Genomic DNA, 72,089 nt, shown 5'->3' with positions numbered 1-72,089 from the left:
TATGGAACACAGCAAAGGCAGGTATCAGAGGAAGTTTCATAGCAATACATGCACACCTGAGAAAGGAAGACTCATGATTGATTTGCTGGCACAAAACTTACAACAACTAGAGCAGAGTCAGAAGGACTACTAATAGCAAAATAAAAGAAATTATAAAGATCAGGATTGAGATTCAGGAGAGGGAAAAAAGAAAACTATGGAAAAAACTAATGCTGTTAAAAGTTGGTTTTTTGAAAGGATAAACAGAATTGACAGACCTCTGGTAAATGTAACCAAAGAAATGAGGGAACAAATTTTAAGAGCAAGGATAAGGGATGAAAGAGGCAACATTACAATAGACCCTAATAAAATCAAAAGAATAATCACACAGTACTAAGAAGGATTGTACTCCAATGAATTAAAAAATTTGGAAGACATGGACAAATTCTTGGAAAAACAATCCCTCCCTAGACTATCCTAGATGGCGTGAAGAATCTCAACAGACCCATAGCAATAGATGAAATAGACAAGGTTATCAAGGGATTACCAAGGAAAAAAATCCCCTGGATCAGATGGCTTTACTGGAGAATTCTACCAAGCATTTAGGGAAGAAGTAACACCAAGCCTACACAAAATCTTCCAGAACGTAGAAAAAGACAGCAAACTCGAGAACTCCTTCTAGGAATCTAGTATAACTCTGATACCCAAACCAGGCAAGGATCCCACAAGAATGGAGAACTACAGACCAATATCCGTAATGAACATCGATGCAAGCATCCTTAACAAAATACTACCCAACAGAATATAAAAGTATATAAAACAAATAATTCTCCATGACCAAGTGGGATTCAAACTAGAGATTCAAGGATGGCTCAACACATGAAAGATCCTTAGTATAATTTATCACTATGACATGAAAAACTATAAGAACCACACGATAATATCGATAGATTCAGAAAAAGCATTTGACAACATCCAACATCAATTCCGGTTTAAGACACTTGAGAAGATAGAAATGGAAGGAAATTTTCTCAAGACAATACAAGCTATACATGAAAAGCCAATAGTCAACGTGGTAGTCAATGGAGAAAAGACAGACACAGTCCCACTGAAAAAGGGCACAAGACAAGGATGGCCCTTGTTCACACTCTTATATAATATCATGCTGGAGGTTTTAGCTAACAGCATAAGGCAAAGGAAAGACATCAAAAAGTTATTCGTCTGGGGAACAAAGAGGTGAAACTATCATTATTGGCAGATGATATGATTTTATATATGGAAAATCCCAAAAGTCCACAAGGGGAGTACTGGAAGCAATAGAGGAGTCTGCCACAGTGGCAGGAAACAAGATCACCAAAGAGAAGTCTATCGGACTGCTATACATATCAGATAATACTACAGATGAGGATATAAAAAAGGTGGTACCCTTCACAATAGTCAAACCCAAATGGAAATATCTAGGGATATGCCTCACTAAAAGAAGAAAAGATCTATATGGGGAAAACTACAGAACACTACTACAAGAAACCAAGAGCGACCTCAACAAATGGAAGAATAGCCCATGCTTGTGGATTGGAAGACTCAATATAGTCAAGATGTCAGTTCTGCCTAAGGCACTATAAAAATTTAATGCAATCCCAATACAAACCCTCATCTTTCTTCAAAGAAATGGAAAAGCAGATTACCAACTTTATATGGAGAGGGAAGAAGCCCAGAATTAGCAGAGAACTCTTCCAGAAGAAGGACACAGTGTGAGTGCTAGCTTTACCTGACTTTGGCACATACTATGCAGCCACAGTTGTCAAAACCGCATGCTATTGGTACAATGACAGATACTCAGACCAATGGAAAAGAACTGAAAATCCAGAAATAAAATCATCAGCATACAGACAACTGATCTTTGATAAGGGCCCCCAAATATCAAATGGGAAACAAATTCCCTTTGTAACAGGTGATGCTGGAAAAAAATGTTTATTTACCTGCAGAAAAATGAAGCAAGGCCCTTATCTCACTCCATGCACAAGAATAAATTCAAGGTGGATCACAGACCTTGAAGTTAAATCCCAAATTATTAGGTCCATCAATGAGGGAATTAGGACCAACTTGAGAAATTTGGTACAGGGAATATATAGGCTATCAGAAATAGGAAAGGACACAAACACAGAGGAGGCACAAATTGACTAAAGAGATATACTGAAGATAAAACAACTGTGTATATCCAAAGAATTCACCAAGAGAGTCCACAGACTGGGAAAACATCTTTAGCAATGACATATCAGACAACGGCCTTATTACTGAAATCTACAATACTCTACTAGCTTCCAAAAAGAAAAGAAAAACTCATTGCCCAATGAGGAAGTGGGCAAAGGACCTGAACAGAAGTTTCACAGGGGCAGAAATCCAAATGGCCAACAAACATATGAGAAAATGTTCCCGATCTTTAGTCACGAGAGAAATGCAAATTAAAACAACAATGAGGTATCACCTAATACCCTCAAAGGTAGGCCAATTTAAAAAATCAAAGAGTAACAAGTGTTGATGGGGCTATGGGGAGACAAACCCTCATCCACTGCTGGTGGACTTGTAAGTATGTACAGCCACTATGGAAATCAATCTGGCGATATCTAAAACAGATGGAAATCGAGTTACCATGCGACCCAGCCATCCCCCTACTGGGCATATATTCAGAAGAGGCAAAAAAAAAAAAAAACCCAACAAACCAAGGCCAAACATCTGTGATCCAATGTTCATTGTGGCACAGTTCACAATTGCAAGGAGTTGGAAACAACCCAAATTTCCATCAACTGACAAGTGGATTAAGAAGCTGTGGTATATACATACAATGGAGTACTACACATTGCTAAAAAGCAGTGATGAAATTATGAAGCACATCGCTGCATAGGAAGAACTGGAGGAAATTATGCTAAGTGAAGTAAGTAAAGGACAAAAATAAGTACAACATGAGTCAGCTGAGGTAAGCTTTAAAAAATGCAAATGGGGCTTAGGGATAAAACTACTGTATACAAACATTCCTAGGGTGAGTGCCAGGTAATAGGGCAGGGACCAGACCAAATACAGGGATCACATGATAGACAACTAAAATGGAGGTGGGGAAAGAAAAAAAAGAATGAAAAGAAATGGGTAGCAGTGGCACAGGGCACTTACCCACCCAAAGGGAGGGTATTTTTTATATATGCACAGGGAAAGAGGGACCAAATTTCAATCCAGTGCTCCAAGATGTGAATGCAACATGATGGCGTTGAGTAGAGAACCAGTGGAAGGATCTGGGCGGCCAGCCCCAATCCCAACTACTAAGTGAACACCTGCCCCTCCCCCCAGAAGAATTTATTTCAAAGGATGGCATTGAATCTGCAGCTTCTGGAGAGGGAAATATCTGATCAGAGCACATGGGAGCAGATGAAGGGGGAGGAGGAGAGAGTGGAACACATCCTGGCCCACCAGGCCTTGAGGAAGATGTTCCCCATTAGCTCAGGAGTCCACAGAGAGGACCGCCTGGCCAGCCCCAATATAAGACATGACGCCCCTCATTGACACAGAATCCTACAGGGGACAACACAGGAGACACAGTGTGGGAATTTCACCCGATCTTATCCTGCCACACTGAGGCAAAACACTAAGGGGGAGCAATAGAACAACAAGGGAATGGAGCGGCAAGGTACCCACGGAATACTGAAAGCAGACTTTGGGGCCAGGTCATGGTGACCCAATAGACTGGACTACAAAACACTTCTTTTTTTTTTTTTAAACATTTTATTAGGGGCTCATACAACTCTTATCACAATCCATGCATATACATACATCAATTGTCTAAAGCACATCTGTACATTCTTTGCCCTAATCACTCTCAAAGCATTTGCTCTCCACTTAAGCCCTCTGCATCAGGTCCTCTTTTTTCCCCCCTCTCTCCCCGCTCCTCCCTCTCTCATGAGCCCTTGATAATCCACAGATTGTTATTTTGTCATATCCTGCCCTATCCGGAGTCTCCCTTCCCCCACTTCTCTGCCGTCCATCTCCCAGGGAGGAGGTCACATGTGGATCCTTTTAATCAGTTCCCCCTTTCCAACCCACTCACCCTCCACTCTCCCAACCTCACCCCTCACACCCCTGGAAACACTTCTAAAGGCCAACAAACAGTCCTTGAACTAACTACAAGCTTTTCTTTCTTGTTGTGTGTGTGTGTGTGTGTTTTGTCATTGGTATATTGTTGTCATTGTTTTGTTGTATATTATTGCTTGGTATTGCTCTGTCTTCTTTTTGTGCATGTTATTACCTCCGCAGGTCTGTCTAAATAAAATAGGCTGGGTGAATAATCTGGAGGAGAAAACAACGGGACTAACAGTTCCAGAGGGACATGGGATAGGGGGAGGTGTGGGGAAAGGTAGTGGTGTTAACAAACCTAGGCACAAGAAAACAACAAGTGATCCAAATCGGTGGTGAGGAGGGTGTGGGAGGCCTGGTAGGGCATAATCAAGGGTAATGTAAACAAGAGGAATTGCAGAGACCCTGGTGGGGATTGAGCATGATAATGGGACAGGAGGAAAGTCAAGGGAGGCAAAGGGCAACTATAGAGGTCTAGATAAAGACATGTACATATGCAAATATATTTACATATGAGGATGGGGAAATAGATTTATGTGCCTATATTTATAGGTTTAGTATTAAGGTAGCAGAAGGGTATTAGGCCTCCACTCAAGTACTCCCTCAATTCAAGAATACTTTCTTCTATTAAATTGGCATTCTATGATGCTCGCCTTCCCGACCCAACCACTGAAGACAAAGCGGGTGAATAAGCAAATGTGTTGAAGAACCTGATGGTGCCCGGTTATCAAAAGAGATAGCGTCTGGGGTCTTAAATGTGCTTTACACATTGATGTATGTATGCTTGAAGGTAAGCAAGCGGTTATCTAGCACAGAAGCAACAAAAACCACACGGAAGAAGCACACCAAACCGTGTGATCACGAGGTCTCAAAAGGATCAGGTATCAAGCATCATCAGAACAAATAATCTTACCATAATGAATGAGGTGGGGCGTGCAGAGTGGAGACCCAAAGCCTATTTGAAGGCTCCTGGATATCCCCTTACAGAAGGGTCTCGGGGAAGAGATGAGCCAGTCAGTGTGCGATATAGCAACGATGAAAAATACAACTTTCCTCTTGTTCCTAAATGCTTCCTCCTTCCCCCCATCCCCCCACTATCATGATCACAATTCTATTTTGCAAGTCTGGCTAGGACCAGAGAATGTACACTGGTACAGAGAGGAACTGGAAACACAGGGAATCCAGGGCGAATGATCCCTTCAGGAACATTGGTGTGAGTGGTGATGTTGGGAATGTAGAGGGAGGGTGCATTGGAAAGGAGGAACCGATTACAAGGATCTACATGTGACCTCCTCCCTGTGGGATAGACAACAGAATAGCAGGTGAAGGGAGAGATCGACAGGCCACGATATGCCAAAATAGTAATTTATAAATTATCAAGGGTTCATGAGGGAGGAGGGAGTGGGGAGGGAAGGGCAAAAATGAGGACCTGATGCTAGGGGCTTAAGTAAAGAGCAAATGTTTTGAGAATAATGATGACAAAGTATGTACAAATGTGCTTTACACATTGATGATGTAAATATATTTGCATGTATGTATTGTATGTATGGATTGTGATAAGAGTTGTATGAGCCCCTAATAAAATGATAAAAAGATAAAAAAATAAATGAGTGAAAGAAAGAAAAAATATTAGGAAGATGACAAATTAGTAAGAGAATTTAGAAATTACTATATGATATGCAAATAAGATCCATACTCACCATCATTGTACATAATTCATTTCAGTGTTTAAATATGAGAAGAGAATCATTTTAATTCATAAATCATATAGAAGTGTGCTTTACATTTTGTTTTGTGTCCTACACAGGGCTACCATGAGGAGGAACCTACTGGACATTAACATACAGCATATTTGTGAAAGAACCCTCCTATTTTATTTTATTGAATAACTTTCATAAAGTTCTCTATTATTCAAGTAAACTCCAAAATTCTTCATAAGTTTTTTATTTCAACAGATTTCCTTGCCTTGGGAAATAAATCTATGTTGATTTACATGTATGTGCGTGTGGCAACACACTAATTGATTCTCTAAGATCAAGTAATGCGTTATCCAGTTTATTTTACCAGAGGGGTCATAGTAATATTTGAATAAGTCATTCTAATATTTGAAAGTTTAAGATATAAGAACTTCACGATGAAGGCTGTGACTTGTGAGTTTAAAGTTCATATGGCATTTAATTGACTGTATTTTGAATTTGAGATCAGAATTAATTTAGAAAAAATGAAAGTGTCAGAAAAGATATAAGGTACTATTTCTGAAAAATTGTTTTTTTCCCCTTTGAGGGAGATGTAACCTTTTACTAAATAGTCTAAGGAATAATAAACTTATACATTTTTGCATGCAGGGATGTTTCATCAAAACAAAAACAATCATTAAATACATGACCTAGTATAGGTTTCCAATAGAAATGAAGCTTATTCTTGGTTCAGAGGGCTTTTAAATCTGAGATTATTCCATTTGATGAAATCTTGTTGAAGGATGTTATTTACCTCATGCTTTGATTCTCTAAATGATGATGTGGAGGAACAGTGTAACAAATTACCTGCTAAATGGAAATAGCCTACCCAGAAGCTCATAAAAGTTACTGTGAGTTAAACTGCAAATTACACAAGTTTTAATGAACAGGAGCACTTTAGATCAGTAGGAAGGCTACCAAAGAAATTAATATTTTTCTCAAACTAATATTTATGTGGTATCATAGGTATTTAAAATCTACCTAGGTATATTTTCAATAATACTTAAAACCGAAATGGATTTCTGAAGGGTTATTTTATTACTGAGAGCATACTTAATAACTGCTATTAAGAAATTGTTCTGCCTGTGAGATATTGTGCACAATGCCTCATTTATTGCAATTTAATTATAAGTTGGACCCATCTAATCAAGCATTTTTCCTAAAAACACAAAGCACTCACGTCAGACAAAATTTCTCCCTTTGAACAATCCCTCTGAACTGTCCTCCCACATGTCAGGACTTGGTCTTTAAACTTCAACTAGCCTTTATGCAAGGTCAATCCTCCCTGATACCACCTGGCTCCCAGAGGTGCCTCTTGTTTACCAAATACAGTTCCTACAGTAGTAAAGATGTGGTGTACACATCCGAGGACCTCTCTGCAACATCCATTGTTTTCCTTTTCTTTTGTCTTTCGTTGTTATTGTTATTTTTTATAAAATAATGATTGTCTACCATGTGATAAAAGAAAACCAATTCGAACTAACTGCATTTGGGGTTGCCTTGTACTAATGGAATCTGATCAGTAATTAATGAGACTCAGGAGGCTCAGGACCACAGTCAATAAGAATCCACTTACTCTGGATTCAATGCAATTTCTCACTGATTTTCCTTTCCAGAGTGAGTTTGTGGTCAAAGACAATATAAAACCATCTAGAATTGTTAACATATCTTCTTTTCTGAGCACAATATTTTTGTTCCTCGTGGCCCTGTTTGTGTCCACTATCATTTAGTATATAGTGCAGTTGTTCTATGACACCAAAGGTTCAAAAATGAACTGCTCACCAAAAGGTTGGTGGTTCTAAGCTTCCCAGAGGTGCCTGGGAAGACAGGTCAGGTGGTCTGCTTTTGAAAGGTGACAGCCCTGATCTCCCTGTGGCAGAGCTCCACTCCACACATGAATGGCTCCAAGACATTCCCAGCAGCTGGTGTCTTGTCTAACAGCTCTAGATTTCACTCACAGAAATAAGCAGAGGGATGATGCTGCTGGAATAGCCTCTGCTTGGGTTGTTCTATTAAGATCTTTTCATAACGACTTTCTGTGTGTTTCATGTGCACAATAGTAATGTTAAGTTTTGACATAAGTCTAGGCTTCTGCAGAAGAGCAATTATTAAGTCCCGTATCCTCTTGTTTCCAGAAAACAGTTTACTTTGAAGAGTTAGGTGAGACATCTTGACACTACTATCGGTTTGACTAGACTTTCAGATGGTCTGCTTCCCATCTCTCCTGACCTCCTTCTCCTATTCTCTCCTTACTGATCTGAGAGCACTCTTCACAGACAATAAAACAGTCAACATTCATCCATTCCAGTGGTCAACCCACTTACCTTTCCCAAATAGTCTTCCTCTAGTTCCCTACTCCCTCTTATTAACTTGAATATTCTTCTTTGGAGAGTTGAGCTCACACTTAGCATAGTCTTACTCCACATTGTACCATGGGACTTGGCATTTATTTGGCTAGTAGTCAAATGTATAACTCCTTGAACTTCACAAAGACTTTTTAAATCTCCAAATAAAATAATGATCCTCCTCTTCTTAAATTTTCTCTCTTTGCCTATACAACCCTTTTTGAACAAAGTCATTATGGCTTCTTTTTCTGTTTAACTTCACCTGGTTCAATCTTTCTCTCCCTCCCCCCCCCAAAAAATAATTGTTAAGACTTTATTCTTAAATGTAAAATGCTAATTGGCTATTTAATATACATATGAAACTAATTTTTAAAAAACTTAAGTTCATGGCAATCAAGTTGATTGTGATGCATAAGGACCTTTTCAGGCCAAAATGAAACTGCCCCCTTCTTTGTTTCTGAGGCTATAAAGCTTTATAGGAGAAGACAAGGCTCGTTTTGTAATTGGGCGGAAATCTCTTTAAAATAATTTTTGTGAAAGCATATAAAATTGGCTTATTTCTCAAGTTAGAAACAAGTTAGAGTACTTTTACAATTAAGAGAATACAATTGATTTTTGGAGAAGTGATTTTCTCCAATATCTACTAAGGGGAATTTAAAATATAGGTTTTGAATGCTATCTCAGTTAGTTCGAGTTGCTTCACAAGTGAAACGCAAGGTAAGAATTCAAGCTCAGGTAGTATATTTGGCAGGTGATTTCTACAGGCAGAAATCAGAGAGCTGAGGTGAGCAGAGAAGAAAATAGTTGTAATTAACAGCCAAAATCCCCATCTTTGGAGGAATGGATAAATCAACTCTGGTACTTACATACAATGGAATATCATGCACCTCTCAAAAGCAATTATGAAACTGTCAAGCACTTCATAAAATGGACCAATTTAAGAGATATTATGCTCAGAAAATTTAGTCAAGCTCTTAAAAACAAATATAGCATGAGTACACTATTATAAAATAATTTAAAAAAACAATCAAATGAGAAAGAAGCAGATTTGGAAGGATATGTAGAGGCCAGGTGTGTGAGTGAGGGGGGAAAGTATTGTTATTTAAACATTTGGCGGTTATTGTTTGGTGCCACGCAGTCAGTTCCGATGCATAGCTATCCTATGTGTACAGCAGAATGAAACACTATCCAGTCCTGTGCCCCTCATGATTCTTGTTATGTTCAAGCCTGTCCTTTCAGCCACCACGTCAATCCATCTTGCCAACGGCCTTCCTCATTTTCCTGCCCCCCTGCACTTTACCAAGCATGATGGATGTCCTTTTCCTGGGAATGGTATCTCCTGACAAGATGTGCAAAACACACAAGACAAAGTTTTGCCATCCTTGGTTCTAAGGAGCATTCTGGCTGCACCTCTTCCAAGAGAGAACTATTTGTTCTTTTGGAGGTCGATGGTGTTTTCAATATTCTTCCAAAGCACATTAATTCAGACGCAATACTTTCAGTTATTGTTATTTAAACATTTTGCAGCTATTGTTTGGTGCCATCCAGTCAGTTCCAATGGCAATAACACTAATAATTTATCCAAATCTTTCCAGATGGCAATATATTATTTCGAGGTTTCAGGCAACCTGAGAGAGTACAGAATAATTCTTTAAAACTATATTAAAATAGAGAACACATACAAATTGTCACGGATGGAAAAGTTAGGACTATGCAACATTATTAGAAGTATGATTATATTGGAGCTATTCATTCAAAATTTGACAGAAAAATATTTCACTGTTGGATTATATCCTCAACTCTATCTTGTGGCAAGATGGGATAATATTTTTTCTCTTTTCAAGTGTTCAGAAAAATACTCTCCCTTTCAAATTACTAGGATGCTAATAAAGTTATGATTACCAAGGTTCTGAGTCAATTTGCTAGGTCATAAATCATAGTAGTTTGGCAAATATGATGTGGTCATCTCCCATGATGTGTCCTGATTTAATGTAATCATCCCCATCTGCTGTGATCAGCCAATCAATTGAAAGGGAACTTTCTCAGAGGTGTGGCTTCAGAAGTGTGGTTGATGCAACAAAGTTCTCTTTGCTGAATTCTTAACTTCTAGCTGCTTCATCATCGGATCTCGAGTCTTGGGAATTAAGCCAAACACCTGCCTTATTGCCTGATGATCTTGGGAGGCATTAGCCCCTGTAAGTTGTGAGTCATCAGTCTGCTATTTTATCTGTCTACCTCTCTCAGGTTCCTCAGCCCTGCAGCTCAGTGGCCCAAGAAAAACCCCCAGCCGGACATCCTACCCACAGGTTTGGAAATACTGACTTCTACAACTGAATAGGCTGTTTCTCTTTCCTTGAGGTAAGTTAGTATATACACATACAAGCTTTACAATTTTTGCTTCTTTAGAGAAGTCAGCTTATGATGTGGGGGAAATTTGCCTAGAAGAATAAATCCAGAAGGAAAAAGGCATAATGCTGTAGACCATCTTCCCTTTGGAGACATGGAGGACTTTGCCATATACCTTGCTCCTGCTAAGGACACATGATCAGAAATGAAGTGTGTCCCTTCCAGAAATACTTTATAAATTAACTTTAACACGCCATATTCAGGGTAAAGTATATTTGGAATGAAATGTACAACCTCTGTCTGCAGCTAATTTTCACTCATAAATAATGCCCCTGCCCTTTTATGCACCCATTATAACAAAGCATGCCCTAAACTTTAGAGCTAAAATTCTATAAAGGCGATTAAAGATATAGCAAACAATTAATATAATTAGAGATGCTCATATTATTTTTGGTTCTCATTTTGCCTCCATTTAGACAATTTGAAAACTATGGATTAAAGAGTTGTTTCTACTTAATTTCTGCTTCATATAGAAAATTCATCATAGAACCACTGTATTCTATAGCTCCTCCTTCTGAAACATAACACTCAATTCACACAGGGAGAAAATTCCTGTTAGGCTATTGTGGGTATGCACAAGAATTGCAGAAATATGTGCCTTTATATGATTTATTCTGCACCTAATTATTTTCTGACTTAGAGAAACCAACATAATTCAAAGAGACTTTCATAATGAGTCAGCCTTAATTACTGGCTTTAGACAGCTGGTAATTTGGCTTTATTTATGAGTCTTACAAATGACACACTATGATGCACGTTAATTTTTTGTAATTTTAATTTTTCTAGTGAGATGATTGAAAATTCCCCTTATTTTCTTTCCTTAAATACAAAATGGAGACACCTATTCATTTTAATAAAATAATTATATCTAAAGGATTAAAGGACAAAGGAGAAAAAAATCAGAGTGCAATGACGGTAATTTACTAACAAGTATTTTGGAATTGTGGAAAAAAAAAATCCTTGCTTCATCCAGCATTGCAATGAAGTTTCCTAGGTGCTTTCTCACTTGATTTCACTGAGTGTCTTACATGTAAGGCTTCTTGCCCCACCCCACTTCCCATGGAGTGCCATCCACCATTGTCAAATGCAAATCTTCCGGATGCTAATGATTTAAAGAGTTTTTTTCTCTTCCTCCCATAAACAAATGTTTCCCATTTCAGGCACAAAATTCATAAGTGCAATATGCAAATATTCCTTTTAGTTAGTGATCTTAGGTTCTTAAAGAGGATTTATTATGAAGACATGGTGAAATTTACTAGCTATTATCAGTCTCAAGTTGAAGAAAAATAGCATCTCCAAAATATCTGACCATTTTATCTTTTCAGAATGGATGCCATCCCATCTTTCAGGGGAAACTTGGAAAATCATATGCAGCTCTAATGATGCAAGCAAAGGGAATTCTAAGATGCATGCCATAGAAAATAAAACGGCATCTTTTACCATGACAAGCTTCATGGTTCTGCTCAAATAGGCTACAAACTGAGCTACGGATAAGGTCAACATCTCAAAAGCACCCGCTGCTCCATGAGAGAAAAATGAGGTTTCTACTTGGGGACACAGACAGTCACAGATATGGAGAGGGGATTTTCTACCCTGTCCTACAGGTTCACTGTGCATCAGAATTGAATCAAGGCCAGTGAGTATGGTTTTTGAGTTTAACTCTATATGTACAGATTGTGGATATTAATCACAAATACTAGGGTCCAACCTCCTAGAACAAAAGTATATGCCAAATAAAAGCACTGAAAGATGAACAACAGCATATCCAATGGAAGAGACACAGCTTTTTACATTTGAAAATACGTGTCTGTTGCACATACAGGTTTTTACTCTTGTGCACAGTTGTTTTGAAGACACTCTCCATAGAGAACCAGACATGATCTTGTCCAGGCTGCCCACCAAGCCTCAAGTCACAGCCATCCATTCAATGCTAGAGCATAGTGACCCTGTAGGACAGCATAGATCTGCCACTGTGGGTTTCTGAGACTGTCATTCTTCACGGGAGTACAAAGGCCTGTAGAGTGGCTGGTTGTTTTGAACTGTTGACCATGACAGACATCCAGTTTCTATCTACAGATAAGCAGTAAAATAAAATGAAGGACATTAATCCCTTATCTACAGATAAGTCAATTTCTTATTTCCCATTAAAGCTATTAAGAAAACATTTTAAAATGCATTACAACATAATGATATGACTTGTATGGGTTTTTTTGAATTGTGTTTGAATTCAGTCAAATTTTCAAGGACAAAGAATGTGGTCAGCCAAAAATCATTTGAGAGCATAATGGAGTGAAAAACAAGAGGCCATGAACCGAAGCAAAAGCTAAGAAGAGATAATTTACCAAGGGAGTTCATGAAAAATGTCTTCAGACAGTGGGTGATTAGCGTATGGAACAACAAGCAATTAGAGAGAGAGAGAGAACATCATTATAACATCTGAGCACTGCCCTTCACACAGTTACATACAAGTGGGCAGAGGAAGTGTTGATCCTCAAATTATTTCTTGCAAGCAGAAAGGCAAACAGAGGAGACATTTTGGTTTTTCTTTTTAATTCCAAGGTAAGCGGTAGTGATTGAAGTATTCTCAAAATACGAAGAGATGTGAGCTTATGGTGCTCTGTATAGAGGACAGGCATTACTGAATATGAATATATGTTTGTGATCAATAACAGCCTTGGAAAGGAAGCACTCAACCATCAGGTATGTCGAGCAGGAGAAGTTTACCAGCTCTGGAGAGAGGCTTGAGAAATTCTTTGAGTGCCTGGCCTCCTCATCCAAGACCACAGTCTCATGATGCCACCCATGATGTCCACATTCAAAAATGGAATGTACAACACATTCTGTAGAAGATAATAGTCAAAAGTTAAGCAAGAAATTAGCTTTAAATATAACTTCCCTTTGGGGGGAAGGGACACACAAAATAAATAATATCGCTTCACTTCTTTTGTGGAAATGAGCAGATTTGAGGAAACCAAATATAACAGAAGCAAGTTCCTTTGGGGGAGAGGTAGAGCAGGTGAGCATCCTAAATTTTCAAGTAGGGGACACAGGGTGGATTCTTAGACAGTCCTCCTCAAGTGAAGATCAGGTTTGTGTGCAGTGTTGCTGTGAGGGTGAGCAGGCTTCATAAGGACTAGGAAAAGTAATGTGTGGGCAACTTACTTACGAAAAGGTCATGAAACCCAGTGGATGGCAGCAATCGGTTCCTGTTATGCTTGGTATTGCCATGACTCATAGACTAATGCAATGGCAGAGAATAATAAGACAATCAAAAGCATTCTCTCTGTAGAGTACAGAGGGCTTCTATAGGCCCTGATGGGGTAGAGGATTACAAGTTGGACTAACTGAAAGGTTTGCAGCTCTGAGGGAGAAAATGGAAGGCTTCCACTGTGCTATGGCATTACTATGAGTTGAAATTAAATCACTGGCAGTGAATTTTGTTGTCGTTCTGTTAATAAGGATTCTTTAGTAGTCTCAAAAAGGAGAAGGATGTACAGATGCTAATGATGATTGTAAACCAGCCAGGCCATGTGGCTTCTGAATGACAATAGATCTAGATGACGCTGTCTCTACCAGGAACTGTGCAGTGTTCTCTTTCTAAATTATACACAGAAGTGTGTGTGTATGTGATCATGTTTCTTCCTGGGTTGCATGTCCCTAAAAACCAAGACAATGATAATAGACATCTTTCTAAGGTAAGTCAGGGAAGGATACTCTTTCCTCTACTTTCTGGAGAGCTGTGACACCTGGTAGCCCATAGAAAGCATAGACACATAAATTCAGCAGACTGAAATGCAGCGATTGGAACGCATCTGGCTCCTCGCCCCAAATAGGTGCCAGTGAGTTCCTTCAAGTGTCCAGGACACACAGCAAGTGCAGGTGTGAGATAAATGTGACTCCAGAGCTCTCAGATACGATCTGAAAGGTTGCTTACCAGAGATGTCAAGAAAAAAGAAGAAAACAGAAAGAAGTCTTTAGGAGAAAATGACGATCATGATGAAACCCTGGGCAGAACCACATACAATACACCAGAGGGAGCATGGGGGAGCGCAGGCAGGGTGACGGTGCCCCGGTCATCTTGCTCAGAGGAGGACATCAGAACATTTCAACAAAGGAAACTGTTTTGATTCCTGGCAGCAGCCCAGCCCAGACATAATGACCATCGAGGAAAATCATCCAAAACTATGGTCAATAAATCCTATGAAATACGTTCCTTCTACGTAGTTTCCTCAAAATAATTTTTAGCGTAATGCTTTCTCATTTATTTAAACATTGATTATTGCAAGTCTAATGCCATATTTTCAACAGAAAATCAAGGTGCTGCAAGGAAAAGACATTGATTATCATAGAAAAACTGGTGCAATGAAAAGCTTATGCACATCTTTCAAGTAGTTTTTTGAAAGCCTCCACATGCATTTGCTGTTTTGTTTTCGTTTTAGTATCCATTCGTTGGGGGTGCTGGTGAGTTTACTTTGAGGTTGTTATATTGTTTCATTTATTTATTTAAGTCTTTTAAGAAAAGAAAAATTGCTATCGTGGAGAATCGGGGCAGTAGAACACACACAAATTCATCAGTTATTATATGCACAAGTTCCTGATATTGATTGCATTCTCCTGGTGCAACCACCCTCTCCACCTGCACTGTCCACATGAACGCCCACTCACAAGCTTCTACCTGGTCTTTGGAATTGTTGCTGCCAGGTGGATCCCGCACAGAGCGCTCCGAAGCTTGCACGAGGGCAAGACCGCCCTCACTCCCCTGCCACCCACTCACTGCTGACTCAGGCAGAGGTGCTTTATTAACTGAACTCAATTATTCTTAGGTGTAAAGAAGACCTCCGGGGATACTTTTGGCTTAAAGTTTATTAAACCTGAAATATTATCACCAGGTGATAATTTCAGGGGTAGATTCCATTTCAATTGTTCCAGAAAGTCTTGGTTACAAGAGAGTTTTAAATTCTGGCCTGTGTTTTTCTCCTTTTAATCGACAGTCTATGGTAGATGCTTTAATCAAAATGTTCAAAATCTTGTTCAGAGAATCATGAAAAACCTTGTTAAGAAGAATCATGAAAAAACACGGTTTCGATGGAGTATGGTGAAGGTGGCCGCATGAACAATGAATGTGGGGCAATTATGAGAGAGAAACCAGAAGGAAACTCAAGAGCAGTCTCTGGAATGTTGCTGTTTTGCCAAGCCGGTGGGAGTTCTCTGTGTGGCCTCAGAGAACACTTACGGGAAATTTGGACGAAGTTTCAGGAAGGCATATGTCATGTGAAAATATTTTCTAACCATTGGAGCTGACAGAAGAGGCCATTAATGAAAGTATTTAATTGGAGTCTAAGGAACTCGATGCCAGTGTTAGAGATGGAGTAGGTTTTATGTTCAGGAAGGATCCTGGTGGCATAGTGGGTTACGTGTTAGACTGTGGAGTTAACAGATCAAAATCACCAGTTTCTCTGTGAGAGAAAGAAGGATGAGGCTTTCTACTACTGTTCTGAGCCTCAGAATCCCCCGGGACAGTTTTCTACTGCCTCATACGTCACTGCGAGTCAGAATTGGCTTGATGGCAGTGAGTCCACTTGAGTTCTTTGTCAGAGAGAGTCCCTGGTGAGTTTAAGCCATTAACATACTCAACTGCTAAACAAAGGTTTGGAGGTTCGAGTCCTTTCCATGTGTGGCTTGGTGGAAGTGGCTGGCAATCCACTCCACAGAAACCAGGGTCCAAACACCAAAGAAAGGGCAGGTCTCTTTGACTGGCTGCAAAGGGCTCATGGCACAGATTTGATACTAAAACTGAGGTTCTAGATAGTCCGACCTTGGGTGAAATGCCAGACTTACTACATATCAGCTCTTTCATCTTTGAATGTTTTCTAATTACTCGGATCCTCAGTACCATCATCTATGAAACACAGATAACAATATCTGCTTTAGAAGAAGTCTGGGTGATTTGAGTCGATGAAGCTAGATACATAGAGGGTTCAGAACAGCATCTGGGATGAGGGGGAAATTGTGATTAGAATTTCCCTGTTCACCTTGCTTTGGCTTGGGCATCAGAGAATAGATTCTGACTCATAGTGATCCTGCAGGATAGGGCAGAACTGTCCCTGGGGCTGTAATCTCCACAGAAGGAGATCTCCAGCTTTCTCCCACAGAACAATTGGGTGGATTTGAACAGCCAACCTCTCAGTTAGCTGCTGAGCACTTACCCTTTCTGCCACCAAGGGTCCACTTTTAACATTATTGTCCACGTTGAATGTGCCTCCAAATCAATTTCTACTCAAAGTAACCTCATGCACAACAGAAACATTGCCCGGTTGTGTGCCATACTCCAAGTTGCTGGGATATTAGAGGTAGTTAAGACTACATAATGAGTACATTTCAATTTGGGAAATGATCGGGGGCTTCAATCCTTATAGCTCCCAGGATTATTCATGGTGTGTTCTTTTCCTCGACGTTTTCTTTCTTTTTCCAAAGCCTTTTCATTCTTTGTCCCCTGGCTGAAATACTTTGAAACCCACTTTCTCTTTTCTTCTCGCCGTAGCTTACTGGAGGCAGCTGGGCAGCATCTTGTGGGCAGGTGTGGGCAGTGGCTGCAGTGCTGGTTGGCTGTTGAGATTCTTTTCTCCAGGCAATTCTCTTCTGTAGCTCTGACTATGTAGCCACATCCAGGTAGTTTACAGAGGGCGGATAGGTGGGGTGCCTTTGTCATTTTCTTTATCCTTTTTCATCATCCGGTGTAACCTCTACATCACGAGAAGTGATGCCATTTGAGGACAGAAATCTTGAGTCTGGAACACTGTGAAATGAGTTCTGATATTTAGCAATTTGGTGGACCAGGACTCCTTCCAATGTTTTCCTACTTAGAGTGGAGCTTCTCTATCTGGAGATGATTGTAGTTAAATAATAGACTGTCTCTTTACTTCTGCTGCTGCTGCTGTTGCTGCTGCTGCTGCTGCTGCTGCTGCTAAGGTTATCTGGAGTTCCCCATGCACACTGCAAAAACCTCTAGTGAGAGCTCATGAGATAGCGCTGCTCAAAATTGATGCTTAGTTTTTCCACTTACAGGTAATTGGAAATTGTTAGTTTTCTCTGCCTTCAGGGTTTGCTGATAGCATGAGATTTGTGTGACATCATTTATTCTAGGAAGATTTATGGAGAGATGAGGACTTAGGTAGCTTCCATAACCTCCGAAACCCACAAGCATATGTATATTCCTATAGAATATTAGTGGGAAAATGCAATAATTATAATTTTGTGCAATAAAATATCTATAAAATATAATGATATCATAGGTTCCATTTCAAAGTGATGATTTGTTTATTAAAGCCTAATAATTGAGGCATGAAAATCATTATCCAAATGACAGCCATCGGTCCAGCTCACTCAAGGACAAGTTGAGGTGTCTTTGTCATTGTCTGTATCCTTTTTAACTAGTTCCTTGACCTGTATCTTAGGCTATATATTCAGAGCCCTGCTGGATACGTGTTGAGCTGCAGGACATATGGTCATCATTTTAAAAACGCCAGCACCTCTGTAGGGAAAAAAGGCTGGGCTTTCTACTTCCATAAGCAGTTATAGTCTCAGAAACCCATAAGGGTTTTAGTCAGCATAGATTTGACGGCATGAGCTTGTGAGATATATATAATATATGTATATATATATAAAGTATATATACATATGGTTGTGTGTATATATGTGTGTGTGCATATAGCCATATGTGTGTTATACACACATACATGCATGTATATATAGAGAAATTTATATTAAGAAAATAGTGCATATGATTGTAAAAGGCAGAAAGTTTCAAGTCCATGGGTCAGAATTCAGGCTGGAAGCTTCTTGTGACTCAGGCTGCTGTAGGATCACAAGGTATGGATGCAAATAAAGCTTGCAAATGCAAGATTATCAGGTTTCTGACTCAATTCCCAAGAACTAGAAGTCAGATGATGACAAACCATGTGCAGAATCTAGAGCAAGCAAAAAGCCATAGCATTTTCTAGAATATTCATCTATATTGGATACAAGCTACACCCTTGAAAAACTCTCTTTCATTGATTAACTACTCAGAGAAGTTATCTTCATGCATATCATTACATCACATCCCATTACAGAGAAGACTACGTCAGATCACAGCATGAGGAATGCCTACATCATTACATAGCTGCCAAATTACATCATAACTGCCAAACCATAGAGGCTCATGGTTGAGTCAAGTGGCTAGATAAGCAGAACCATCCCAACCACCTACTTCTCAATCATTTGTGCTTACTGAATGACTTAATAATTGTCTAAAACATAATGTCAACACAATAAGCACTTCAAAAGAATTGGTCTACCATTTCAAGGGGTAGCATATGGTGCTAAAAGAAGTTCAAGCAGCACTAAATGCATTAGCCAAAAATCATGCTTCAAGAATTAATGGAATACCAACTGAAATGTTTCAGCAAGCTGGTAAAGCATTGGAAGCATTCCTTTATCCATGCCAGGAAATTTGAAGGATAGCTACTTGGCCAAATGACTGGAAGAAATCTATACTTGTGCACAATTCCAAAGAAAGGAGACCCATTTAGAATGCTCAAACTGTAGAGCAATATCATTGATATCGCATGCAACTAAAATATTACTCATGAATATATAATAAGATTTGCAGCAATACATTGACAGAGAATTGCCAGAAGTTCAGGGTGGTCTCAGAAGAGGATGTGGAACAAAGGATATCATTGCTTCATTGTTGATTTCAGATGGATCTTGGCTCAAAGCACAGAATACCAAAAAGATGCTTGCTCATATTTTATAGACTATGCAAAGGCATCAGACTGTGTGGGCCTTAATAAACTATGAATACCCTTAAGAAGAATGGAATTCTGGAACATTCCGTGCTCATTTGGAATTTGTACATGGATCAAGAGGCAGCTGTGTGAACAAGTGATTACTACATGGCTTCAAATCAAGAAAGGTGTGCGTCAAGGTTGGATCCTCTCACCATACTTGTTCAATCAGCCTGCTGAGCAAATAGTCAGAGAAGCTGGCTTATATGAAGAGGAGCATGGCATCAAGTTTGGAAGAAGGCTTATTAACAACCTGCTGTATGCAGATGACACAACCTTGCATGCTGTATGTGAGGAGGGCTAGAAGTACCTGCTGGTGAAGATCAAGGATTATAGCTTTCAGTATGGATGATGACTCAGTGTAAAGGAAATCAAAATCCTCACAACCAAATAGGTTACCTCATGATGAATGGAAAAAGGATTGAAGTTGTCAAGGATTTTGTCAAGCTTGGTGAAGTGGATAGCGCAGCAATAAAATGGAATGCCTTCAATGAAATGGATTGACACCATGGCTGCAACCATTGGCTCAGACATAGAAAAGGGCAGTGTGCTGTACTGTTGTGCTTACAGTTGCTATGTGTCAGCGCCTACTTGATGGCAACTAACAACAATCACAAGGAGTCTGTTGGCTACATGGGTTAGGCATTGGATTGTGAACCACAAGGTCAGGGGTTCAATCCCACCTGTTGCTTCACAGGGAAGGGGTGGAACATAAAGCTATTTACTCTTCTAAAGAACTACGTTCTCCAGTCTAACTTAATGGCAATGGGTTTTTGGTTATTCCCTTCTCAATTGTTCTCCCTGATAATTAATCTGTCCCTAAGAAGTGATAAACATTTATTTTTTATCATGATCTGTTATTTCCTGACAATGAAGTTTATTTATAGAATGTTTACAGAGAGATTTTAGCTCCCTGGTGAAATCCATTCATTTTATGTAAGACCACTGTTGTCTTCTGTCTAAACCAGTTTCTGTTTCCTATGGTATTTTGAATTTTAAAGTATTTTCCCATATAAATAACTTAGGCGATGGTCTTTTCCACCAATGACTTTTCTTCCCTTTATGTCCTAAAGATTCCATACTAAAATGATTCCTTCCGAAATGTATATTGTGTGTTTTTAATATAAATTTTTATTAGTAAGGAGCAATCCATGATTTTATTTTTTTTCCAATTTCAAAGACAAATCCCACATTTTTGCTCCCTATGGCAGCATTTTCTACTGAAAACATGCCAGGTGACTCTCAGTACATCCAAATACCTCCGTTGCTAAGCAACTGTTAATGAATTTTCCACCAAACAGGTTTCAGCCCAGGCCTCAGAGATATCAAATACTGCCACAGCCCTTGATTCCTTTGCAAAGTGCCCCCGCGCTCTCGCATGAAGAAGTTTCTTCACATAGTGAAAAGTAACTGCGGTGACAGCATAATGCTGAAAAACAAGTAAACAAAGCTCATTTTCGTTTCCTGTTCCTAAGACCTGACCTTTTCTGTTACTTTTCTCTAAGAAAATATTAGTAATTCAGCATTTACAGGTGATAATGATGTGGACAGAGGTTTCAATAAGAATACATCATGAAGTCATTTAAAAATAATATAGTATAATTTTTCATGGAGCAGAAATTACGTTATTTTTTTCCATTCAGCAATGTTGGCATTTCATTGGCATTTTTAGACATGGATTTTTTATTTTACCCTTAAATATTCATATAGCTTTGTGGCTACCAGAAATATAAATCTCGGTTTATGGACTTTATTTTTGAACCCACTAACTTAGAAAATGATTCTTGAATACATGTTGAGATGCAAAAAAGCAGCCAATTAGTAAGTTCTCATTTAGCAGCAAGAAATACCAGTATAAATGGCGTCTCCTATTCCTCACAGTTTCAAAGGATGTGACATTGCATAATAGAAAGGGAAAAAAGAAAAACAAAAACGTTCTGAATGGAACATAAAATTGATCTCTTGACAAGTAACACTATTGCCTTTCCTTAGTAGCCTCATGGGCATTTGCTGTCAACAGGGAGGAGCAATGTTCTCTCCAGAGCGTTTAGCACAATTAGATGAGACTTTGGCCGGGATTGTACTTTATAAACTGCCTGTTTACAGGGTGTAAAATAAATACATGAATAGTAAATAAATAAATAAATAAAAGTGTAGACATTACGCTTTTCTGTATCTTTGAACATCACTATCTGTGAAGCACATAAGTGAAACTCCCAGAGATTTTTAGGAAAATGTCAATTTGGGAATGGCATGCTAAAAAAAACCACCAAAGTTTATCTTATTATTGTTCTCTCTTTTTCAATCCTAGTTCTCAGCAGATTTGCTAAGAAACTGGGAATGTGGCCTTTATCCACTGCCAAAGGAGATCTGCTAGCCATCTCTCCAGGCACAGCTGGGTGCATGCCCAGTGCAAGCAGATCCTCAGTCCTGCAGAGCATGCCTTTAAGGAACTAGCTGAGGACAACCCAGGTGGGCATCTGGTAATTAACATTACAGCATGATGGTGCTGTTGAAAGAGAGAGAGAGAGAGAGAGAGAGAGAGAGATAGCATTTGCTCAAAATGGAAAGAGTTCTCAGAAAATGAGAAGTGCATCTGATAAGTATGGCTAGGGAAGGCTTCTGCACAAACCTGGCATTTACAGCGAGGCTGGAAAATGACAAGGGAAACAACTGGAGGACGTAGAGAGAAACTGAACTTACAGGTAAGCATGTGGCACCAATAAAGTGCAGTGGCATCCTCCAGCAGGAGGCAATTACCTAGGGCAGGTTTTTAGGACAGCTTAAATAGACTAAAGCAGAAATGGGTGAAGTGAGAACTAGACCCCTTGCTGATGGTGAAAGGGAAGTATGCACCCACGAAGAATGACTCATGGGTAGTAGACCATGTGGGAAGGAGATAGACATGGCAGGAGAGAAAAGGTTCCACAACTAATGTGGTGAGTCACCTGTTGGAGAATTGTGCTACCTGGTGTGGATCACCGGAATCCAGTATTCATATTGGGGATCCAAACTAGTACCTGGACAGGATGCCAGTGCCTGCCCGAGGGTTGTAGTTGACAGTGACAATACATAAATTGTATGGGCAACGAAAAAGAATGGCCACAGAAGAATAGGTACATTACAATTATGTTGGTGAAGAACATGGAAAATATCACTGGCTGTCAATAAAACAAACAAATATGTCTTGGAAGAAGTGTAGCTGGGACATTCCATAGAGGCAAGGAGAGTGAGGGGAGACTTTGCTTCACATACTTTGGACATGTTCTCAGAAGAGACCCATTCCTGGAAAAGGACATCATGATTGCCAAAGTGGAGGGTCAGTGAAAAAGAAGAAGAATGTCAAGGAGATGGAATGACACAGAGACTGCAACAAGGGGCTCCAACATAACAATAATGGGGGGGAGAGTCCTAGGGCAGACAATGGTGTGTTCCACTGTTCACAAGGTCTCTAGGAATTGGCATCCACTCAGTGGCACCTAAACAGAACCAGAAAAAAATTGATAGAGATTTCTGGTGTGTTCAAAACTATTAAACAGTTCAGAAAATTGCTTGATGCGAGAACCACATATACTAATAATTATGAATGTATACCAGTAATAAAAAGTGGTAAATGCTGTTACAATAACAGGAATAGCAAACCCCACAGTGTCTTTGGCACAAATTTAAGAAAACATGTAAAATTCTTTGTAGAGGTGATTCTAAAACGTCCCTGGAGGTCTTCTTGTCAGCACACAGCAACAAAACTAGAAATAACTCATTGTGATCAAATCAAATCTGACTCATAGCAATCCTATAGGATAGAGTAGAACCCACCAGGCACTCACTGGGACAAAGATGAGGCTTTCCAGTCTTCTAAAGAGTTACAGTCTTGGAAACTCACAGGGCTGGTTCTCCCCGAGGGTCACTATAAGTAGGAATTTACTTAATTGTAGTAGGTTTTTGTTTTGATTTAATTATTAGAGCTTTCTATATTTTCTGATATGTCGTGTGTGTTGACTAGAGAAACAAATTCATTGGCATTCATATATGTGTCAGAGAAAGCTTTAAATAAAAGAACAATTGTATATTGAGAAAACATCCCATCCCAGTCCAGATCAAGTGCATAAGTCGGATATTAGCCCATGAATTCCTCTTCAGACTCATGTAGCACATGCATTGATGCCAAATACAGGAAGATCACAGACCAGGGGGTGGAAAGCCCTATGGATCCAATGTCAGTGGATGCATCTCCAAGGCTCTGGCTGCCATCAGCATGACTCCATGTGGCTTGTCAACAGGAATGTGTAGGGGGGTGAGAGAGAGAGAGGAGAGCTGACTCTTCTGATGGCAGAATCAAGAGAGAGAAGTTCCCAGAATCCTCATGAGAAGCCACGTCCACAGGAGGGATCAATCAGACTTTGATCTGATTGACAAACTAGACTCCACCCCTTCATTCTTTTATCAAATTGACATGAACATGTGTAACTATCACAGTGTTTCCCAAGAACCATATTTTTGAAGAAAGTCTTTATATGTGTTTGCTTTGGAGAAATGGTCAGTGTGGGATATAAAAAGGCTGTTCCTCAGCTTGTCTCCCCCAAATATATACCAGACCTAGGACACTGCTTGCAACTAATGAGAATTGATTGTCAAGTTATTTCCCTGCAGGTATCACCATCCAGAGCAAGCAGACCCTATTGTCTGTCCCGCCATTGGTGGGTCTCACTCTCTGCTGTTAAGGACAGTGGACTGTTTTCCCTGAAGGGCTCAGAATAAATCAAGTCTCCAACTCAAAAACAACCCAGGTTAGGCTGACATCAGGAATCAGGGATCCACCCATCTTGTCACATGAGAACCTTTAATCCCTCTTCTACCTATAGCGTGTACATCCCTACATCTTCCCCTACCCATTGCTGTATTGCCTATGGTACAACCCCTTCCTTTGTTGTTACCTGTAATCAAGGGGCATGCAACCTCCCAAAGATATATAAGCCTTGGTCAGAAATCAGTTGCTTTCTCTCTCCTGACCTCTCCTCCTCCTGCAACCCCACATGGACCACCAAGAAGGGCTGAGGTGAGCATGCTACCATAAATTGTGTCTGACTTCTTTATGTTGCTCTCTCTCCTATCTCTCTTATTCTCTCTGACTTTACTATAATCTTTATATATCATGACCGTGCAGTTGTGCCTAGGAACCCGTGATAATGTGAGGTGCTACAAGAACTATGGAAATGGACTGAGAAAAAAAGTTAAGACCATTTAATTTATTGATTCATCTCCTCAAGTAAAAGTGCTTCCTCATCTAACCTCAATTTCAAACACTTAATTATTCAGCCCTTTGCTGACACAAGTGAACAGGAGATACCTGTCCATGGTGAAGGATATCATGTTTGGTCAAGTAGAAGGGCATGTGCTTTACACAACTGATCTATGTAAAACGTTTTTTTAAAAAAGAGATTAACACCATGTCTGCATTAGTGGCCTCAGTCATAAAGACAATTGTGAGGTGTCACAGTACCGTGCAATGCTTTGATCTCTTGTGCAAAGGGTCGCTGTGAGTTGGAGCCAAATCGATGGCATCTACCAACAACAACATGTTTGTTTTCTGTCCATAGGGAGCCCAAGGAAGCCTACAATACCCTACAAAATGGTGACTCCATTAAATGAACACAGGCTGCATCTCAGTGGACATGTCCAGAGCAAAGGCTCTTGCTGACTAACATTGAAATTAACTTTTATCAAACTGAGGCTTGAGAGTGTTTGTATGGTCACTTGCACAATGTGCCACCATTCAAGATAGTGTGTTAATCTGGGTAGACAAGAGAAGCAAATTCATAGACACTCATATGTTTATAAGAAAGAGCTTTATAGATAAGAGCAATTGAATATTGAGATAATATCCCAGCCCAGTCCAGATCAAGTCCATAAGTCTGATATTAGCCCATATGTTCAATGCCAATCTATAAATTCCTCTTCCAACTTACAGAACACATGCAATAACACAAAATTCAAGAAGATCACAGGCCAGTATGTGGGAAGTCTTGTCGCTCCAGTGGTGGTGGAAGAATTTCAGCACTGACAGGGGTCTCCACGTGGCTCCTCCAGCTCAGGGCACTAGCATAGCTCTATGTGTCTTGTCATCTGCAATGTCTCCCAGGGAGTGAACCTGTGCCCTACCTCCAGCAAGCTATTAATCTCCTAAATGCCTCCAAATGAGGTCGCCAAGCTGTGACCCAGTTGACAGGCTAACCTCTACCCTTTCACTCATAAGTCTCAAATTGACAACAGATTATGTAACTACCACAGACAGCGACTCCATAAAGAGAAAATGTATCCTGGCTTAAAAGATAACATTCAAATAGAAAACGGGATATTAATAAATGAAACTGGATACTCTAAAGGAGGAGTAGAATATCCATATGGTACTGTACATTCTCCATCATGTAAAAATGTTTTTTTAACTGAATAGCAAGTTTAAAAGAAAATAATTTTGCTGTTCACATTACGCACATCTGCCTCTGTGGCTTTCTGATGTATGGGAGCACTGAGAGGTTTGTAGATTGTTGATTTGCTGCCTATTTCTGGTGCAGGGAAAAAGCAAAGATGATCCATTTGCCCAAGTACAGCAGCAGAATCCCAGGTCACAATGTTCCAAGCAGAAAATATCAGGATACCAGAGCTACGGAAATGAACTGAGACAAAGGTTAAAAGCATTTAATTTGTTGACTCATCTCCTCAAGTAAAAGTGCTTTCTTCCCTCCCCTCCCCTTCTAAGCTGAATTGTTTATCCTTGTGCTGATACATCACAGTTGTTGGCAGTGTTCAAGACCTATCATTCTTCTCGTTGATCTATTTCTGGCATCCTGGAGTTGTGTTTTCCTTGTTGTTGTTGTTTTTTCTAATAGGTTTAGTCTAATAGTACTTTTGAATTTAAAGTTATCTTACCGTACTTATTTTACCTTCCAACTGTGAGATGGAATATAGGAAGTCACTCTCAACAGTAAATTTCTTGTGAAATCCAATTTTCAAGGCTTAATAGAGTTGAAGGGTGCTCCAAAACATTTGTATAAGAGTCCCATTACCCTTTCACTCCAGTTTTGGAAACACATCCCCTTCCCCAACATTGCATGATATGGCATAAAGTGGCATGCATAATAGAGTTATTTTGCACAGCCTGCAGGAAATTGTTCTCTTAAATCAATGAAAGACAGACCAAAGGGCCAATTAGGCTGAAGAAGTTCATACAGCAGTCTAGTGAGATAGTTAAGGTTTTGTTTCAACTTGACCAAGTTAGGATTCTCAGTGGCTTGGCATAAAGAGCTAGCAATCTCCCATAGTGGGATCTAAGCAATGTAATCAATCACCTCCATAATGGGAAGTGCTATGAACGACCAATTAGTTGTAAAAAATTAAGGCAGGATGCCACCCTTTTACTCAGAGCACAGTGCATATTTTGACATTGATTTAAAATGTCACTATAATTGGATATTTGAATGTTTAGATGAAAGAGCAAGGAGACATGTTATGAATTAACACATCTATGGCTAAAATAAGTTCTGAGATGATGTGGGGTTCTTTCTTGCAGATGAATGCAAATGTGTGCCTGAAACTGGACCCATGATCTGGGTTTGTATTCTAGTCAGTCAGTCTTAGAAAATGGAAACTCCTTAGGACATACTGATTCTATCTCATTGCTTCTTATGCATCTGACTAATTTTCCATTTAGTTATGTCAACCCCAAAGTGCTTTGAACATTTCCCAGAGAGGAGTCACACTGCCATCCTGCTCACTTATCATAGTGGCTCTCAAGTGGCCTATTTTAGTTTAAAAAAAAAGATTCAGTTGTTTTAAATTTATCAGACACAAATCAGCCCCAATTTCCCAAATGGATAATACACACAAATTATTGTTGTTATTTCTTTGAATTAGAAAAAAAATCATCTGAAAATGGGACTGAACTCAAGGTTTAGAATAATAGAATGTGCAACAATAATGTTGTGTTGAAACCTAAAAACATGCTTCAACCCCTATAGTTTTTTATGACAAAAGCAACATTAAAATGAGGGGAAGACAGCATGCGATTGTTGAATACGTAATAAATATGATTTCATATTTTGGTGAAAATGTGTCCAGTATATTGAGACTCATCCAAGATATCTTGTAAGCATGATGTGGTGGGTAATTATTTTAATTGATGAAGGAACACAAACATAATTTATCATCTTATTTAAAGATATTTGACTCCTTATCTTCTCTAATTTAGTTATTTGCTTTTCTATTAGTTCCCACAATATATTGTATGTTAGTTATAATCAACATAACTGTAAACACCTAATAACATCATTATCAAAAGAAATACAAAAACAAATTCAACTAGAGAAGTCATGGAATAAAATTTTGTTGAATTAAATGATATATTGTAAAACATAAGCAAACGTTTTATACCATTTGTGTAAAACACAGGGCACATGTAATAGTTTTCTTTGTTGTGGATTCTCAAAATGTAAAAATGTCTATGTTTGAAATCTTTGTTTTTTTCCCCATAAGTTAGCATCCACTCAAGGACAGTGAGTTTCTTTTACACAACAGCAGAAAGACCAAAACATTTAAAAGAATTCTTACAGATCTACATTCAGGCAAATATAATGTGAGGGGTTATGGCTATGGCAGTGATATAAATATGTATAGAAATCCTAACAAGTTGCATATAAGTTTATGGAATATAATCATTCAGTATGCCATTTTCAGGAATTAAAAAAATGGTAGTGAATGATGTGGATAATCTGTATCTTGACAATACTGAACTATTGCCTCATTCAAGAACTATTTTCCCTTTTAGTGATGTCTTATTGAATATACTCATATATACCAAACAAAAACATGAAACCAATGTCAATTCTTGAAGGTAAAAAAGTTGGTGCTATCATACTACATACACACACTTTTTACAAAATATTACGCTTATGATAATGGAAATATCTGCTTACGACTGATTTCCCGGCTAATCTATTTATTTGTCACAGTCTGACATCTGGGTAACATGGCACCATAAGTGAATGAGAAAGTGTTTTCTTTTCCTCTGTATTTTTAATGCACTTGTGTGCAATGTTACTTATGTTTTTAAATATTTTATAGAATTCATTGATAATGCCACCAGATTGGGAAATTTTCACTCAATTTATTTAATAAATCTATGGATATTAAAGCATCTATTTCTCCTAAAGTCAGTTTTTAAAATGTTGGCCTTTAAACTCATTTTTGTTTATTTTTTTCTAAGTCATTGAGCTTACTGTCATAAAACTCTTTATGACGTTCCCTTAGTTTGCCTCACTGCCAGATTTCAGTGATGTGCTAATTTCTCTCCCGATTTGATATTTTTTTCTTTTGTAATTCCTCTGTCCAAATAGAGATTTTAAAACATGTTGCATTTCCATGGAAGCTGCATTTATTAGTTCTATTTTTCTCTTTTATTGAGTTTTACCTTTTTTTCCCCCCAGCTTCCTCCCTGAAGCTTACTTCTCAGTCATTTGTTTCGCTTCGTAAGGTAAGATTCCTTTCCAGTGCCATTTTCATTATGACTCATAGCAAACCCCAACAAGCAAAGTAATTCCTTAACTACCTTCTAGACATTTGGCTGTGTTCTACTTTTATTAGCACGTAATTTAAATGGTCCTGATTTACTTGTGGTTTCCTCTTTTTCTTATGGGTTATTTAACAGTATTATTTAGTTCTCAGCTTTGCATCTCTTTAACATTTTTAATATAGTTTTTGTTTTTCATATCTGATTTCATTCTTTTGGCTCAAACGCCTTATCATAAATGGTTTAAATATATGTGCTTTTATAGAATATTTTTAATCCTGGTCAATATTATTTATGTATTTAAAAGTAACAGTCACAAGACACTTGTGGAATGCCCCACAGAGCTCTAATGATCTAAGAATTTTCTGGTCAATTCAGTCACAGACCATTTCAGGTCTTCTCCGATTCCCCTCAAGTTTCTAAACTTTCCCATCTGTCGCTCACAGAATGGCAATGACCTCAGAGCAAACAGATGGCTTCCGACGGGCTGCTCTCACTCTCTACCAAATATAGAAACCTATTTTCCTTCTCACCTGATAAAATGGTGAGGTTTTCTCTTCCTATCAAAGGCTAATCCCTTTGCTCTGGCACCTGTATCTCCCTCTTTCATAAATCCTCCCCGCACATCTCTTCCTTATCTCTCATATATACTAAGCCCCTGCCTTTCAACTCTTGATTTCCCACTTCTTAATAAACGTGCTACAGCTAAGGAGGAAAAATGGGACAACTAAATCCCTCTCTTCACCTCTCATCTTACTCATGTTCCTCAAGCTTTTTCTCCTTTATTTCCCTGAACATTTTCTCACACAGGTTATCCATGGCGTCTTATTTCTTCCCCTTCTCATCACCCCTCTATGGAAACAAGTTGACTCTCTTCCACTTCGTTGTTGTCAGTTACTCTGGTAAATTAAGTAGAACCGTGCATCCATGTGTCAAAGCATGACAGTTACCTGCCTCTGTGTGCAAAGGGACAATCTCAGAGCCTCGCAAGAAGGGCTTCCTGCATACTCACAATTATAATACTTCAAGCATTAAGCTCATGGACGTGATGGTTTCCGTGGAAACTTGCATTTCCACTGCACTAGACAGTTGCCAACGTGCTTCAAGGATCTGAGTAAGGATTGGCACGATGCTTGTTTCACGGAAAGTTAAGGAAAGCAGACCGCGAATCTAAGTTCTGAGAGGGGAAGAAAACTAACTGACTGGGATAAAAATAGCGCAGCCCCAGGGCCACCATGGTAAAGAACTCAGTTAATCTAAACCTTGGTGGTTTGAGCCCAGCTTGCCACAGTGGGACAGAAGCCTTGGTGAGCTCCTTCCAGATAAGCCATAACAAGGAAGCTCTGGAAGGCACTGTGCCACCTGGGCTCACAATGAGCTGGAACGGACTTGACTGCACTCAACAGCGACGACAACAAAAATAACTGATGGGAAACTCTTATTTTTGCTGTCCATTGTTGAAGGATGGTTATTTTGTGTTACTGCCTACATTTTAATGGGTATCTCAGGAAGCGCATCGCTTTCTCTCTGCTGTGTGCTAACTCTCAAACTAGCAGTCTGTACTGATACAAACCGGGAGGAAATGCATCCAGATTCTAGAGTGAGGCCTTATTCTCACTGTTCACACAGGATGGAGGAACAAATACTTTGACTGAGTGACTTCCGTTTTCCTAACTGCACTGGATGGTGCAGTAGTTAAGGAACTCTGCTTCAATCCAAAGCCCCTCCACAGGAGAAAGGTGTAACAATCTGAGTTCTGTTGACATTATAGCCTTGGGAGCCCCACGAGTCCCTGTCATCCTACAGGGTCAAAATGAGGTAGAATCAACAGGACGCCAACAGATTATTTGGAATCGCAATGTAATTATAGCCATATGAATGTATCATCTTTCTGCGAGGTAGTAATTAGGCAAAGCAATTGTACAACAAATTCTGTGACTTGAGGATCATGGTTGAAAATAAATCTTACTAAAATTCAAGCTATGATGAAGCAGTCTTTCAGCCTTTCTGTGGTCCCAGAGCCATGAAGACCCACCTGGGAGACTGGTCTGGTACCTCTTCTAAGGGTTGAAGCAGTTCATATTACTAAGGTAATGACTCAAGCTAGTCTTTCTTTGTGTGATAGAAATATGTGATGAAATTTAATGAATAGAACTGAAATTTGAGGTCCAAGGCTTTATGAATGCACATCTCAAGGACCACAGATATGATAAAGATATGATGGTGAACATTTGAACTTTTCATTGTTATTTCTGTGTCTGTGTGTGGTGTGCTCGTGTGCACACATGTGGGTGTTTTGCTGAGAAATACAACATTGGGAACACATTTATTAGAGAAGAGGAAGCAGGTATTTTGAGGGGAGGCTTGGGCCTTGAAGAGTGGAGAGGGTAAGATAAAATGGGACAAGTACCAGTTCAGTCAAGTCCATTCTGACTCATGTGAATTCCATATACGCCAGGGGTGGAATGATCTAGTTCACCTTTGTTATGCAGCTGTGTGAATGTGGATGGGTAGAATCCAACCTATCAATCAGGTCACAGTCTGCTAAGGCCTCCAAGGGGGTGTGGTTTGGTTGGAAAAAAAAAAAAGACAGTGAGAAATTATCTTTTTCTCTGGCCCTTCACCTTCATCCTCCCTGGGACTGCGTCTGTCTCCTGCGGTTGACCCAGGCTGTGTGTGCAGGTCAGGTGGGCTTCAGCACACTGCCATGTTTCCACCCACCTTGCCTGCACAGTCACTCTGTAAGCGCCAGCCTGTGATCTGATTCCCACTTTACCTTTCTGCCTCATTGTCCCGCAACTGTGAGGGTGAAGAGGGTCTTGTCTAACATTGGACTCATGGGCGTGGGTTGGATTAGGCTGGGATGCCTTTTTGGTATAAAATTACTTCTTGATATAAAATTGTTTCTTATGCATATATTGGTGTCATTGATTTTGTTTCTCTAGACCAGGGGTGCTCAATACGTCCATGGTGAGCTTCTCGTCGATCACAAATGTAGTCTGGGTAGATTGTATGGCATAAAAAAATAGACAGGTCTCAAACAACAAAGGTCGGGGAGGGGGAATCGCATCACCGTGAATGAGGGGGAGTGCATGATGGGGTACCAATGCCCATCTGTAGACAGCTGGACATCCCTTCCAGAGGGTAGTGGGGAGGAGATGAGTCACTCAGGGTTCAGTGTAGCAACAATGAAACTCAAAACCTTCCTCTGGTTCCCAAACGCCTCCTCCCTCCCAATTATCATGACCCCAATTCTACCTTGCGGACCTGGTTATACCAAAGGATGTACAGCAGTGCAGTAGGGATCTGGAAACACAGGGAATCTAGGGCAGAAGAACCCCTCAACACCAGCGGTAAGAGTGGCGACACCGGGAGGGAAGGAGGTGTAGAAAGGGAGAACCGATCTTGGAGATCTATGTGTAACCTCCTCTCTGGGAGATGGGCAATGGGAGGGTGGGTGAGGGGAGATGCTGGGGAGTGTAAGATAAGATATAATAATTATTTATAAACTATCAAGGGACCAGAGGGAAGGGGGGAGCGGGGAGGATGGGGGAGGGGTAACAAAAAAGGAAACTGAGCTGATTCCAGGAACCCAAGTGGAAGGTGACTTTTGAGAATGACGAGTGCAATGAATGTATAAGGGTGCTTTGCTCAATTGATGTATGTATGGATTGTGATAAGAGTTGTATGAGCCCCAATAAAAAGATTTATTGATTAAAAAATTTCTTCTTCATGTCTTTGAAATAAGTGTAGAAAATATTAAATCAAACCTGTGGAGCCCTGGAGGCACGGTGCTTCAATTTCTTGGTGCTAATAGAAATGTTTGGGGAGAAAGAAGGGACTTTCTGCTCTTGTCAAGAGGTGTAGTCTCAGAAATCCACAGCAGCACTTCCATCCTGTCTTACAAGGTCTCTCTTGGGTGGAATTGACTTGCTGGCCATGAATGAGAACCCAAAGGTCAGTTGGTCAAGCTGATTAGCCACACTTTGGGAGAAAGAAGTGGCAATCTGCTTCCATAAAGATTATCGCCTGGTCACCTAACAGTTATACTTTATCCTTTGGGGTCACTGTGAATTAGAATGGACTCATCAGCAATGGAATTTGGCTTTAGGGATCTGATGATAAAGGTCAATGATATCTGGAATATAAAAATCAAATACCTATCAATAGACTGCTGTAAATTTTAATGCCTTAGATAGTTCTTCTGGGGGAGTGTTTAAATTGAAGAATTCGTTTCTGATTTAAAAAATCAATCAAGAAAACTCTTAATTTTTCATAAATAAAAAGATATTTTCCCAACTTGCTGAAAATTATCCATCACAAATTGCTGTAAACAAAATTAGGGGGTAAATCCAGTATAGCCCAGAATAATAATGATACCCACTATCACTATAATTATCTAACACAGCAGTAGCATACGAGAATAAATCATCCTTCCAACAAATCTCAGCAGACGACAAAATAAGCAGAGCCCATCACATAGAAACTAGTGAAACACTAGTTAATATTAAAGGAATAGGGAATGGAAAGAATGGAAGGACTTTCTGCTCACAGTTCATATCTCAAGCAGTGCTGACAGATTGGAAAGTAGCATTTCCATGAAATGACACTGACAGGTGGCATATGTAAAAAGGGGCAGCATCATAGCATCATCTCAGAAAGCTATACAGCTTTGGGTCTAACATCTTCTTTTATGTAGGCACAGGGATTTGGTTGAAAATACTGTAAGCCATGCTCCATATATTTTTTTTTCCTTCATGCTGGTTCATACATCAAATGATAAAATTACCCACTGTGTGCCTTAAGCTGAAACCACAGAATGTTCCTTAACATTTATTTTCCTCATCCTCAGAGACACTCTGTAGACAAGGCCTTGATCTTGACTCTAAAACATGTCCAGAATCCGTCTGCCTTTTTTCCATTGACAGGCTTCTCACATGAGGCAAAGCTGTGAGCAGAGCCAGTTCATTTGTTAGATTTCTCGCCTTTGAATGCTTTGCTGACCCTGCTGTAGAGCCATAGATAGAGGCGACCAAGTACGACATGTCTTAGAAGCAGGCATTGAATGGAGTAGCGCTTCTCATAGAGAGAAGAGATAGCAAAGCCATCTTCCACAGTGAGCACTGGTCCCCATGGCCAGGGGGAGGAGGTATGGAAGTAGGGTTACCTAGATGTTATATAATGCAAACACATAAGGTATAAACACACTGTGTACCCAGAATGGAGAATTTCCCCCAATTAGGAAGAAGTAGAAACCAAGACAGAAGGATTGCCTCTGTCCACAGTCTCCATTATCAGAACGTTATAGGTACAAGGTTCTGAATAGGCAGATTCTATAATAACATTAAAGAATGTGAGTAACATCCCTGATTTAAAAATATAAACATATGTATGCTTTATATTTCTTTCCTAGAAACGACTTGTGGTCTGATACTATGGAAAAACAATACACAAAATGATGGAGCCAAGATGACAAGAATGAGGAGAAATGCCCCTGGTGCTAGAGAGTCTCTAAACCCTAGAATAAGGTGTCCAAAGAGCCCCAACAGCATGGAGGGTGAGTGAGCCATCCAAGTGAGTGACATCAAACTGAAAGATTGAGCCAAGTACCTATAGAGGCCCCCCTATATCTATAGGACCAGATGGATTATCAATACAAGTGGGACAGCAGCTTGGATTCAAACGCTTCCAGTTACTCCTCATGCTCTCTTAGGCACTCAGTGTTCCAGTGGTATTTTGAGAGTAATCTATGTCTCTGAAAGTTCTAAAACTCATCACCAGAGCGGGTAAGCACCCTAGATCATACAAAGCTTGTTTCTTTTTCTTTCAGACTTTGAACTGTTTACACATTGCACAGGAGCCCTGGTGGAGCTTTTGGGTAAGCACTGGACTACTAATCGCAAAGTTGGTGGTTCAAACCAGCAACCCCTCTTCAGGAGAAGGATGTGGTTGCTGCTCTGTCATCTGCCTTGGCCGCTCAATACAGGATCGCTATGAGCCAGAGTCAACTCCACAGCAGTGGGTTTGGGGTTCTTTTGATAGTGACTGACTCAATATCTTATTCAGACTAATCTAAAAATTCACTTCTGTCAGTTAGATTCCGAGCCAAAGTGACCCTATAGGGCAGAATGGAACTGCCTTTGTAGGTTTCTGAAATGGTAACTCTTTAAGGGAGTAGAAAGTCTCTCCTGTGGAACACCGGTGGTTTCAAACTACTGATCTTGAGTTAGCAGCCCAATGTATAACCCACTACTCCACGAGGAATTTTGTAGCCATACAAAAAAGGCTGACATAATTCCTAACACTCCTTGATACTTGTTGAATTTAATTGACATATAAATTGGTAAACCACTTAAAGGAGCCCTGGTGTGCAGCTGCTAACCAAGGAGCTGGCAATTAGAACTCACCAGTTACTCCACAGGAGAAAGATGTACCTGTGTACTTGCCCGAAGATTACAACCTTGGAAACCCTAAGGCTCAGTTGCCTCTGCCCTATAGAGTCACTATGTGTCTCAAGAGACTTTACAGCCATGGACATATTTCTATTAATCATCATCACACCATCAATATATGGCAATGGGTGACCCATGATCTGGAGTTCTTTAATGATTGACTTTTACTTAGCTTGCTTTATACAAAATTAATCTAAAATCATCTTGTTTCATCAAAATTAATAACCCTTGCATTTACAATACTTTGAAGGTTATTAAATTACGAAGACAGCACCCAGATGAGAAACTGAGCTATATTTAGGGGAATGGCAGTTCTCTGAAAGAAATGAGCTCATATGGAGGACTTTCTATCTCTGTGGCTGGGGATTTCTCATCTGTCATCTCTCTGCCTGGCCCATCAGCGAAGGGAAGAACACTGGCTCTTTGTGGACTGTTAATGATAACTCTCAATAACATTGATATCTCTCACTAGGTTTCATAATACTTCATTGTAAAATATCCTGTGGGAACCCATGGCACCCTTAATAAAAATAACGTGAGATTTGCTTGTGAAAGATTTTCTACCTATATACCTGTAATTTTGTTGATGTTATTGAAGTTAGGCATACGAGGTTTACAATATCTGTGTAAAAATACAATAATTTGTTTTGCCACTGAAAGGATTTCTACTCAAAGAGACTCTGTAGGAGAAAGAGAACTGCCTTATATGGTTTGCAGGGCTGTAAGGTCTATAGGTTCATACTGTTCATCTTTCTCTCGTGAAGCTGTGGCTGCTGGGATCAAACTCCCAGCCTCGCCCTTAGCAGCTCTGGTCACCACTGCACCTCTAGGGCTCCTTCAATAGCTGTATGTTGTTGTCATCAGTTACCATCAAGTCAGTTCTAACTCATAGTGATGCAATGTACATCAGAATGGAGCCCTACCTGGTCCTACCTCATTCACAAAGTCATTGTCACCTTTGAGTCCACTGTTGCAGCCATTGTGTCAACCCATCTCACTGAGACCCTTTCTTTTGGCCCTGACCATCTATGTTAAGCCTAGAATCCTTTCTCCTGATAACATAGTCCTTTCTGATAGCGGGTGCAAAGCACATGAGATGGAAAGAAAAGAAATAAAAAAGATACTTGTTTAGATAGCCTGTAAGTCCTTTATGGGGATTTTAGTGATCAAACACCTTAGATTCCCATTTACTTGACAAACATTCACAGTCTTGGTATTTGTCCATGGTTCTACATGCATTTGATTGTGGAGGGCAAGACAGTCAGATATGAGATAGTGCGGAGCAGAGCATCGACGATGCAGCTGACGACTTGGGTCGTTCTGAGAAAGCATCCAGGCTGTTAACCAATGGCTTGGCAACATTTTCTTCCTGCTTCTCTCTTCCAAATTCACCTCTGTGAATGCTACTGTGGCCCAGTAGCATTTGAGGGATGCACAAGGCTTGGTTTCTATTTCTAAATCACTCCATTTAGATCAGACCTACCTGAGCCTGTTACTGAGAAGACACACCTCATTTTAGAGTTTTAATCAAGATAAGATCAGCTAGAAGCACCGGAACATTTCTCAGGCAGCATTTATTGAATGAGTACTGTTGGGCCTGACACTGCACAGAACACTTTGGCTAGTGTTTCATTAACCCCCCTCGACAATGTTCTGGAAGTGCAATATGATTAACCTCATTGGCAAAGGGAACAAATGAGGTTCAAAGAGGTTTTCCAGCTTGACCCAGGACAAGGAGTAAGTGAGGAGAGAGGCCACAGAAAGGCACTGCCTTCTAAGGGGTCTTATTTCACCCAATTCAAAGTCCTGTACACCATTGTATTTCACATAATTTGAAGTATGCATGCCCTTCTAAGAGCTGAAATTTCAACCTGCGAAGATGTTAATCTCTTGTTTTACGTATAAGATGTTCAGAACTAGTGAGCAAAGTCCTCTATACTCATATTTGAGCCTGCAAAGCCTTTAAGCACATGGAGAATATATCTGATTACAGCAAGTAAGTAGGTTGAACTTGAAGTACAAAAAGACATATTGGTCCTTCATTAAAGGTTAGCACTCTTATCTTTGTTTTACCATTTGGACTAAAATGCAGCTGATGCATTGTCTAAATATGAAATGTGTTTCAGCTGATAAAATGTCAGTAAAATCAAAAATAAATGAAGGCCATCTAAGACTGTGTTAATTAAGCAATGGCCCCCAAGTACCATCTGTCATATAGTGGACTTAATGGATTCAGCATCTGCACATTGAAGCACAGCCAACGTGGCCAGGAGAAGGGGAGTTTTATTCTGATCACCGGAGAATCACCGAATTCCCAGGAGCTGGGACAGTTGTGATATCGGTCTTCCTTACTGTTTGAATTCTCCCCAAAGCTACATATAGCAATGTCAGAATCACTTTCAAAGTTGTCTTTCTTCCTTCTTTTTAACAAAGAGTCAGTCCTTTTTATATCTTCATCAATTACTATTTCTTAAATCTAAAATTTTAGCAGTACACAGGTATGTTTCGATTTGTGCGGGTTAGTCATCCTCTTGTCAAACTAAGATTTTCCCATGAAAGGAATATTGTAACAATATTTTAAAATACTTTCTAAATGCTAATATGCTGTATCCTGAGACATTTTATTTCCCATTAGAAAGCATATCCACGTATGGGTATGTGCATATACTCGAATTCTAGGAATCAGAGATTTAATATTATAAACAACCTCAATTAAAAAAACTGAGATAGATAAGTAAGTGCATGTCCTTTAAAAGATGTAACCTAACCTGCTTATTGTAGTTAGCCTAACCACACCCTAACTGAGTCCATGCTAACTCATGGCATATTTTCCCTGTCCCTCCACTTCAGCCTCCCTGGAAATTTTTATGACTCCCTGTATTATTCAGAGGCAAACATGTTGATAGGGATGTCTCCTGGCAGAGCATTCTGGATAGCTCTGAGAATCATTAAGAGTACTCTGCTATCATAAAGGTCTCTCTTATTTGCCTCCCCTGGCTTCTAGCTTCCAAAAAGCTAATTTCTGTTATCTGACTAGTCAAAAGAGACACCCTAAGAATGTGTCAAGGTTTGAGGAACCTTATCGTTGTGTTTGCTAATGGTCAATCATTGCATCAGATTATTATCCTTGTGTTAGCTGGGTTTTCTAGAGAAACAAAGCCAGTACAGTCATATATGGTCAGATAAATCAACAAGGATTGTATATCAAGAAAGTATCTCACTCAGCCGCAGAGTGAGCAGGGCCATTCCAACTCAGTCCTTGGCTCAGATGGTAACTAGAGATCCATCCCCAGTCATACAGTGCTTGCCAGTCAGGAAAATGAAGCAGGAGGTGAAAGGACCACAGGCCTCTGGATCCAGGGTAGCAGGAAGGAGAGCCTGTTCTCCACTCACTGCTGTCAAGTTGATGTTGATTCATAGCAACCCTATAGGACAGGGTAGAACTGGCCCTGTGAGTTTTCAAGCCTGTAACTCTTTCCAGGAGTAGAAAATCCCATCAGAGCTGCTGGCAGTTTTCAACTGCTGACCTGGCAGTGAGCAGACCAACATGTACCACTAAGCCTCCAAGCCTTCTTCGTTAGCCAGTCTATTGATAGACATGAAATGGGCCGCACATCCCCAAGGATATATCACCAAGCTGTAACCTTAGGAGCCCTTACTGCCACACCACTGAGAATCCCAGTCCAGTCACATTGACACAAATCCTAATTATCACAGTCAAGCAGCCTGTGTTCATGGACAGTATCTGGGAATGTCAATGACTTTCCTAGGGAATGAATTCCACAGTAAAAAGTATATGGTCTCTATAGATTCTGATTCTAATGGGGATTCCATTAAGGCAGTCCACATTGGTGAAGGAGTCCCCACTGTTGTCAACTCTATTTCTCTCTCCTTGTGAGTTGGTGAACTTGGAACCAGTGCTCCAGGGCAAAAAAGTCTTATGAGAGGTAACAGTAGATATAAGTTGTAATTAGCAAGTAAGCATGAAAATAATCCATCCTTTCTTTGTTTTACTGTCATTGAGGGGGTCTGTTCCTCATTAATATTACTGGTTCATAGTCAACTATTACTTAACCCAAACCCACTGTCCTGGAGTTGATTTTGACTCATAGGCACATTCTATAACAGACTAGGGCTGCCACTTCAAGTTTCTAGTGCTATCAATCTTTACAGGGTCAGGAAGCCTCATCGCACAATTCCAGTTGAACTGCTGACCTTTCAGTTAGCTGCCCAACAAGAGCCCTACATTTTATTAAATGTCACTAATAGATTATGCCAAACTTGATTATTCTCATAAAAGTACAGATACTTCTCATCTGGTACCTTCAATCAGAAACCCTGAGAATATATGCAAGTAAATTAATTAATCAAATTAGAGTAGCAACCACAATTTAAAAATATTTATAAAATCAATCATGGATGGAAGCAGCAATTACTTTAAATTCCCATGATTATTTAAAGATACAACAAATAAATGGAATAAAGATTTCTGAAAAGCATGAGGAGAGGATATCTAAAGAGAAAAGCTACTATCCCTGAGTTCTCTGCACATCTAACTTACAACATCACAACAACCCAGCAAGTATAAGAACCTTGGGATCACTTTATTTCCACTGTAAAAATAGGAGATTTTAGGTATATTTTATAGACCCAATAAAAATCTTGCTGGTATTCAAAAATATTATATTCTTCTGAGATCATTGAAATACCTGAAAACCTGCTAGGTTTATTTGTGCTCTTTATAAATAAACACCAAGAGTATAAGAAGTTCTACTACTGTAGATGCATTTCTTCTGGAATTCAGGCAACCAAATTTCCAACTTGTTTTGCTTTTCGACTTCTGATCAGAAGAAAATATTTTGTATTTGTATAGATTTTTGGTTTTGTACAGTGACCTTGATTACATTAGTTATTTAGAGAATGAGTGTGTGCTTATGTTAAATGGAAAATTGTCAATAGTTTTGCAATATAATTCTTAAACTCATTCCTTATGTAATACAAATATATGCTTCCTTCATGCATTAAAGGGCTTTGGATACCATGACAAATTGGGGGAGCTTAGGTGGCATTGGGAATGAACAAATAGAATTCTTGGGAGTGGAATATCATTAAGAATCATGAATGAAAAATCTGTGGAGGAAATGGTACATGTTCACAGATACATTCCATGAGAGACTGAGGACATAGGAAGTAGATGTTTCTATTGCCATAGACTATCACATGAAAGCGTGTGCATTGTATGTCTAGATCTTCGCTCAAGTAGAGCGCGGTGAAAACTTTAGCTCCAATCCCTAGGTTGCTTCTCCCTTCCTTGGCAATGGAGCTTAGCCTCACAGTCAACCACACAGGATCTGCCTGGCCTGAGAAAATAACATGGGGCCTGAATTTTAAAAATGTTCTTTTTTTTTCTTATTTATTACAGAAAAAATCCTTTGTGACAAGAACAATTACTTCTTCCAGAGATCAATGCAAAACTTAAAGTGACATTAGGAAAATACTATTGTGACTAAAAAACGCATTCTTCTTTGACACTGTATGTATAAGTATGTTTGCTTTTTTTTTCAGGATAAACTAAATATCAGAAAATGAAAGACTTTCAATGGTGAAATTTGAAGTGGTAAAACTTGCATATTGGTTTTACTCTAAAGTGTAAAGGACCTATACTTTCCAAAGAGCGATGCTAGATAAATTTTTATTTTAATATTTAATTGCGCATTTTGTAAACTGTCTTGAGATGTTGTCATTAGCATTTTAATAGTGACATTTACAATATTTTTTATGAATCAAATTGTTGCACACTTAGAAGCTGTATCCTATTTTAAAAAATATATAATGAAGTTGGTCTATTCTTAGAACTCTTAAAAGTTATTAAAAACAAGTCCCACATATGCTGTGCCAACACAGGAAACCGCCCAGCTTTGTGGCTTCCCTGGAGATGCTCCTTCAGATGACTGCGTCCTGGGGTGTTCCTCGCCCTTGTCACAGAGATGCCTGCAACCAAGCACATGCTCGGCACCAAGCCTCCTTATCTTCACACCTTTTTCTCCTCAAATAAATGAATGGCCTGCCCTCAAATCCCATCCCCAGTTCACATGTATCCTCACTGGGTGAATCTTACTGTGAAATATTTCCATGTTCTTTGTTTCTTTCAAGGTCTTGTTGTGAATTGGATGAAAGTTTACAGAACAGATCATAAGTTCTACATCCGACAACTCATACACATTTTGCTTCATCTCGTCCACTGCAGTCCCCTCAATGCACCATCACTCATCACACTTCCTCCCCACTTCCTGTGTCCATGTCACCTTTATTCCCCCTTACCCTCTGAACTCTGACCTTGACTTAATGGAGACCTTCTGATCTCACATCCTGCAGCCCAGATGTGCACACCTCATTAGTTATTGTTCCCTTTATTGGTTTCTTTATTGTTTGGTGAAAAAAATGAGCCGCTGGGCAAGTCTCCAAAGATTTTTTGAATAAAATTCACCAACCACACAGCTCAACTCTTCTATAGATATTTAGGCCACAAACCCACTTTAGCCATTCAACCTACTACTGTGTATGCTAATCAACTTCTCCTTTAACTGTAGTTTTGAGTCATAAAAGTGAAATTAACAATGCTTACAACTACTAGCTTTAGTTGTAACAAAATTTTCAATATTATATGAATTTTTAAAAACAATTTGTTCAAGTGGAAACTTAACATTATGAGATCAGGATATAGAAAACAGCTTTGCTGTCACTAAAATTAGTTTGCCTGTACCAAAGTATGTGTTTCCCTTTACAAAGATGTCTTGTTAATAAGATGATGACTATCGCAAAGGATGCTCTCTTTTAGAACCCGTTTAGTCTTATTGTTGGTTGCTGGGAAGTCAGCAATTAGTACTTGGCAATTTGGTGTATTTTGATGTGATGAATTTTAAGAGACTCAGAACTGGAAAATTGGCATTTCTGTCCACATCCCATTGGCCAAAACAATTCTGTCAACTCCCTCTCAATGGGGCAGCGATGTTCCCCCATGGAGATGGGGTGGGCAGTGTGAGAATAATCGGTTATGCTATAAATGAAACACAAACTCACTGCCAATGAGTCAATAGAACTCTGTAGCATTAATTGCTTCTAAAAATGCGACATCATCTAAATGACACAGTCACTTCAACAGTGGGTACAAACACAGCCATAATTGTGAGGAGAGCTCAGGACTGGGGTGTGTCTTTTATTTATTTATTTGTAATCATTTCATTAGACGATCTTACAGATACCGTAGCTTTCCAGAGTGAGCGGTGCTTCCTTCTATTGTGTGCTGGACCACTACACATCAGCCTCCCCTAGATGCACCTCACAACGGCAGCCGGGCTTGTACCCACGGTGGCCTTCCCTTGTTGAACAATGTCCAGGGAAAGGGCTCATGCTATTCTGTCTTCTCTATTTTGCTATTTGATAAAGCAAGAATGTGGTGTCAAATGTCCTTCTTTCTTTCTGGACTAGTGAGGTCCTTTCTGTCACCAAACCCCAACCCTCTTAAAAGTAAGAACCTTGAGTTACAGGAAGCAGTAAGCCGCCCAAGCGGGCAGTGCACTGTCATTTTCTCTGTCTGACTTGTCTTATCCTATGAATTATTGCAATTGGCTAAAATGAGAGGCCACATCAACTTTGCAATGCAAGCAAGACCCTACTGCCTGGCAGGATCTCTGTCTGGACCCTCAGGGCACGGTGCTCCTACGGTGCTTGGTACTTTGAGAAGAGCAACAGGGAAGGGGGAGTCTTTCATTTCTTCATGACTGCCTTCTGTAATTCATGCAGCACCAAACATTATGAATGGCTAATGGTTCATCCTGTATCAAGATTTTTCTGTGTCAAGGAACAACTGAAATGTGAATATGTCACACAGGTAGCAATATCAAGATGGTTGCCAAGCAACCACGAGTCATTAATGATACTCAGTTTTACAAACTTCCAGGGACTGGAGTAGACCATTCTTCTCCCACTGGGCACACAGAAACAGGGCTGTTCAAGGCGATTGTTGATCTTTTTGTTGCGCTGTTTGATTTTGCTGTAATTTCCCTTGCATAGTTTACTCTCAGTAGCTCGACAGCAGCAGTTAGTTCACATGTTCACATTCGGGAGAGCAATGTGTGTGATTTAGCAGTGAGCATGAAGAGTCTAGTTAGTAACACAATGATCTCAAAAACAGCTCTAGGATGAGCTGCAAAACTCACACCTATCTCCATTTTCAGGTGCAAAAATCTGTCCCCTGAAATTTTCTAACCTCTAAGGAAGAATTTGAATCTACTATACTGCTAGATTCTAAGGCTGTACAGTTTCACTAAAATAAAATAAAATTTAAAAAGTCAGACTGAAATCTATGTTCATGAATCATGGAATACAGGCAAGTGGGTGCTTAAAAATTCTTTATGAGGGGTTGTTTTATAAGAAACATTGACAAAATGTTTTTGATGAATGCAATAGCAAACAGATCAAAGAACGCAATGGCCCCTTCGATGCCTTCTGAGAAGAAATTGGAAGCCCTGTGTCTGGCCAAGCCCAGGATACATGTTATAAAAAGTGTGCTTAGGAACTAATTAAGGTGAAGTGGCTCCACACAAACTTGCAAGAAGCTAAGTGGATCGTTGCAGCAGCAGTTGGATTAAAATTGAGGACCTTATCACTCGAGTCCCTTTTGACTCATTTTAAGTTTGTACTAGTTTTTAAAATACCCTGGTTTCTTTAGGATTGAGGGTTTTTGCCTCTGGCTTATTTTGTTATTGTTGTTGCTGTTTTCTGGTTTTCGTTTATATTTTCCTATGTATTAAATCCAAGATAAGCAAATCTATCCTACTAGAGAACGTAACTGAATTAATCATTTTCGATGAATGGTTTATTGAGGGTATGGGGAGTAGGGGGCGTGAAGGGAATAGGGAGCTGATAACAAGGAATTAAGAATGTGGTGTCAAATGTCCTTCTTTCTGTCTGGACTAGTGAGGTCCTTTCCATCACCAAACACCAACCCTCTTAAAAGTAAGAACCTTGAGTGACAGGAATCAGTACGCAGCCCACGGGGGGCTAGATTGTTCTAGATGGATTGTAATGAGGATTGTGCAACTCATTTTAATATGACAACTACTGAAGCATATGATATGTGAGTTATATATATCAATAAAACTATTTAAAAATACCTTTGAAGTATCCCAGGGGAAGGGCTGGGACAAAACTAACAAGATATAACAAATACTGGAGATTTGGAAGAAGGGGTGTGTGTGGAATTCCCACATGGCAGGAGCACCACATTGGAGCAATTCGTGTTTAGCAAGCACTGTTTACACATATGCTCAAGTAACAAGTGTGCAATACAAATAGATTTGCTTAGAAGTCTCCCCTTAGAAGTCTCGAGAAAGGCTGTGTTAATAGTTTTTAGTAAAGATGTAATGTGCAGCATGGTCATTACAAGATAACCATCTGCCCCTTTACATATAAAAAGGCCATTCAAGGGGTAATAAGGAAGGTTGAAATGTTAGGGACTCTGAAGCCATGCCAACACTTGACTTCACAGAGTCTGCCACGTATGAAAAGCAAGTACCAAAGTCTTGACTCCAGCTCTAGACTTTGATGACCAATTATCCTTCAGCAGACTTCCTGAGAGTGCCCTTCCGTCTCGCTTTCTTTCAAACGCAAGTAAACAGTATGTAGAACCGCACTGGCCCGTGGGTTCCTTTAATTTCTCTTCCTTCTTTTCATCTGCCAATTAATTCAAACTCTCTCCATAATTTATCTTTTCATGATTTGATTGACCTCGCAAAAATATCACAAATATCATTGCATTTACTAATTGTTACCAGAAAGTTAACCACAGATGTTGAAACCACAACACGATACATTTTGTTGTCCAAAGAAATAAGGTCCAACAATAATAAGATCCAGAGTCCAGCCTCTGTAGGCTGGACTTCTGAGTAAGGTATTTTACCTTCAGTGCTGTTGTGAGCTGCAGGTGTGTGAGCTCTGACTTGCAGCTGCCCAGTGGAAGAATGAAATCTTCCACATCCTGTGTCATCCTCACAACTGTTGTAATGCCTGAGCCCATTGTTATAGACACGGTGGCAATTCTTTTCCTTGACGGTCTTATCCCATAGATAAGGAATATGGAAATCAATGATGTGATTATGGGGGAGCAAAAGGCATTGGTTAGTACTATACTGAATTAATAGGAATGAGGCTACTTTCCTTTGGATGATAGAAGAAGATTCATATTTGGACAAAGGTTAAGCGAGTTTAGAGACCGATTTCTTAAAACATCATCTCTCCCTCTAGCACAGTCAATCATGAAAGATTCTGAGTTACTTTCCTGTAACATATACACCGTGTGTGCAAATATCACCTGGTTCTCATTACATCACCCTGTGGAAACTGGCACAAGAGAGGAATAATACTCAGGCAATGGCTGTTGGGTGAATAAGAAAGTTCTTTATCTCTGACTCAGAAAGCTCATGCCTTCTGATACAAGGGCATGAAGGGCATTGAGTGAATCCATTGAATGGCAGCAGCCTAACTAGTTAGCTTGCGTGGTGATTGAGAGCTTCAGGAAAGAAAGAGATGCCAGTGTGTGCTAGTTACATAATCCAGTGTCACTGGGGACTTGAGGGGATTAGGAGTGAAAGGGTGGGGTCTAGTCTGTCTATCATATGATAGCCAATGTGGCCTCTGTGTGGGCAAGGCCTTCTGAGAATTCTTGGAATTCCTGGTGGGCTACAGTCTCTCTCTCTCTCTCTCTCTCTCTCTCTCTCTCTCTCTCTCTCTCTCTCTCTCTCTCTCTCTCTCTCAACAAGACATATGGCACAATGGTGATAGACCCCATGCCCTAGGAACTGAAGAAGCCACAGATCTACCCTGGAGTCAGAGAAGCCACATGGAGAGCCCTGCCAGGACTGAGATTCTTACAATGCCGCTGGATCCAGAAGGTTTCCAACCCACTGGCCTGTGATCTTCCTGCATTCAGCGTCATTGCATGTGTTTCTTGAGTCTGAAGAGGAATTTATAGAGTTGTACCAGACATATGGTCTAATATCAGACCTATAGATTTCATCTGGACTGGGCTGGGATGTTTCTCACTGTTCAACCGCTCTTGTTTATAAAGCTCTTTCCTATACATGAGAGTATCCATGAGTTTGTTTCTCTAGTCCACATAGACTAACACACGGTGAGGTTTTAGTTAGTTATCTAGAGCTGCTCTAACAGAAATGATATACATGGGTGGCTTAAATAAAGTGAAATACTTTGTTTTGTTTTTTTCACAGTTGAGAAAGCCAGGAACTGAATTCAGGGTATGCTAGCTCTAAAGGAAGTGTCTCTCTCTCTCTCTCTCTCTCTCTCTCTCTCTCTCTCTCTCTCTCTCTCTCTCTCTCTCTCTCTTTCTCTCTCTCTCTCTCTCTCTGGTAGGGATGGAGGAAGAGCTGTGTTTCTTCAGGTGGCAGCATCTCGGCTTGTTTAATCTGGCCCTCCAGTATCTTGTAACAGATTGACCCAAAACATGAACTACACTAATCCTACCTTATTAGCATAGTAAAGACAACCCACTCCCAAATGGAAATGTAACCAGAGGCTTATAGGTAGGGATTTACAAGACATATTTCTGAGGGACAGCATTCATTTTATGATAAGGGAATCCCATGGGAATGAGTAATAAACATGTTGATCAAAATGTTTAGTCAACTAAGCAATAAATTGTCCTTCCATTAGTGACTAGAGAAACAGTTGCAAGCTGAACTCCAGGCAGTAGTTTCTGAACAACTATCTGTTGGCTGCATTGTCTTGGCTAATGCTCCTCAGATGGAGCGGGAGCTCCTGCTCAGCTTGTCAATCAGACTCAAGTCTACCCACTTTTACAACTGCCTCTAAGGTTTGTCCTGTGTGACACAGGGAATTTCCAACTTCTTTCAGAAAAAAAAGAAAAAAAGTTACCCGGCTCAGAACCTGTCTTGAGTGGAGAAGGATGGAAATGTCTAACCACTTTGGACAGAAAGCAAGTGATTTTTAAATAATATCAGCTATCTCAGCTGGTAGCCAAAGCTCAGTGCTTGTTCTGGGAGACTGGGCAGCCAGGCATATTTATGGGTCAGCCCCTCCTGAAATCAAGCAAGCCAGAGCCACACATGCTCTCAATCATCGCTGCCACGGGTCCATTGACCCTCCACAGGACAATGTCTCCGATGCTTTCACAGCGAGTCCTCCCAGAAGTACTTCGGACGTCAGAGATGCTGCTCTCCAGAAAAATACAGCCACTGGAAATCTTATGGAAGAAGGTTCTCCTCTGGCTCACATGGGGCCCCCCTGAGTCGGAATCAAACCCATGACGATTGGCTGGTCTGGACTAGCAAAGCTGATGGCCCTTGGATACATCTGGCATTACTTCCTGAAGGAAGTTCTTGCTCAGACTCGGGAAGTTAGTCCACATCCCCCCCGTTTAAGAATGTATTACTCTGCATTTGCATGGCATATCTTTCTCAATACATAGCTTCTTGAAGGGCAAGACATCATCTTATAAAACTAGGATTCATCACAGATTCATAACAAAACTTAATATATAACAGGTGCCCCTTTTGACTGAATAACAAAATAAATATATTAGGTGTTATGAATTCTAATCCACCACAAAAATATCCTTTGCCAAGACAGCTGAATTATATTCTTTTAATCTATGCATTCAGTCATAGACTGGTGTCTACAACTAAGAAAAAAATCACAAATGTATGTTAATGTAGAGGAACAGCTATACTACACACACACACACACACACACACACACACACTAACGAAAAAGAGATATGAACAGTGAATTTGACTTTGGGAAAATAAATGTAATAAAAATGTAATGGGTTTATTTAGATTCACCGATAGGAGAAAAATATCCAGTCTGCTGTATTTTCAGGGAAAATGATGTTCAACAAATCTGCTTGGGCCACAAGGCCAAGCCTTTTCTTGTTACATTTTGAAGCAGCAGGCTCACTCCTTCTCACCTTCAATTTGACATTTTACAGCAACTGGAAACATAAGTCAGGTCCAGCAACACGTAACCTATGTTTTTTTCCCCTTCCAGCTAACTACCCAAAGTCTTAAAAGTCAACAATGTCACATTTCAATTTTGTTATTCACTGAATTACCACACAGTGGATAAAAAAACACGATTTTTATTGATTTTAAAGTTTTCAATCTTTCCTATGTCTTAGTTAAAAGAAGGGAGGGAGGGAGGGAGAAAGGGAGAGAGGGAGGGAGGAAGAGAGAGAGAGAGAAACTTGACTTGTTTGACAGCTGGTTTAATTTCACCTGCTTTTCCATGTAATACTTTACAGTTTTTATTCAATCAGCCATCTGGAGCAGCCGCCTGCCTAATTCAACTGGTATAAATCAAGAGAGAAATCCAATACTCCTGATGGGTCTTTATCATTTTTGCAGGGATTAAAATTCCTTACTTACTATGTACAAATGTTTTCTGTGGGTTGTAGCTCCTTTGCTAATATGAACGAGGTAGCAATCTATTCTGAGGGATTCCACAAGCCCCCTTTGTTGAAGCAATGCCCACTATCATAGTGCTCATGAAAAAGAACATGAGTTTCTCAGAATGACCAGCTTTCCTTCCCTACCTGAGTGCTGACTGCCAGGCACAGCTGGAGAAGCCTGTGCTCCAGAGTGAATTGAAGGCATTGTAAACTCCTCTGTCCATTGTCATCTGGACACAGCTGGGAGCTTAAGCAGCACACTCTCGTGCCAATGTCCCCCTTCAGCCTAAACATACACGTGTCAACCCTTCCCTATGACTGGAAGACAATATCAAAATAACAATAGAACATTTTACCAGGGATGAATTGAGAAAGAAAGGGTCAATCACAGTACATGCTGCTTTGGGAGTTAAAGGTATTTGCAGTCAAGGTGAAGATCCCCAAATGCGGCACGATTTCAGTCACCTGTCCACTGTCTTGTCACCTGTACTGAGCGTGGGGTTGGTGGCCTCCTGTGAAGTTATGCCATCATTTTTCAAACCTCCACACAGCCTGTGAGATTGATTGACCAGGGAGTGACCGGGTGGGATTCATGTCGTTCTGTTTGTTTATATGCTGTCCCATAGAGCATCTTGAGGCCTCAGATGCATGTGTGTTATGTGGTTTAACTGATCCCCGAGGTAGCTGGAGATACTTCCTTCAGGGAGAAAGTAAAATCTGCATGTGTGTGACTGTGTCTCTCTCACTCTTTTCTTTCTTTTTAGCTAGACAGATATTTAAATGGGGAGAGAGATGGGGAAGTAGGTAGGCGATAGAATTCAAAGTCTTCAAAATATTTATAGAAAAATTCCAGTATCTTTGCATTTGATTTTTTCCCATATATGTTTTGAAGCTCCCTATATACATACTATGGGGTAACCCCCCCCCCCATAAAGGAAAAAAATAGAAAAAAGATACACTGGGCAGAACTTTCATGATAAGCATTTCTCCTGCAAGGCGATCATCCAGCAACTCGCTCTGAGTTAGTGCACCCAGTGGCGTAGCCCGGGAAGAAGGTTCTCTGGTCACAGTGAATGTTTTCCTAAAAGCAGTTTCGCTGGAACTCCATTTTTGTGTGTGATGATCGATTTAAGAGAACAGCATGTGGCTGTGAAATTCTGTTTCCAGGAAAAATGCCCTGAAACTGTTGTAATGTTGAGTACAGCTTACAAGGACAGCACTATGCGGGGGGGGGGGGGGGGGGGTTGGACCTGAAATATATGTGTGTGGTTTCTGGTTTTGAAAGAGGTGAAATGATGATCGATGACAACCTTGTTCTGGACTTCCATCTACTTCCCAAATGAATGACAATGATAACAAAACCCGTGCACTGTGCTTGAAGACCAACGATGGACCATTGAAGAGATGGGGACGTTACCTGGACTCTCTGGGAGCTCAGTTCAGCGAATGTTAGCAGAAGATTTAAGAATGAAAGGGGTTGCTGTGAAATTCGTCCCTCGGGTTTTGACCGAGCAGGAAAAAGAGCATCTAGTGGAAACATGCTGCACTTTGAAAGACCTGCTCTCAAGCGACCCAGATGTTTTTTCCAAGGTCCTTACTGATGACAAGGCATGGTGCTATTCTTATGACTCCCAAAGCAAATATCATTGAAGTCAATGGAAGAGGCCATTGTCACCTCACCCACAAAAATCTCAAGTGAAATCAAAGATTAAGATAATGTCCCACCTTTGATTTGAGGGAGATAGTGTATTTGAAGTTCATTCCACCAGGTAAGATTATTCATTAAGCTTTCTATTTTGAGGCTCTGAGAAGATTGTGTAACAGTGTGCACCAAAAATAACTGATTTATGGCAGACAAGGAACTGGTTTTGCCACCATGACAATGCACCTGATCACACAGTCATCTCAGTGTGCCAATTTTGGCAAAAAAACAAAATCAAAAACATCCTACCTCTCTAGTCCCACGCACCGTACTCACCTGACCTCGCTCCACTCACCTGAGCTCACTCCGTGCCACTGCTTTTTGTTTCTGCAAATGAACAGGGATACGGAAGGACAGCAATTTGAAGACTTAGAAGAGGTAAAGAAAAAAATGAAGGAGATGCTGCCAGCCATCCAAACAGATGCGTTTGAAAAATGTTTGCAAGAATGGAATCACAGATTTGACTGACAAATGTATTAAGGGTAATGGAGAGTATTTTGAAGGTGATAAGGTTGTTTTGTAAAATAAATATATAGCTTTAAAAAAATTTTTTTTGGCATACCCCCAGGATATAAGGCCTATATAGCAGTTTTTGTCGTGTAGACATGTTATGAATGGTGAACTTGACTCTGGAGCACACAACAACATATACTGGTTTGCTTGAATATAAGATGTTATCAGGAAAACATCCTAGTAGTTCATGTAAAGAACCAAGAAAGAGCTGGCGACATCAACAGATCCAACTTTCAATTCCTACCCTTGGCCTTGCTTCAGTGATCGCACTCAGTGCCTCCATCAGTAAGATGCTGCCAGCATCCCCAGGACCGAGGCTTTGACTGTGGTCCAAAATGGGAGTTAAACAGTTTAGCTAAGCCTTTGGCAAACCAGCAGAGCGTTCCCAAATCAGATGTCACGACCATCAGAAGCCATGGACATATGACATCATCACACCTGCTCCACTACTTCCCCCTCCGAGTTCCAGAAGTCCAAGAAAATCCTTGCTGTTTCTCCTGCAGATCAATATGGAACAGAAGCAGGGTGTGTGCACTCATCTTAGCAGGTTTCCACCCAAGACCCTCATGTGAGAGATATGACAGCGATTAGGCTCAGCAGCAGTATATATCTAGAGGAGAGTATGTTGAATAACATCAAGGACAAAATAATTTTTGATTAGCATCTGGACAACATGTTTTATTTCTTTAGATAGCAATACAGTGGAGCCCCAGAAGGCTGGAACTTGTATAAGGTGGAAAACTCTCAAAGAAAACTCACGTTTCCCAGTAATAGTGAGAGACAGACCAGTAGTGAGACAGCACCATGTCAAAGACAGAAAGTTTGTGAGACCCTAAAACACAAGGTATAGCTTTCACAGGTTTCATTGTAATTAAAATCCATGTTCAGATAAGAATTTATTTTTCTTTACTTATTTCCCAGAGTAAGGTAACAAAAACAAAGCGTCCAGAAATCCCAAAGGTTTCATTTATGAAATGTTGGTTGAAAGCAACAGAAACCCAGATGGCAGGAACATAGGAGGCCCATAGAGAACGATCTCCTAATGCCCCAGTACATGCCAGCCTCAGAAGCATGACCCTCCTCTCCATTCCCATGGGAGCACCCTGTGCTCACTCCAATCAAACAAGCACTGCAGGATGGACTGCGATTGGCGCTTTAGGTGGCTTTTCTGGTTTTAACTGCAGCGATCATTCCTATCTGCCTTCCTTACTTTCGGCAGCATCTCTGCCATGAAGTGGGCCCAGTAAGTATCACTGAATGGATCAATGAAAGAGCACCTGACGGATTAATTTGGCTGAAATGCATGCATAAGTTTGCATTTTTCATGAGGGGAGATAGTTTTGTTCTTTCCAATTTTTTATTTAAGAAACCTAGCTTAACAATGAGAACTTTAAATTATAAAGTAATGCTTCATCGGTAGTCTTAGGCGATGAAAGACAACAAACACTTTCTTTTTATTACAAATTTATTAGGAAGGGTGACATATGTTCAAAGATGCAAACGTCTTCAAAGGCGGCATTCGACTTCAAAGCAGCACACAATGGGAGCACAGAAGGTGCCTTCCTTAAGGATTCTTCTAGGCCTGGATAAGCTCCCTTAATAGAAAAGCAGTCTTTCAAAGGAGCCAAGGTCCCAGAAAAGAATGTGCGCTTTGAAATGTCCCCATAGGAGGTATCATAATTCAATGCTGATAAAAGACAGTATTCCTGCAAAACGTATTAAATAAAAAAATAATACCGAGTGATGTGATGAAAGTTAGGAACATCATCTACATCCTTCTTTTAAAAAAAAAAAACTCAGCAGAAATATGGAGGCAACACACATCAGAGAGTCAGCCTATCGCGAAGCTCTGTTAGCAGCAGCCCATGTGCTGGCGGGCACAGATATTTCCCGCACACGCCAGCAGTGGAAGAGAAAGCTGAGCCAGATGCTGCTGTGTAAGAATTACCATCAGCACATCATTTCAATTTTGAAAATGAATTCCATTTACTATGGCTAAATATGTCCATCTCCTGCAAACCTTCATTTTCTCATCAACGGCATTTGTCTGAATGGCTCACTCGTCATGGCCAAAGATAGAGCAATGGTTTATGGAGGTGGAGAGGGTGGGGTGGGGGTGGGGGTTCTCAAGTGTCAGGATTCCTACAGGAATATACAAAAATGTGGACCAGTAAGTGGAAGAATGTTCATCAGGAAGCCACATTTTAAAATGCTCCATCCTGAAAGTAAGGAAGAGCTCAAGTTTCAACACACACCTTTGAGGGTGGGCAAGGGTTAGGAAGAACCCCCTGACATGTGTCTGATGAGTCATTCCCTCAACAGGCGAATACACATAATTTGGAGTACACATATTTGAGAGCACATATATTGGGGAGCATGTGTATTTGGGAGAACATTTGTTTGGGAGTAATATATCCTGGCGCACAAATATTTGGGAGCACATGTATTTGCTGGATTGAGGTTAGAACACAGCAGCCACAACCGCAGCAGGAAGCAGGAAGAGGGGAAGTGTTTAGTTTGCTGTTAAAGACAGAAAGCAAGTAAAACAAACAAAACAAAGATAAAACCAAGCCAGGTCTTCACATTTAAACAGAAAGTCGTTTGATTAACCCCATGTATTCTAGACAACAATATGGTAAAACTACCTTAGAGGCTGGGGGTGAATACCAGGGGCCAAGCTATTAAAATTGGCAAGCATCGACCGTGTGCGTTTGCCCAAATGTCTGATAACTATCGTTTATAGTGTGACTTGTTTTGCATTTTTTCTTATGGGGATGTGTGTGAAAGTTTACAAAGCAAAACCACTTTCCATTCAATAATTTATTTGGTTACATAACACTGATTGGCATCCCTTAATGTTTAGGTATGTAAACTGTACGTTTGAAGGACTAGGTAAATATTAAAGACTTGTGTTCCATTAACACTCAGAGTCATGGAATTGATTTTTATTAGCTCACCTAACTATTGACGTTACCAGCAGCTTAATGTCAAAGAAATTAAAAAGACTAGTTGATGGAATCTTGCTCCCATTACTTGAGAGATTAAAACCTTGACCTTGTCAGTTCCTTTCTGTCAGCAACCCAAGCCGTTAGAAGTTAGAATCATTATAATGATCATTACCACTGTCACATTTAACAGTCAACTGGTTCCCTAAAGGCACTCTACTCAGTAGGTGCTGTTCTGCCATTTAAATAACTGTTCATCATAATGAAATCACAGTCTCCAAATTACCAGCATCCATTTCCCATTCCCAAGGAGAACTAAATTCTCATCCAAACGCAAGCCAACTAAGTCCCCAAAACCCTTCTTTTAGGATTCCGTTAGAAGCCCTGATGCTGTGAACACTTATGTTCTTGGCTGTTAACCACAAGATTCGTGGTTCAAAACCACCCAGTGACTCCACAGGAAGCAGACCGGGAGATCTGCTTGCATAAAGGTGAGAGCCAAGAAAACCTTGGCAGCATTTTTATCCTCTTCCACGAGGTTCCCCTGAGTCAGAACCAATGCACCTGTGGATCAGAGGACTCTTTCTCCGATGGACACACTGCGTGATAACAACCAAAATATCCCCAAATCAACCACGGGCTCCAGGGGCGGTGTGCCAGTTACATAATCTCCTGTCTAACCTGCAATCAAGTCATGGTCCACGAGGCATCTGTGTGAGCACGCCCTCCTTCTGAGGATTCTGGGAACTCCTGTGTCCCTCCCTGGAGGCAGGAGACACTCTTTTCTTGGTCTTCCTGCTGATAAGGCACATGGAGCTGTGCTGATAGATCTAGAGCCCTGGAACTGGAGGACCCACGTGGAGACCCATGCCAGCACTGAGATGCTTCTGCCACCACTGAATCCACAAGACTTTCCACCCACTGTCCTGTGATCTTCCTGAATTCAGCATCCTTGTGTGGCTGTGTGAGTCTAAAGAGCAATTTATGGACTAGTAGTGACATATAGGATAATATCGAACTTATGAACTTGACTGCACTGGGCTGGGGTGTTTTCATAATGTACAATTGCTCTTTGATATAAAGTTATCTCTTACACACATACGAGTGTCTCTGGATTTGTTTCTCTACTCATCTCAGACTAACATGGGAGGGACCTTTACTAAAGTACGATCATCTCTTTGTAAAGTTCCAGAACCTCAGTTAATGATCCTCCTCCTCTGCACCAAACCCCTTTAGCTATGAAACCAGGTAAATGCAGTGCGTGTCTGTAGTCATTGGATTCATGAAGGCATAAAAGGTTCTGGGTCCCTGGGATGGAATATATATATATATATATATATATTATATTATATATATATATATTATATATATATATATATATATATAATAAGTATTACTCATTTTGAATCCACCAGTAGAGCACATTGATTTGTGTTCTCTCAGTACAGCTGGCATTGGTGGTCTCCTTGTGTTTGTGCCAGAAGTTTGTGAGAGGGACACAGGTCCACAGACAGGAGGATATGCTATGTATGCACCTACACCATATCCTCATGGAGAAGAGAGAAAAGCTGTGTAGCTCATAAATGTATACAAATGTACACAGTGTGAGAGGAATTTCCCTGATCGTATCCCTTACCCCGGACATCATCCTAAATGCATCATCATGTTGAATAGAGAACTACAGTGAAAATAAGGACCCTCAGGTGCAGTGCCTAGGATCTCATCTGCCAAGCAAACTCCTCCGCTGTTGAACGCCGAGTCACATGAACTGCCCCATCCGTTTTCCTAGGCTAGAATGAACATGGAGGCTCATCTCCAGGTCTTGTTCTCACAGAACTGGTGGGTGGCTTTGAATTGGTGACCTTCCAGGTAGCAGCCAAACACTTAGTTTGTGTGCCTCTGCAGTAGATCGCAACCCCTTAAATTGATGTTTGCGGTTTTATTCATTTATTTTCAACTGAGAATTCCTGACTGCTCCGGAGGGGAAATGTTTGGGTTTGAACTGAAAGCTCTGTCCAAATGCTTCCCTGTGACAAATTAAACTGAACTGAAATCTCATGCTATTTTTTTCACTTGTTTGTTTTCACATTTTCACAGTTCTACCATGAAGTTGTACATTTCAAAGTTCTGCAATGCAAACATACATTGGAACTTATAATTTAATAAAACACATATTGGCTTACATAAGTGCCACTACTGAAAATATCTCTATGTCCTTATTAAAAAGCAAATCTTCATTTCCTTTTGCTTATTTAGATTTCCGCTGTTAAAGCTAGAATATACACCATGCTATGTGTGACATTTTGGGGACAAGTTGCTATTGAGAGAGAACTTTAGGAAAAATATATCACGTGCCTCATTAAAAAAACAAAGTTTTAATGAGATTTTTTTCCAAAGTGAAGGATGATTCTTACACCTTTTTTGGACAATAATTAGAAACTGGAAACTAGGACACTATAAATGTATTATGTTGAACTGTTTCTCCTGAGGTGTGCTCAGAGCATAAGTAAACCGAGAGTAATAGCTATTTTAATCCTTATAGAAGCAGGCTGCCATTTTAATGAAAGACACTATAGCCAGCTAATTTGCAAACCTGCTATGTTTAATGATTGTTGAATTTTCATTTAGAGAAACGTGTGTTCTTCCAGGTAGAATAGCAGAGTACACACACAGAAATAGGCCAACTAGCACCTACTATCACTACACACAGACACTTGAAAAATAGTCTATCAATCCGTACATAGAGTACAAGAGAGATAGCTAATAAAACTATCCATATTGACTTTAATTATTGATATTTCATACCAAGATTTTCTAAGGTGAAACACTGCCCCTCCCACTCACTGGAGACACACTCACACACACGTGTGTGCACATCCTAGAGACACAGATGCTATCAGTCAAACTGGCAATGTAGAGCCAGAGCTTAAATTGGGATGTACTTGTGAAAATGTAAGACCAGAAAGACAGAAGCTAGATTTCAGAAGGGACATTTTGTTTTCATAAATAAAGCAAGACCGCGGCTACAGTGAGCAAGACTCAGCCATAAAACAAGAGGCACAGGGGGCAGCTGCTATTCTGACAGCTGGGCTACTGCCCCCTCTACCCTCTCTTACCCAGCGCCCTCAGAAGTGCTTGTGCGTGTCGAGAAGAAAGGATGAATTGGGATCTAAGTGAACGTCCTCTGTCAATTGTGTGACAGCATGGAGCCACATGCCCATACTGTGAATACTCTCCCCCAGGCCAACAGGAGAGAGGGAGACAGATTCTCCTCAATTTACCTGTGCTCTAGACAGTGTGTGGTGCTGACAGAATGGAACGTCTTGGCAGGTATAATGGTCATCGGGCGCCTGATCCTGTATTTTATATCTTCTTTTCAGAACGGTGGCTTTGAAAAGCAGTCGAATGTGGGGAATGAACGTCTACAGTGATCCCCCGCCCCATCTGGGATTCTCAGAAGTCATAGCAGGTTCAGGTGCAGGCTGACCATTATGTCTACCCAGACCACCATGCACACCATCACCACGGACAAGCTCCTTAGTCCTCTCCATTCAGCTGCATTCCTTCCGGAAAACCTACACGATCGGATGATTGGTAATGATATGGAAGTACAGAAAACATCGTGCTGCTTTTAAAGCATGTATCCCCAGAAATTAGTATCTTTAAAATATTGGTTCTGGGGAAAAATTTTTTTAAAAGTATTACAACCTTACAACTGTAGCACTTGCATAGGCTAATTGGTGTCACTTGGATTTGCAATCTTTTGTGTGCTTGCTCATTCTGCTCAAAAGGAAAAAAAAAACACAGGTAAGAAATGACATAGAAACCAATGCAAACAGCAGAGATAATAAATAGGCTCTTCCAGGAGAAGGTCTATTCCTGAAAACTCAAAGTTCTTGGGCGTGTGATCCAATAATCCGTCATAATAAACCCTGATACTCAGAGATGAGGAAATATGAAAATGGGGACTTATAAGTGGGTGGACAATATTACAGTAAAACCTGTGAGAGCTGGAATCGGGAGAGCGGTATAAACCTGCCAGAGAAGGAAAATTCAAATACTTCCCACAAGAATCAGCGTTAGCAAAGTAGAACAATGGCACGTCACCAAAGACAGAAAGAAAGTGTGGAAGCCTTTGTAAAACCAGTGCAGTCACACGGACTTCCTGCCTCGTGGATTTGACTGGAATATGGACATGGGCCAAACAAACAAACAAAAAACACACTGGCATTGAGTCAATGCTGACGCATAGCGATCTATTATGGGACTCCCAGACTGTAACTGTTTATACGAATAGAAAGCCCTGTGTTTCTCCCAGGGATCTGCTGGTGGTTTCAAACTGCGAACCTTGAAGATCGCAGCCCAATGTATAAACACTAAGCCACCAGGGCTCCTGTGGTCATAGGAATTATACAAAAATCAGACAGCTGGCTGGTGAAGATAGCAACCACTTTTAAAGAATGTTTTGCTCTCTCTCAATAACCAGAAATTCTTTTAAAAGACCAGAAAAAATATTCACCTGAGAATATTGGAATTATAGGGGTATGTGAAAGTGTACACCAGATGATCTGCTTTGTCAACTTCCAATCGAGCTGCAATAAAGAAATAATATATAAACAAAACACAAAACAGTGGAAAGGAAACAATGGAAACTAAACAATGTTTCATTCTCATTTATATTATTATTTATTTGTTGTACACACACCTACACATTAATTCTAACTTTCATTGATTTCACCAGCTGCACATTCTGGTCAGAGAAAGGGAATAAGAATGGAAAACTCAAAAATGATTTTAAATAAAGGGAAAGTATTCTGGAGAAGAGTTCCAGGGAAAGATATAATTTGGGAGCAAAATTCTCCTTAAAATATTTTGGAGAAAGGAAATCAGGATGTGTGGTTGCTTTGCTCTGGCCTTTCCCTAACTGCTAGGACACTGGACACTTCCTTTCCTTAAAGATGAAGTGGAGACGGTGAAGGCCTAGGTGCTGAGTTGCCCCCGATAGTTTCGTCTTCCTGCAAGGGAGGAGAAAGTCCCATCTTGGTCCCAAGAAGGGAAAGTGGTTTCAAACTTGCAATGAGCAGGCCAATGACGCAACCACTAAACCACCAGGGCTCCTTATGCACAGCGGGCAGTGAGGGAAACGATCTTGTGTCTTCCCAGTCTCTTACTCAGGTTGGGCCCTAAGTATACTTGCCATCAGTGCTTACATCATGTAAACATTAAAGAAATCGGTGCCCAAATTAAAAGCAGATACATCAAACAACCACAAATGTCACTAGAGGGTTTAATTTCTGGTGTCACTCACTGGACTTCCTATAAAGCTAATATAATTTCCTAGGGAAACAGGATATAGTTTTGGCATTTCTGAGTGAGTTAGTGCCCATCCACTTCTCTGGCTCCCTCCTAAGCAGTCAGAGCTAGCAAGTGGCTCCACGGGAGGAGGTGGAAAGGGAGCTAGGAGGATGACACAGGCTGAACATTGGGCAGTATTATACAGGGTGCTGGAATGTTTCTAGGTAGGGTCTCCTTGAACCAAGGAAAACCCCAAACAAATAGAGGGGCAGGTCATGTGAGCAAATGGCCCAGTGTGCAGAGAATGCATGACACTGGAGGTTGAAAAAGAGAAAAACTGAAGTCACTAAAAATAGCAAAATGCAACAAAAGCAAAGCTCTGGTGGAATGCAAAAGGCATGGGATGCTGAAGAAAGCCCCATAGACAAAGGACTGAGAGAGCAACAGGGAAAACTTCCAGCCAAACATCCTGGATGGAATACACATGATTGCCTCTTCTGCCACCTGAATCCCATTTAGAAAAAGCAAGGGAACAAAACAGGGAGCTTACACCTTCAAGGACAAAGCGAACCAGGGAAGACATGAAAGCAAGTGAGAGATGCGGCTGATGTTTTGAAATTTTAAAGCAAATGTGTGACTGATATTGAATACACTGGAGAGAGTTGAGGAAAGAAAGCCAAAGAAACAAAACAAAAATGTACACCCTCCTGCAAAACCCTAAACAGGTTCCAGGAACTAGAGAATGCTGGTATCGCTGAAGCCAATGGTACACATTTAGGTTGAAAAAAAGACTGGATAAAATTCTGTATTAAGAAGATTTAGAAACCAGGGTCTTTTCTCCACTGTCAACAAGCTTATAAGGTCAGTCCCTAGAGGACAGTTGTCCAACTGAGGGTTGAAGGGTCACACTGAAAAGAGTGGGAGGAGTCTAGGTGGTCTTGCTGTTATGAGTTGGGCTACTAACTCTAAGGTCTGCAGCTCGAAACCACCAGCACCTCCTGGGGAGAAAGATGAAGATTCTACTCCTGTAAAGAGTTTAGTCTCAGAAATCCACAGCGGCAGTTCTACTCTGTCCTATGGAGTCACTGGAATTTGCCTTTTACTCACTAGCAGTGAGTTTGATTTTGAGTTTTAGGTATTCCTATTGGGAACAAGTTGCCTGTCCATATTGGGAACAAGTCTTTTCCATTCTCTAAATGGCACTCAGAGCATCCTGCATGTTTTTATATTTTCTAGTCAGGATTTGAGAGGCTTTCCTTTCTGGGGAAACCCAATAGTCCAGAAGAAAAGATCTGTCCATTCTGACACAATGAAGCAGCTTTCCCAGATCCTGGGGGCTGAGTTCACTCGCCGTTTGCCTGAGCCACATTCACTGGGAGTCACTAATTGTCATTGAGCATAACACTGTTAAACTTGCATGCACAATCAAGCTCTCCAGGCATGTAAGTGCATCCCCTAATAAGAAAAACAGTGGCGAAGCAGATAAATAAGAAAAAGGTTAACTCCCTCCAAGGGGGTGGGGAGACTACATTGAAGATTAAAATAAGACTACAAAAATCCATAACTGAGGGGACGTCCAGAAAGAGGACTCAAAGACAACTGATAACAAGGTAACGACCCTTTGTTCCCGTGGCCCAGCAGCCTTGCCCCTCAAATACCCAGCCTGGAAACATCATCCCTCATGCTGTTGTTTGTTGTCCTTGTTGTTGTTGTTGTTGTCATTGTTGTTAGATGCCATGGAATTGGTTCTGATGCCCAGTGACGCTCTGCACAGCAGAAAGAAGCACTGCCTGTCCTGTGCCATGCTCACAATTGTCCTTATGTCTGAGTCCATGTTTGCAGCCACTATGGCACCATTTGTTCTGGGTTCCAATGACACCTGATTATAGAAGATGAGTGCAATCCAGCCAGTCCTTTGATGAAGGGAGCCCTAGAGGGCTGTGGGTTAATGGTTCAAACCCACCAGTGGCTCTGCTGGAGAAAAATGAGGTCCTCTGTTGTCCTCATAAAGAACCATCATCTCTAGAACCATAAGTAGGCTTGTGACATGTCACAATTGATTATACAGCATTGAAGCCAAAGTTCCAAACCCTCTGGCATGGAGGTGACTCTGACTTGTGGTATTGGCAAGCTTTTCTTCAAACCCACCTAGCTGGCTCCTGTGACCCAGGACCCAGGGAACTGGTGGCTGAGGAATTCACCCTAAAGCCTGCTGGATAAGTTCTCATCCAGGATCCAACCCTCGAATAACACAGAAAAGTTGTAAAGAATGAATTATAGGACACATGGGCCTTTTCCCCAATTAAAATGACTACACATGCAAAAGGAATTGGAAATTGCATCTACTAACAATAGTAAGCCAATAATGTTCCTCAGCAAACTTTCAGAAAAGGGTCCAGAGATGGTATCCGTTCACCTGAGAGCCTTAGGACCAGGAGACAAAGCTACATGGAGCTCTAAGAAAAATCCCGGGAGAATCTTACTCCTATGAGCCACACCCTTATTTGCATTTTAAATGATCACATCTTCATATATTTTCTTTATGTTGATTTCACTTGACATGCTGCTGACTTTACCTCATGCCCCGCCCCCACATACATAATAAATAATAATGACTCCCTTAGATTTAAACATGACTCAGACCATCAACACACTAATTCAACTTTCCTGAAATATTGTAGGCAGCCAACATGAACAGTAATTTAAAGATTGCTTGCATTCATCCAACCACCAAAAATGATTCATTTTTGTTCACATTGAACCTTCAGAATTGTCCATCTTTTCAGTTTGAGTACTCCATATGTCCAAAGGGTTTAATCATTATTACAATGGGCATATCGGTAAACACAATGAAAGCATTTCCATTCGATGTGAGACCATCTCATAGCTTGCTCCTTCACAATGCATTTGCTCTTTTCCAAGCACATCCCACTGACTCATCGCTATATCTTCTTCTGGGTTTTAATGATTTAACTGGTTACATACACCTTCAATCCCTTATGACATAAATTAATTTTAATAACTAAAATATGCATTGTTGTAAGGTCAAGTGGATCACAGATTTTTTTTATTTTAAGTTTTACTGTCATGTAATGATTGCACTTTTAAAATAAGAAGAGTTGTTAAAGACCAATTCTTCTATGAACATTTTTTTATCTTATATAAATATCACAATCTCTAACTGGTCTCACAACTAACTCCTCAGTTTACTCCAATTTCACATTTTCTATTACAAGATACAGAGCCAGAAATTACTTTCAAAGGACTTTTATGTGTCTGCATTACATAATTCCCTTTGAGGTACACACAGTCTGCAGCTTTCCTTATTTCAATCCTCAGCTCCTCAGATTTATTATTTAATCCTCTGGCATTGATGTGATGTGCTCTAAATTTTTCCTTGTCTCTAAAATATTGGCTAAAAGTACAAACCTCCCCCAGTCAACACATCAGCACCGTTGCTTCATCATCTATTAAGATTTTCACATAAATATTTCTTCCTGAAACATTTTTCTTCAGCAACAGTCTGGCTTCCTGGCCGATCTTGGTGGTGTTTGTCCTTGCCACAGGAGTAGAATAAACATATCTGGGGTTTCTGTTCCTCTATAGACTAAAAAGAAATCATTTCATAAAACCTTAAAGGAATCCTGACAATCTTCTGCAACACATTTGTCTTTTTCATCTGGGTTTTCATTTTTAATATTTTATTGTAATAGGTTTTACAAGAATCACAAGTGGTGTATACAAAAGAATTACAACATGCTAACAAACACATTTAAAATTTCAGCTTTTTAGAAGGGGCAGTGACTATATTTTTGTTGAGAAGGTATGCACTGACAATTATCCTTAAGCAAATATACCTATTTTTAGAGAATGAGGAGCCAGATAATTCTAATCAAGATGCTACAGCAAATACCTGTGTGATATGATCAATCAAATCAAACCAACTGCATTTAAGTCTAGTCAATTCTGATTAATAATGACTCTATAGGACGTTAACACTACCCCAGCAGGTTTCCTAAACTATAATCTTTAAGGGAATAAGTAGACAACTGCATCTCTTTTCTGCATCTCTTTTAGCTATCATGGTAAAAAAAAACAAACCCACTTCCACGAAATCCTATCCAAACTCAGGCAACCCTGTATAGGGTGTCAGATGCTGTGCACCTTTTAGGGAGCAGAAAGCCTCATCTTTCACCCAAGGGATGAACGTGCAATGGAAACACCAACCTTGCAGTAAGGAGCCTACATTCATTTATCTGAACACACCATCAGGGCTCCTTGGTATCTATAACATTAGGGTCTTTATCCTTGTCACTGTGATATCCTAAAAACATTAGTTCTGCTCCCTTGAACTAAAATTCTGTATCAGAAATTACATTGTTTCCCTGTTTATTATAGGATAATGTTATTGTACTTAAATATGAGCATGGATTTGTTTCATTGTTCAATACCTGAAAGAGTCATGTGTGTTAGACAGGGTTCTCTAGAGAAACAAAACCAGGACACTTATGATTATATATATATATATATATATATATATATATATATATATATATATATATATATATATATATATATATATATATATATATATAATTAGTCCACAGAGCAGTATAGAGGGCTCAGTTCAATTCACTTCTGTGAACTAGCTAATATACTGACTGGCAGTCCTTCGACTCACAAGGGCTGTTGGAGGCAAGTCAAGAAAGCAGGCAACTAAGTCCTCTGTAAAGCAATATAGGCAGTCCAGCCACAGGCAGCAAACAACAAGGCAGATCACCAACAGTCAGACAGATGACAGGGTCTGACAGTCCCTGACTCAAGTGATTATACACCAGCAGTGTGACGCAGCAGGTCTCAAAGGAACCTCAAACTATAGCAACATAGTCCATGGGTTTGGGTGCCCCACAGGTAGTGTAGCTCGCAAGATGAGGCAGAGAAATAGCTAAGGAAGCCACACACGGGTCTGACAATCAGAGAGCAAGAGATACACTGGTAAAGCCTTCCGCGCCATCTATCTCTTTGCCCTTATTAATCGCACATGTGTCCACTGGCCAATTTGGTGCAATGTACCTACCTATCACATCATGTCAATAGATATGAGCCTGATTCTTCACTTATGTGCATACAGAAGAGGTGGTAGGGTAGGATATCATGTTCTGGGTTATATGGCAATGTAAAGACAATGCTTCATTAATCAGCAAGCCAATGCAGTTGGCTTTTCCTCTTTATCACACTAAAATTACCTAAATGAACAAGTCAAAATGGATTTAGCATTAAAATGACAGTGTGAAAATAGGACATACCATACGAAGTACTAAAAGAGAATATTCAAAAAGCCAGTCAGCTTTGTATAGTGTTTGTCCTTGAAGTGCATTGGGATTAAGTATGTACGGTGATAAGTAATTACTGAGATTTGGTCTGAGAAATACTATGTAGAAGTACTGTTTGGGAAATATTAGATTAATCCAGAGACAAAGTAGAGCATAAAGAAAAACAGTTAATAAATTATTGTTATCATCTAGGATTATAGTAAACAGCTGTATGTGATGGAGATAAGAAGGCTTTTTGGGGGTTTGGGTCTTTTCTTTTTTTGAAGGTAGAAACACTAGGTAGGGTATGGAAACACTAGGGTTGAGGAACACCCTATTATAATTGAGGTGAAGATAGCAAGGGATATTAAATATGAAATTCAGATTTTTATTCTCATATAAAAATAAATTTGAATTCTAGAAACCCAGGATTGTGGTCAGGAGAAACTCATACCACAGAAACCCAGAGAGCAATTGGTGTTACAACTTATGGGGACTAGATAGGAGATGGCCCCTTGGGGCCTGCATGGGGACAAGGTAGCAAGTTGAAACTGAGGAGAACGCTTATACATGGCAAGCTGGGTCGGGGTCATTGCTTGCTGAACTCTTATCAGTCACTCAAAGTTTCTAAAATTGCTAGTACAAAATCCAAAGGGATTGGGAAAATTTTTAACCCTGGCTCTGGCTGAATCAGAAATGACTGGGTTACAAGATAATAGTAGATTTTCTTCCTATAAATGGTATATGTCTTGCCTAGAAGAGCCAATGAGAGGTCATCCCCATTGCACGATGAATGAGAAAGTGAACCTGGCCATGTCAAGAACACGGAGAAGAGACACTGAGAGAAGTTAATGGATGCCTCAAGGCAGAAGTCAGGCATGCCTGCGCCCTCCATCCTTTATCCTATGTGGCAGCAACTCTCCTTCCTAGGACACTACTTCTATGCTGGGTTCAATGGTCTATCACAATGGCCACACAGAATTCACAGACACATTTTATGATGGTGGTGGTTAATTAGGGAAGTAATAGCATCTAAAATGTCAAGGATACAGTTCTTTTATTCGCAATGCCTCTTCTCAACCATGCTGCCATCTTTCTCGGGACATCTTTCTCGGGAAATCAGACTTCTAGCCACGCAGTGCAAGGCCTATGATTTGTTCCATCGACCAGGAAGCCCTGTTCCCTTGGGTGCTTGCTACTCCTCTGCTCATTCTTAGGATCTCAGTACTGCAGACTCTGGTGCCTCTAGTGCTTCTGCCACTCCAGACAGGGATCTCAAAATTACTCCATCCTTTATGGGTGGCAGTAGGATTCTTTCCCTGTTTCAGAGATGGCTCAGTTAGAAACCACATAGAAGAACAGAAGTAGCGTGGGAGGTAGGGGAAGGGAGGAGGTGTCGCCCAACGCAGGGACAAGGGAACAGCGAGTGGTTCAAAACCAGAGGAGGGAGGGGAGGGGAGGACTGGTAGGGAGTGACCAAGAGCAAGGTAACTGAGAGGAATTACTGAAACCAGAATGAAGGCTAAACATGGTAATGGGTGGGGAGGAAAGCGAAAGGAAATAGAGGAAAGGAGTAGGAGGCAAAGTGCATACAGAGAAGCCTAAATACAGACATGTACATATGTAAATATATTTATGATTATGGGGGCAATAGATTTATATGCATATATTTATAGGTTCAGTAGTAGGGTAGCAGATGGACATTGGGCCTCCTCATGCATAATCCCCCAGTACAATAGCACCTCGCCCTGCTAAACGATCATTGCATGATACCCACCTTCCCGACATGATCACTGAAGACAGACGTGTGTGTAAGCAAACGTGGTGAAGCAAGCTGATGGTGTCCGGCTATCAAAAAGATATAGCGTCTGAGGTCTTAAAGGCTTGAAGGCAAACAAGCGGCCATCTAGCTCAGAAGCAACAAAGCCCACAGAGAAGAAGCACACGGCCTAAGCGAATACAAGGTGTTGAATGGACCATGTAGCAGATACAAAGGAACAAAAACATTCATTGTGTGATCACCTTCCTCACATAATCGCTGAAGACGAAAGTGTGCATAAGCAAGTGTGGTGAAGAAGGCTGATGGTGCCCGGCTACTGAGAGATATAGCGTCTGGGGACTTAAAGGCTTGAAAGCAAACAAGCGGCCATCTAGCCCAGAAGCAACCGAGCCCACACAGAAGCAGCACACCAACATAGGTGACCATGAAGGGCAGAGGAGACCAGGTGTCCAACAACAAAGATGGGGTGGTGGTGAGAATCACATCACCGTGAAAGAGGGGGAGTGCGTGATGGGGACCCAATGCCCATCTGTAGACAGCTAGACACCCCTTCCAGAGGGGTAGTGAGGAGGAGATGGGCCACTTAGGGTTCAGTGTAGCAACAATGAAACTCAAAACCTTCCTCCAGTTCCTGAACGCTTCCTCCCCTCCCAATCATCATGACCTCAATTCTACCTTGCCTTGCGGACCTGGTTATACCAGAAGATGTACAGCGGTGCAGTGGGAATCTGGAGGCACAGGGAATCTAGGACAGATGAACCCCTCAACACCAACGGTGGGAGTGGCGACACCAGGAGGGAAGGGGGTGTAGAAAGGGAGAACCGATCTCGGAGATCTATGTGTAACCTCCTCTCTGGGAGATGGGCAATGGGGAGGCAGGTGAGGGGAGACACCGGGGAGTGTAAGATAAGATATAATAATTATTTATAAACTATCAAGGGACCAGGGGTGGGATCGGGGAGGGAGGGGGATGGGGGAAAAAAAGGGAAACCGAGCTGATTCCAGGAACCCAAGCAGAAGGTGAATTATGAGAATGACGAGTGCAACGAATGTATAAGGGTGCTTTGCTCAATTGATGTATATACAGACTATGATAAAAGCCTTATGAGCCCCAAAAAAAGATTTAAAAAAAGAAGAAGAACAGAAGTAACCAATGCTCTCTGTTAGTGTTTTTCATGCCCTATTTGCATGGTGGCATCACTCACTATTACTCCTAGTGATCCACTTGCAGCATTTTTGCTTCTTGTCTTGGCAAACCTATGTGCTTCGGGCCCAGAGGTCCTGGTCCCGAAGGAAGGAGCTCTCCCACCTGGAAACACAGCAGGGATTCCACTGAACTGGCAGCTGAGAATGCCCCTTGGACACTTTTGGCTTCCCATGCTTTTGGATCAACAGGTCAGGAAGGGTGTCGCTGTAGTGAGTGGTGTGATTGATCCTGATTACCAAGGAGGAATTAGACTGGTGCTACATAATGGAGGTAAAGAAGAATATGTCTGGAATCCAGGAGATCCCGTCGGACATCTCTCAGTGATACCATATCCTGTGATCAAAGTAAATGGTAAGTTACAGCAACCCAATACTGACAGGACATCTAATGACCCAGACTCCTCAGGAATGAAGGTTTGGGTCACCCTACCAGGCAAAAAACAAACAAACAAACAAAACACACACACAGCCAACCGAGGTGCTTGCTGAGGACAAAGGTAATACAAAATGGGAAGTAGAAGAAGGTAGTTCTACCTTCTTCGTGGACAAATTATCCAAAGGAATAACTTAAAAGATAATCACTAGGAGATTTGGAAACAACACCCACATCCTCCAAAGTATTGAAGACATAGGGGGAAAGGCAAAGCAAACATGTGCTTGTCTGTGGACAAAAGGACTCACTTGAAGAATGTGCATTGAAAGACTAAGTTGAAGGAAACACAAAGAAAGGAAATCTATATGACAGGCAGAAGGAACAAAGCATTCAAATGATAATAACTGAAGATATGGAATAAAACCTCCAAACCACAGAGAAGACAACAACCAACTGAATCTGTCTCTACAGAGGGCAAACAAGAAAGCAAGATGATGTAACTTTGAAAACAAATGCCTTCCACAATGTGACACTAAATTGTAAATGTTACATGCTAGGCAACATTGCAGCAGACAAATGAGAGCAATATTCAAGGCAGAAATCTATTAAGTGATATGTAATAAGTCATTTTACATAAGTAAAAAAAGGGAATTTATAATGCAATCAACTTTGTGGTGAAATTCTGTGATAAATGATACTCAAAGAAATACATAAATCCCAAACCATAGAAATATGAGATCATGACATAAATCCAGAAGTTGTAAAGCACAAGCTGATTTCCCTCCTGTAAATGAATATGAAAAATATCATAGAAGCCTGGGTAGCAATTTTTATATGGTATGGATTATATCTATAATGTATATTTGTAATATGTATCATGTTAGTATGTGTCAATAAAACATATTTTTAATTTAAAAAATTTATTCATCATTTTATTGGGAGCTCTTACAGATGTCATAACATCCCACAATTCAAATAGATCAAGCATAATTGTACGCTTGCGACTACAAGCCGTTTCAAAGCATTTTCTTTCTTGAACTCTTTGATATTAACTCCCCTTTAATTCCTTCCCTCCCCCACCCTCCCATCCAGGAAACCATATATATCTTATCCCATTCAATATGTCCATTCACCTACAATTCTGTTTGATATCGTTAAAGTTTATTTGCCAATCTGGCCAATAAACACATGTGGGCTTAATTGAAAGGCAGAGAGATAGATGGCTTGGTGAGCCTCGCATTTCTAATTCTCGGGTCTCTTGCTTTGTGATAGTCGGACCAGGGTGCAGCTGCCTTAGCCGGTTCCCTGCTTCAGCTGGCAAGACTCACTTCCTGCAAGACATCCCTGAGGAAAAGCCACATGGACCTACCCTGATGCAGCCCTGGGTGCTGGAGCATCCGTGTGGAGACCCCTGCCAGCACTGAGATGCTTAGATGTTCACTGATTCGGCTTTCCTCCAGCAGTCAGCATCATTGCGTGTGTTTTGTGAGATGGAAGAGGACTTTGTGGATTGGTGTTGGTCATATGGGTTAATGTTGGACTTGTGGGTTTGGGCAGCGCTGGGTTCGGATGTTTTCTTGATGTTCACTTAACCTTTATATAAATTCTTTCTTATACATGAGTTTCTGTGGATTTGTTTTTCTAAAGTACCCAGACTAACACACTGTCATTTTCTTCCCTTGAGTAGGGTTATATAGTCATCATAGCTATCAGCTCCCTTTGTCCCTCTTTCTCTCTCCCCTCTTCCTGTATCCTCAAGGAATCATGACTCTGGTTGCTGTTTGTGTGGGGTCATCCATCCTGATTTTCCTGCATCAAACTATCTTAATTATACAAAGGAGCATACATAGGTCTAACAGTATTAATGAGATAAAACATAAAGAAACCAGAGGATTGTTACGTGTTTCATCAGTGCTATACTGCATCCTGCATTCCTCATGCATCACCACCCCCTCAGCCCTTCTCTGAGGCCCTGTTCACTTGTATTGCACGTGGATTTTGGGTCTCCACTTTGTCCACTCCTTCACATCAATTCAGTTGCTTGCTTTTGAACTTGTGGTACCCATTCCCATGGACTCTTATGATCACACAGGCTGGTGAGCATCCTCCAATGTCGACTTTGTTGCTTCTCTGCTACATGGCTGCTTGTTTGACTATAAACCCTTAAGACACCAGACACTATATTTTTTATTAGACAGAATCCATTAGCTTTCTTCACCACATTTGCTTATGCACCAATTTTGTCTTTAGCAGTTGTGTCAGGAAGGTATCATACAGTGCCACTTTAGTAGAACAAAGCGTTCTTGTACTTAGGTGAGATATTAGCAGAGGCCCAAAGTTCATCTGTTTTCTTACTGTATTTACAAATATACACATGTATAGACAAATATACCTATATTTTTATAATTATACATTTACATGTTTATATCTCTATATTTATACCTATATATGTACCTTTTTGCTTTCTTCTTCTTTACATGTTTTTTTTCTTTTCTCTTACCCATTACCTCTTAGTAGTTCCTCTCAGACACTTTTCCATTAATCAAGCCTGACCAGGACGCTACACCCTCCTCACCATCAACTTTATAACCTTTGCTATTCCCCTGTTCCTGTCATTATTGGATTACCACTCACCTCTCACGACCTCTCCTACTTCTACACCACTCCCCCTCAACTGGTGGTCCTTTTGCTTCTCCATGGGGTTGCTTATCCTGCCCAAAACGATAAAGACCCTATAAATAGTCCCAAATCTCACTGGTATCCTGACCCAGAGAAGATGAATACCTCCATTAAATAGTGTGCAGGACCTGTTCTAATTCCTCCAGCCAATCCCCTTTCCTTTCAGAGTTCCATATCGCAGGACCCACTTACCAAAGAGCACTTTATTCCCTTTCAGTCCTCTGCCTTTGTATCCAAAAGGCATGCATCCTACAGGTCCCTGTTGCGCTTCCTGCAGTCAAGAATGGAGTGGTCTAGTACCCTCAGCCCCCACCTCATTATGCCTTTAGACTTTCAGTGTGGCCCCCTTATGAGTAACTCCCAGTTTGGGTGAGGTGCCAGGCGCTACTCCCAGAGTCAAAAATCTGGATTCTTGGGCACTTGGGGGTTTCACTCCCACTGCTGATCTCAAACACATTTTAAATATCCATCCTATACAATGAGATTAAAAGGATACATTTGGATGAAATGACCTCTACTTCCCTTAGCGTTCTAAAGATCGAATTAAACTTTTTCTGCTGAATTCCAAACTGGATGCATCAGTTGCTAAATTACTCCCTGGATGCACGTGCAACATTTTTTTTTTTTAATCTGCAGCATGTCTTGTGGGCCACTAGGGGAACATCCAAGAGATTACTGCTTCAGTGGCTTCTCTCTGAATATACGTTTGAGTTTTTTCCTTTATTACATTCTGGACACCTGCCAGAAAATTACAAGCTACTTTCCTCACAGTATTTTGTCATTTTGAACATCCAGTCTTGGCTAAAATGAAAAGAGAAGATGAGAAAAAAGGTCAGGTCCTTGACACTGAGGCATTTATAAAACTCCAAATAAAAGTTAACTCCCAAAGCACTGCTATGAGAAAAAGCATGCAGTTGATACACAGATTGCTGGGTATGCAAATTCATCTGATTCGAGTTGAATTGAACTTTTAATGAGTCAAGCAGGCGGTATTGGACTAAACCATCCCTTAAATCAAGTTCATTAGAAAATCTATTGGGAAATCTAACAACAATTGCCTTATAGATTGCATCCTCTAATTATCGGCAGCATTCTTTTCACCACTTACTACCTGGTCATGGTTTCCATTTCTCAGCTTTGCAATGTTAAGATACAATGCACAATGTTTGCCAAAGCAGTAAGTTCTGTGAAAATTTTTATTAATGTATTCTCCTTTAAGAAAACCCAATAAAAATGAAATTTATTCAGTTAAATGATAAGCAATCATGCCTATTCAAATTACATCATTTATTATATCAGGTAATATTAACTATTTTTTCTCTGACTTCTCCATTTCTGTCTGCATTTAATTCTAAGCTTTTTAAAATGCAT

The sequence above is a fragment of the Tenrec ecaudatus genome, chromosome 15, assembly GCF_050624435.1.
Source record: "Tenrec ecaudatus isolate mTenEca1 chromosome 15, mTenEca1.hap1, whole genome shotgun sequence".
NCBI lineage: Eukaryota > Metazoa > Chordata > Mammalia > Afrosoricida > Tenrecidae > Tenrec > Tenrec ecaudatus.
The sequence above is the reverse complement of the archived record's forward strand: the minus strand, read 5'-3'. Positions refer to the sequence as shown.